This window comes from Lutra lutra, chromosome 7 (genome assembly GCF_902655055.1).
Source record: "Lutra lutra chromosome 7, mLutLut1.2, whole genome shotgun sequence".
NCBI lineage: Eukaryota > Metazoa > Chordata > Mammalia > Carnivora > Mustelidae > Lutra > Lutra lutra.
In genome coordinates this window covers 40,685,595-40,757,683 of record NC_062284.1, presented here as the reverse complement: position 1 = coordinate 40,757,683, position 72,089 = coordinate 40,685,595, and the positions used below count along the sequence as shown (strand labels likewise).

The following is a 72,089-nucleotide window of genomic DNA, read 5'->3' as shown; positions in this document are numbered from 1 at the left end:
AACGCACATACTATCTCCCTAGCTACCAAAGAATGTAGGCCCCGCCTTTTGGGCGCCAATTCTGACCAAGGTGATAGGCTAGTTCAAATAGCTACTATGGGGTGAATTGTAATTCAGTTGACCACCCATGTGTGACCTAGCATGACTATACAACTTTCTCTGTGTGTTACAATCTCATTGGCCACCTGTGTGTGGCCATGCTCAACCACGTGGCCTTTGCTCTATAGAAGTTAGTCTGTGAGGCTGGGAGGGGTCGCTCTCTCCATAACAGACGGCCCTGACCGGTCAGTTTGATTCTCGGTGCTGGCGCGAAATAAAGCTTTGCTTGACCTTCGCTTTGTATCAGTTTCGCTCCTTTGATCACGGACCCTAACAGTTCAGGATGATAAAGAGGTCTAAAAGCAAGGAGGACCTGCCAAACCCAGAGAGCATATTGATGCAAATGTACACCAGGGCTTCCAATCTGTTTTTAGCACCACGTGGTAGCATTCCTCCCTCCTCTACTCTCCCTGGTGCCATGTAGCAACAGCTGCTTAAACCCAGAAAGAGTTCAGAACTACTCCAAATACAGGACACTGGGCGATGTTACCTCTACTTTCCATAACTCAGAGAGGTCTCTTTCTGCCTATAGGCATACACCGCTATCTGTGACAGGTCAAGTCTTAGGAAGGTCCATGTAGCTTTCCCATGTTCATACTCCTACTGATGTAAATGCAGACACAACTGGTAATTTCCTATCTTATTTGCCCTGACTTGAATGTAATTTCTGTATAAAGAGAGAGAATAGATTATTCTAAAGTTCGTCTCTAATCTTAGGGAAAAGAAGGACTATTTATCTTGTTCTCTTCTTAACATTTCACACTCAAGCACACAAAACTTCTCCAGGTACCCAAGTGACACAGTGGAGGAAAGCATGTCAAATGAGATTGGTGTCAGGTTGGAGCAGAAAGGAACAATAGTACTAGTCTTAGCAAAAAACATGAAAGCTAACAGGTTATTAGAAATGAAAGCAGGGAAGCCTGACTGCTTCTCGATAGAACATGTGACCCTTGATCTTGGGGTTGTAAGTTTGAGCCCCTACGCTGGGTGTAGAGACTACTTTAAAAAAATCTATTTTTTAAGAAAATAAAAGCAAGGGGCACCTGGGTGGCTCAGTGGTTTAAAGCCTCTGCCTTCGGTGCAGGTCATGATCCCAGGGTCCTGGGATTGAGCACCCCCCCGCCCCGCCTCCCTCTCTGCCTAATTGTGATCTCTATCTGTCAAATAAATAAATAAATAAAAATTTTAAAAAGCAAAAAGAAAGAAAATAAAAGCAAAAGACTTCTATTTGAACATGTGGCACCTTACATGTTCAGAGAGAGGCAGGCATTTCCCTTCTGCTATGTTGGTTGTCTTGGGTTTCATCTTTAAATTTAAGACAGGGGTATAATTTTTTTAAATGATTATACACTGTTCCCTTTGAGAATAAGAAATTTGAATTTAAAATTAACAATATTTCCAATATGTTAAAAATTAACTACTTCCCATGTTCAATATTTTCTTAAATAACGATTGTATATAACAGGCCATTCTGAAGTGTAATAAACGATGTCTTCTAAATTCTACTAATGGCACGCATTACTTATGACCCTTTCTGTAGCAATAGCCAATAAAAAAGATCATATTTTCAGTATATACATATCATTTTGAAGACTCTAACATTCAGAAGTGAGTCAATTTATTTAATTTATAGGAAGATGAAAACCATTCTAGGAATAACATTTTATGAGTCTACTCTCATCAATATCTGATACTTTAAATTTTCTTTTTAAACATCTCCATTTTCCATTGTCATGTTTGAATTACTTTTATTATTGTCTTTTACCTATTTCAATGTCTACTTCTTTTCTTCTATAAATGAATTCACCAGTTGAAGTCAAAATGAGCCTAGAAACCCTTGAGATTTAGAATACCCTTAAATTACCATAAATCATGCCATTAAGAAAAATCAGATACTGCTCTCTCTGATAAGAATTATGGTTACATTTTTCTTATCATTAAATTTGACTTACTAAAATAATCTTTTAACAGCAATAAAAATGGAAGTAACATACTAAAAATGGGCTATTCTTATTTTATCAATTTAAAATTTCTAAACAATTTGAATGCTGGTGTGACTATATTTCCATCATTCCCTCTGCTTGTTTTGCTTGAGAAAAAAATATGCCCATTGGAAATATACATAGAATAGAATCTATACATAAATATATATAAAATGAAAATAAATACATATATGCATATCAGCAGGCAGAACTGTAAAATGACTCTGTAAGACCTATAGTACTGGAGATGCTTCAAATACCAGTGATTAGAAATTTATCAGAGAATTTTTTTTTAATTTAGAGAACAGCATAATTAATTTCAGATAAGTCTTTATCTGAAGGCTGGTCAATTAGTCCATGAAAACTTTCTTCTGGTTTTTCATTCATCAGTTATGCTGCCCCATTTGGCATTTTATAACAAATTAGAAGAATAAATCCAATTTGTTATGATCCAAGCATTGTGTTTACAGTGTCTAATTTAAACCCCAGATTGAAAGACCTACACATTTGCCTTCTATTTGAGTGGATGTTGAGAAAAAATGAGAGAGAAAAAGAAATATGACTTTATTTCATAAAAACTAAATATCATCTAAAAAGTTAGTTTATTATCTATGGTTAAATATTTGACCCTCATAAAGAAACTGCATGATATGCTTTTGAATCACTTTCTATCGTTAATTGCATTAAACCTTCAAGCTTTCACTCTCATAATTCTTTTCAATTCCCACTCATCCCCTTCAATGAATTTTTCCCTTTAACTAGTTCAGTTTAATTATCATGTTCACTTTTCCCAAACTGAATTGTGTACTCTTCATTATAAATTTTGTATTTCCATAGAATAAATAAAATTATTCTTGCCCTAGTAACCTAAATATGTTACAAGAGTAGATATTAAATGTGTTGCAGAATTTTTAGGATTAGACATCAAAGACAGGAATTGACACCAAGTTTTAAGAATTTTATGGTAAAGTTTTGTGATGCTGTACTTTGGTCCCAATTCATGGCTGAGAAACTTAGAGCAAAATAACCCAATATACAGATCAACAAATAAGTAACCAAGCCTGACATAAATGCCTTGTTTCTTATGAACATGTCTCACCTCACCTATAAGATGTTCAGCTTTTCTGGGACAGAGCTAAAGTAACTCGCCCCACATCTAGCATATGCCTAGTAAATATTAGGGAATAAATGTTTGAGTTGTTTTTTTTTTTTAATATTTTATTTATTTATTTGAGAGAGAGGCAGTGAGAGAGAGCATGAACGAGGAGAAGGTCAGAGGGAGAAGCAGACTCCCCGTGGAGCTGGGAGCCCGATGTGGGACTCGATCCCGGGACTCCGGGATCATGACCTGAGCCGAAAGCAGTCGTCCAACCAACTGAGCCACCCAGGCGTCCCTTGAGTTGGTTTTTTAAAACCAATGAATCTTTGCCACATATGTTTATTTAGCCCAGAATGTAGTGTTCTGCCATTAAAGATGTACCCCTACTAAGTTATGTGCACATCTTATGACTTCTACATAAGTCTCACTAATCAACTAACTTCAGGGGTGCCTCATTGGCTCACTTGGTAGGGCATATGACTCTTGATCTTGGGGTCGTGGGTTTGAGCCCCATGGTGGGGATAGAGCTTACTTTAAAAAATCAAAAAATAAAATCTTTAAAAACAAACCAATTAATTTCATTTTCTATTAAGCCCCTGAGTTTGTTTCTTCAATATACCTATCATGGGGGACTGAGAATGCTTTTGCTGCCCTTTTCTTAGATTTTATGTCAATCTTCACAATACAGTACAAAACAGAACATTTCTTTTAGAAAACTTTTGTGCCTGACTTACTCTTTTTGCTTTGACACGAAATTTCACGTTTTGTGCTAGTAGAAAGAAATAAAAATTATTTTAAATGTGCGAATGAAATGAAGACCAACAAAAAACTGTTCTCTGCATTGGATAATAGAGTTTTAATGTATTTCTGCTGTCGGTTTGGTGTATTTGTGTGATAATTTTATGTGACAGTGTAATTAAATTGTAAAACAATTCCCATTTCCTATGTATTTTATCTATTTATCATCATTTATTTCTTTACCTTCTTTTTCTGCAATAAATATTATTGTAAGGAGAGTTAAATAAGTTAAACCAATGCAATTACTTTTACAGATTGAAATTAACTTCATATATCAATTTGTACACATTTATACAAAGTACCTACAACTTGCCCGATATAAATAAATGTGTTTATTGCAGTATATTTATGATGTCACTGTGGTTTCCATGTTTGCCTTCCTTTTGAGTGATGATCTATATGTTTAAACTTGACATTTTAACAGTATTTTCAAACAATTTCATTCATTATCAAATAACCATTTATTACACTATGGCAATTTCATACAATTTACTGAACCCTTTAGACACTCCTAAACAATGATTTATCAACCAATATACAGATTTTAATGCTTATCACAGCAAATATAGAAAGTAACATTAAGTAGTGACTTGACAAGAGGTAACTAAATTATCTTTTTAAAAAAATCTTGATGAGTCATGTTTAGTAATAGCCTGTATGCTTTTATAGCTATACTAGAAATTAAGAGAATTATATTAGACTGTTCTATTCTTCATGCAGTAAGATGGTTAATTATAAAACCTGTATAGTTGTCAATCATACAACCTCATATGTTGATTTTTTTTTTTAAGGTTTTATTTATTTATTTGACAGGCAGAGATCACAAGTAGGCAGAGAGGCAGGCAGAGAGAGAGAAGAGGAAGCAGGCTCCCTGCGGAGCAGAGAGCCCGATGTGGGGCTCGATCCCAGGACCCTGGGATCATGACCTGAGCCGAGGGCAGAGGCTTTAACCCACTGAGCCACCCAGGCGCCCCTCATATGTTGATTTTAAAGGCAAGAAAGAAGGAAGGATATTTTAGAAGTTTTGATTGCTGACCTGGTTGGTAGCTTCCTATATCTGGGCTTCCTCATAGAAGGGATAACATTGCTGCTCAGAAAAGGTGCCTCTGGGTGACAAATCTGGGGTGATCCAGATGGATCTTGTTGTGTGAAACCAGGGGTTACTTAAAATAATCCCATCCGCCTGCTGCACACAAAACGCATCCAGATCAGTCTCGTGAGGTCTGACCAGATCATCCTCCCTGGAGCAATCCCACAGAAGTTATGTTGTAAAATGTATTGAGGGGAAAAGTCAATTTCTCCACCCAAAGGAACCAGGTAGGGGGCAGAACGTTATCTTTGTAGGATCACGTAGTTGATTCAATGAAGGCTACTGTCCTCAAAGAAGCCAAGAGAAAGTTTAGGTTTAAAAACAATTAACAAGGACAGAAAGGGAGGAGAGAGAAACAAGACAAGCTTCCTTTCAAGTAGGATCATTTACATGAAACATTAAACCTGATAAAGGTTTCTGTCAGTGTGTGGGAGGGTCTGTATTTCTTTAGTTATCCACATCCAGAATGAATTAATTTGACATTAATTGCAGAAGGATTAAATTTATTCAATCTCTATAGACTCCTCCTTGACTATTAAAATTAAATGAAGATAAAAATGAATTATTCTTTCCTAGATCAAAAATTAAACACCAAATCAATTTACGAGGATGTGGGGGACAATGGGCAGTGAAGACCACAACCTGTGACTTTTTGTTCTGAAATAAATTGAAATGAGAAGATTATTTTTTGATAGATTTATTAATTTAACAAAAAGATCCCTTATTTCCAAGGCCCCTGGGACACCTTTGGAAAACATACTCTAGCTATAGGAACCTAAAAACATATCCGTTTCTACTAATACTTTTAAAAAATATATAGCTGTGCCAAGAAATTAGCTTGTTAGAGAACGTCTTTTTTAATAGTCAAAACCCAAAAAGAATTATTACAATGAAAAAGAGGAACAAGCTTCAAGTTGTCTCCAGACAACCTCAAGACCGCGGATGTCTGTCCGTCCACAAGACCGCGGATGTCTGTCCGTCCACATCAGATAAGAACTGAAGCAGAAACTATGAGGAGGAGACAGTCTCAATAAACTAAACTGAAGGGACTCCTCATTTTCAGAATGCTCCTTAAACAAAAATGATCACCTCAGGCCAATGCCTGAGGTTCCCCGAGACTATCATCTCTTTCTTCATCTGCCCTTGTCTCTCCCAGTCTTAGAAAAAACATAGAGCCTACGAGGTGTGGCAGGGAATCCTCAAGGGTCGGGTTGGAATTGTAAAGGAAATTTGCTGACTCTGAACTCCTGAGTTCAGGGTGCTATCTATTGTATTTTGCAAACCTGCAAACTATAAATACCCATTTCTCTGGTAAATACTCCGATTCTTTAAAGTATCTTTCCTATCACCTGGCATGGATTTGATATACGCATTTGGATTGGGTTTTTTTATGCCATTTTTTTTTTAAGGCAAGACAATAATACGAAAGGTGTGTCATTTTCCTGTGTTTGTATTTAAACATCCAGGTGACATTTGAGTGACTTTTTAAAATGTAAGGAGAGGATAAACCCGGCTTTTGGCAAATGTTCAAACCATGGTCAAATGAGTCTTTGGTGTACCATATGAATTAGTGACAAGGAAATTGAAGGTCTGAGGAAGATAGAGAACTTGCCCAAGGTCACAGAGACTGTAGCTGGCTAAGGACTAGAATGCCGCTCCTAATCCTAGCCCAGTCCCTGGTCTTCCATTGTAGTGTAAAGTTTATGTGTTAAACCCTCTATGAAAAATAATTGCATTTTAACGTGAATCAGTATTGTAAGCTAATTAAGGAAAGACTAATAATGTAATTTCAGGCATTAGTCATCTTATTAATTCAGATTTGCCCCATACTCTCTCCTATTCCAAACCACACACAAAGCATACCAGATACAAATTTTAAATAGTGTTTGTCAGATGGAATAGCATCTCACATTTATATATATGAAAAGCCCCTCATATTAATGGGTGACCTGCTGAAGAGTTAGTACTCCAAAAGCAAAAAAAAAAAAAAAAAAAAAAAAAAATCTAGAATTTTAGAGATTAAGGACCTTATAAAGATGATAATTCATGGTAAACTTCTGTCATTTCATGTCTCCCCATTCCATAAATACCTGAAACTGGAAAGTGTCCTTCTTTTTCTCAGTAACTATAATTTGGTGCTTTAGCAATTATATAGGGGAAAAAAGTGTTTGTCTTTAAGCATCATAAGGGAGCCATGTAAATGAAAAATAATGTTACAGTATTAATATTTCTCCTCAGTGGTACAGCCATTCATTAAAAAGAATTGGGTGGGGGGCGCCTGGGCGGCTCAGTGGGTTGAGCCGCTGCCTTCAGCTCAGGTCATGATCTCAGGGTCCTGGGATCGAACCCCACATCGGGCTCTCTGCTCAGCAGGGAGCCTGCTTCCCTTCCTCTCTCTCTCTGCCTGCCTCTCTGCCTGCTTGTGATCTCTGTTTGTCAAATAAATAAAATCTTAAAAAAAAAAAAGAATTGGGTTAGTACATTTTACCTGCATTTTTACCGATGCCATTTTAAAATATCAATAATGATCTGGATTCTCTCACTTGAGGTAGTTACTTTTAGGAAGTAAAATATTTTTGGAAATACATTTGTAGAACACTTAGCCTATTGCCATAGCGAATGAGATGACATCACCTTTTAATTTTTATATTTGTATTAAAGTGCATACATAGAGCATTGTTAGCACTTATTAAATAAAAATGCCTTATATAGAACCATGTTAGCACTTGGCTTTGTTAATTAGAATGTAATTCCCCAGTGACCCAACAATTGTGTATTTTGAAATACATCTGGGTTTTTGTTTTTGTTTTTGTTTTAAAGATTTTATTTATTTATTTGACAGGCAGAGATCACAAGCAGGCAGAGAGGCAGGCGGAGAGAGAGAGAGAGGGTGGGGAAAGCAGGCTCCCCGCGGAGCAGAGAGCCCGATATGGGGCTTGATCCCAGGACCCTGAGATCATGACCTGAGCCGAAGGCAGCGGCTTTAACCCACTGAGCCACCCAGGCGCCCCTGTTTTTTTTTTTTTTTTTTTTTTAAGATTTATTTATTTATTTGTCAGAGAGAGAGAGAGAGGGAGGGAGAGCATGAACAGGAGGAGCGGCAGGCCGAGAAAGCAGCAGGTTCCCCACTGAGCAGGGAGCCTGAGGTGGGACTCAATCCCAGGACCCTGGGATCATGACCTGAGCTGAAGGCAGATACTTAACCGACCAAGCCTCCCGAGTGTCCCTGAAATACACCTGTTTTCTTGAAACAAAAGATTGTATTTTGACCCTAAAAATGCAGAAGAAATGGTAACTGCTTTGGTGAATGACAGTATTATTAGCTAATTTTGTATTCATCTGGTTGCAGGTGTTAATTATAACTGACTACAGAACAGTTCACCTTAGTTAGTAAAGTCTCACTTTTATTTACCCAGCTCAGGAAGAATTTCAGAAGCATTATCTCTGGTAAAAATCATCATCATCATCAGTAGTCAATCAAACTGCTTTTTTCTAATTGGAGGCTATCACTTATTTGTATGTTTCTAAATATAGATGTCATACTGAGAGAAAGAAGAGTGAAATCTACTTCCCCCTTCAAAATTATCTCTATTTTAGTAATAAACCAAGCATGGGATACTATGTCTCAAGTACTTTTGCGAGAGCATTAATTAAGATGGGGAGTGTTTTGTTTTGTTTTGTTTTGTTTTTTGTAATGACCCCTATTCAGTGTAGATGGGTCTCTGTCATCTTCTTTCAAAATGTCAGCCATGATCTCCAATTTATTATTGCTATGATATGGCCAAATTTTGTTTTTTTATATGACAAAGTATATACCCTCAGATACTTTAAAACTCATATTTGTTATTCCTTTTATGACATTGCAGAAACAGCTTCACAGAAGACTTGAATATGGACTCTAAGATTTGTTCACATTATTAGTTTTAATGAGTAATCTAAGGTAGGTTTAGACTCTTCTAACTTATGTTGAAGAAAATGCACATCCTCTCTCATCTTCAACGAACATGGCTCACTCCAGATCTGAGCTCTTGCTCTCATGTGACTTCAACCCATAATCTATTTCCCTGAATGAGGCGAATACTTAAAGTCCCATGGACAAAAATTCTCTGGCAAATTAGCCTAGTTTTCCTCTTGAATGGCCATAATCTAATTCTGCATGTGGAAAAATTTCTTAAAAATGTGTGCTGCTGTTTCCCTCTATGTGCTCTGTGAAATGTGGAAGCATCTTGCAACAGTGATGTGTAATATATGTGTGCAATCCAATTTGATTTTTTGAAATGAAGCACAAATTCTCTCTGGAATAATTTCTTTTACTGGTTCATTGTCGAAAAGAAACTTGTCACCAAGCCAAAGATAAAACTGCTGCTGGGTTTAGTTTCGAATTTTATAAAGTGAATAAGTGAAAAATATATATACATGCATTTCAGACTCAAGTTATGAATAATTAAATGAATATATAATTGTATCCAGTTTTACCCTCAAGCTCAACCAGCAAAGACATCTTCAGTCCATGTAAAAAGGATACTTCACATTTTTTTCAAAAATTATGAGCGAGCTGCCAAACAACACTGAATTTATATGCTCATAAGCAAGAATAACAATCTGTCTATAAAATTATACAGTGGGGAGTGCAGCATTATTCAAGAGTTTTGTTTAATGTACATTCTGCCTTCTAAAATTTGAATTTACACAAGCATTTTCCTAGTGTTGTCTGAAATGTCTTCTTCATCATCTCTCACCCTACCTCTCTGATCCAACGTTGTAGTGGGGGTGAGAAGCAGGTAGACTCAGCACTCTCTAAATCTGTTTTGGCTGAGCGCTTTTGTTTTGATGTATGAAGTATGGCAAAGTAACGTGCGTGATTTTAACACACATACCGAAGTGTGTATTCAAATGCCTCCTTCAAAGTGGTTCTCTCAGAACTTGTCCTAATAATGCCATTATTGTGAGGGACATCTTTCAATCTCTTCTTTTGAAGCAGTTATAAACAAATAATTGATTGCGTTTCCATGTTGTTCATTATATTGGCTCTGAATAAATTCTTAGCGTTAAAAAAATACCTCCCCCTTTCGTGTGGTCAGCTTATTTTTGATACTGGCCATTCACACCCATTTATCCTCCCACTGCTGGGGCTCCAGTCATTGGAGAAGAAGGGGCAGTTCCTAGAAGCCTCTGTGCATTTGCATATGCCATTCCCTCTGGCTGGAAGATCTTCGTTGTATTACTAAGCCAGAGATAACCTCCTTCAGAAAGTCTTCCTTGACAGGTCCCACTTCCCCCTGCTCCCCTGCCAGCTGTTTAGCTCCCTTCTATTTAGCTGCACTTGGGAAATTCAAATGTCGCCTCAGTCCACCAAGGGGTTTTACCATGTTCCTTTGCCCTTCTCCTGACCTAGTCCGAGAGTCCCTTGCAAACAAACACTCTGTCTTTATTATCTGTACCCTTGGGGCCCAATAGCATTGACTCATAATATGTTCATTGCAAATTTGATCACTGATGGTTTGTGAAGGAATACAAACTTTTGTCAGAATGTTTGTGAATGGATACTTGAATAACATCGGCCACCTGAGATGACCTCTTTGAAAGTAAACTTTCATTTGATTGAGTCCTCGTCAAGTTTAGGAATTACTGGATTATTCCGTGAATGATGTTAGGCAAACTAGTGTGTCAGTTTGGCAAAATCAGATTCCCTACCTCATATCATAAGTAGATAGACAAAATTCCGATTGAATTTAATGTTACTGGTTTTTGAAAAAATGAAACAATAGGGGCGCCTGGGTGGCTCAGTCTTTAAGCGTCTGCCTTTGGCTCAAGTCATGATCCCAGGGTCCTGGGCTCCCTGTTCAGCGGGAGGCCTGCTTCTGCCTCTCCCTCCCTCTCCTGCTTGTGTTCCCTCTCTCACAATGTCTCTCTCTACCAAATAAATAAATAAAATCTTAAATTAAAAAAAATCTTTAAAAAAATCTTAAATAAAATCTAAGCAACTATAACTACTTGTCTAATTTTAGGATGAGGAGGGACTATTTAAATATAATGCTAAAGCCCAAAACCACAAAGAAAAGGTTGATGGTGGTTCTGAGCAAATGTATCACTTTATAGATGGTATGTTCTAAAGGCACATTTTTTCTTCTGAATTATTTTCCAACTTTTAAGATTCTGAATGTATGCCTATTCAAGGAGTCACACAGAAGAAAACAAGTGATTGTAAAAATATACTGAAGATTGTCCAAAAAATCTGTAAACACAGGGAAAACTTTTTTTTATTATCCTTTTTAAAAAAATTTTTTTTTAAGATTTTATTAATTTATTATACTTTTTTCAGGCTAACAAATGCATCCATTGCTTACAGGTATTTCACCTAAAAGCTGAAAGAAAATATATGGAGCATATTATTTAAAAATATAACTACTGTGTTGTTTGAAAAATCAGTCTTAGGTTTCTGACTTTTTGGTTTGTAAGTATGGTTTTTAACTATTAAAAAATGGAGCAACCTAAATGTTCAATAAGGAATTGTTAATACATAAATTATCCATAATAAAAAAAATGATGGTGTAAGGAGTTCAAGATATATTTTTACTGACCTGAAAAGGAGTTCAGGATATATTTTTATTTTTTTTATTTTTTATTTTATTACATTTTAAGTAGGCTCCACACACATCATGGAGCCCAAGGCAGTACTTGAATTCATGACCCTGAGATTAGACCCGAGTTGAGATCAAGAGTGGTAGGTTTAACTGAGCCACCCAGGTACCCCCACAATATATTTTTAAATGAAAAAAAAAAAAAAAAAAAGATTATAAACTTTTAGGTACATTATTTCATTTTTATAAAAACATATGCGTTATTTATATGGTTACATGTATACAAAAATCTAAAAGGATATACATAAACGTATTAGTAGTTACTATCTTTTTTGCCTCATCTATAGTTTCAAATGTTTCAACAATAAATATGGGTAATTCATGAGATGGGGATAAAAAGACAAATCTAGAATGGATTATTCATAACCAAAGCAAACACTGACCAAACTTACTAAACAATAAAATTTGAGATTAAAAAAAAACAAAGATCGCAAGAAAAGAAAAAAGAAAAAAAAAGAAAAAAAAAAAAAAAAGACAACTATATATGATTTCAAGTGATTTGCTGCCACCTTGTGAGGAATGCTCCTCATTGCAGGACAGAAACAAGCAAAATATGGAACTATGAAAATTCTGTAAGTGAAGATGAAATCGCTTACATATGCATGATCCAAGAAGTTGCTTAGCTAAAGCTCTGTTTATCAGTCGATCCGTTTTGTTTTCTCTGCCAGCTATTTAACAAAACTGCTAGAACAGGTGGAAAATAATATCAAACATATATGATTACAATGTGTCAAGCACAGTTCTAGTAGATAGCGCTTTATCTCACAAAAATCCTAGGAAATAGATATCATCTTTACCTGTTTTTATAGAGGAAACAGAGAGTTTAGCCCCCTGCCAACATTAGACAATGTTGCCAAAACGGTGTAAACCCGGGAGCTGCATTTCCGGTCAATGATTTAAATTTTTGAGCTTTCAGTTCCCCCTAAACACCCTCCCCCCCATTCTCAAATGCATTGCGCTGAGTTGACTGCTGCCTTTGTCGGGATTAGTGGATAAGAATTCCTAAGAATTCCGAGAGGGATTATTATGTTCTCCAAACTAATCTTAGTTCCTTAAAGCTGGGGAGCAGCATTGTTACTCCAAGTACGATCCACAGAGCTGGGTCCTTCTGTTACCAGTCCACGGCCAGGCAGGAACAGAAGTTGAGAGTAAGCATTTGGAAAACTTTTTGGTAACTTTACAGGTGATATATAGCTGTTCACTCTAATGATAAAATGTTTCTAACATTTGTATCTTATCTTACCAGAGCATGGACCACAACTGGTAATTCAAAAAATTAATCTGATCGCTCCCTACATATAGTCTGGGCAGCACTGTTGTATTCACCCTCGAGAATTTTACAAAATTCTAAGGATTCTTCTGAGGTTTAGTTTCCCAAAATGAGGCTTCGGATATTTTCCCCTCCCATATCTTCACCCATTTTATCCTATAAAATTGTTTTAATGATCACTAAAGCCAACATTAATAATGTAAAAATATCTCTGAGTCTCAAAAGCCGAGTACCAAGGTAGAGAGGTACCCAGGTACCAAGGTACCCAGGTGGGATGCGGGGTTGCCCCCAGGCGCGTGCGCGGACGCGAGTCCGGGACGGTCAAGGGGGCGGGGCAGAGGCTAGGCTGCTCGGAGAAGCCACGCCTCCATCTCCGCGGGCCGCCGCGCCTGAAGAAGGCCGGGATACTGTCACTTCCGTCGGGGCCGCACTCTGTATCCGGGTCAGCTGCTGCCGCCGCAGCTGTAGACGGGGGACTGGGCCCGGGTCTCCGCTACTGTCCGAGGGGAGCGGGCTCCTCTCGGCGCTATCTCCTGCGCCCTGGCCGTCAGTCCCACGTCGCCGGCCTGGAGGGGCGAAGAAGACGAGGGAGCCAAGGCTTCCTGCGGGGTGAGTGTGGCCGGGGAAGGCTGGGCACGGCGGGTCTGGGCTGAGAGCAGGCCTGGGGTGGACGTCGGAGGGCTGAGTGCCCCCCGGACAGCCTGAGAGAGGAAGCTCAGAGGGTTATCCGACGTAGGGGGCGCCCGGGAACCTGCTCGCGAGGCGCTTCCCGGATCCCCGCCCAGTTTAGGCCCCCGCCCTTGGCTCGGCTTCTGTTTGCCTTTGCTATCCGCCCCCCGGCCATCCCTTTTCCGTTTGTGCTGTTGTGCTCGGGATGGATCTTACCCCCCTCTCGGACCCGCTGCGCACACCCTGGTCTGGGTGCGGTGACCGGCCACTTTGGTCGCGAATGTAAAACCAGCGTCAGTTCTGGTACAGAACAAAGAAACTCGGACGTTTGATGTGCCCTGTACCCTCGGGGAATAGACACGGAAGCTACATTTGTAATGAAGGCTTTAGTAGACTTTTCCTACGTATAAAAGCCGAGTTCCCGCGTGGATTCAGACATAACTTTTTGCTTAATAGTTTGGGTTTTTTGGTTTTGGGTATCTGATGCAGATGGAGGTGTACTAGATCAGCTCCTGTTAACTTTATTCGCGTCTACAACGTTGCTTTGAAACTTACCTTGTCTGTCTGTTGCAGAAGCCCTTTGAGAGCACGGCTTTTGCCGTGTTCATCCTGGTAGTCATAGTCCCTTCCTTACAGTTAATTGAATGAAGTGTGTGATTGCATTTTAGAGTTGCTTTTTTTCCAACTTCTCCTTTTTGATTAGGATCTCTATTTCTCTTAATGCCTAGTTTCTTAACTTTTTCAATGAAACATACTCTTTTTCTAAAATTTTATAAGAATTTCTCAACTTGTAAATAAGATAACGTTGATAACTGAAATTACCCAATGTAGTTACCTCCTATACTATCTTCTTGATGAACTCTCACATCTTTTGCTTAGTTCTTGTCATTTTACATTTCTTCTAAACTATTCTCGTTCTTCATAATCTCTTTCTATCGCAGCCTAACATTGTTGGGCTTATACAGGAAGTATGACCGGTCCATGACCGGTCCGCTTCTGCAAACACGAATCATGAACTAGATCATAAGTCAGTGCCTTTGTGGTCTTTAAGTGTTAGAGGACCTTTGAAGTTAAATGTAACCAAATCTGGCATTATAGGCTTACTCTGTATAAAGTTCCCAGTGAACTGGAAACAGTGCGCTGTATTAGAAACAGTCTACATTTAATCTGGGAACCAAGAAGTAATGTCATTTGCCTCAATGTAAAACCGGGATAATAACACCAGTGTTTTTGTTGGAAAAACATTGTTTTTGATGTTTTGTTGATTAGAACATATAGGGATGATGAATGTGCAAGTGGTTAGTAAATGTGAAAAGGAAAGTGGTTCCTTTCATGGCCTCTGCAGCAAAGCCTGTAGGAGCAGCGATGGAGGAGGGTATCAAAAAAAGGAAGTATATATAGCCAGTTCTGAAATATTAACCGTGGCTGAAAATTATCTTAAGCTTACATTGTATAAAGCAGAATACTAGTACAATATGATGATAGTAGTATTCTACAATTACAATTTTATACTACAACAAATATGTATAACTACGATAAAGTGTCAGAAATCAATATTAGACTTTAATCTTCTTAAAGGTCTTAGAACTTCTCCAGTATGTTCTGCATACTGATCATAAAAGTACTGTTTGCAGGTGGCATAATTATCCTTTGCTTTATTTTCACAATTTTGAGAAAAGTCAGCAGCATTGTAATTTTTCTCGAATTTTTTGTGTTAACGTTTCAGGTAGAGTATCTCATTTTGTTCTTTTTTTAAATTGAGGTACAACTGGCATATAACATTATATTAGTTTCAGGTGTACATAAAACAATGATTCGATATTTTTATATATTGGGAAATGATCACCACAATGAATGTATTTAACATTCATTGGCGCACATTAAAATTTTTTTGTGATGAAAACTTTTATTTTCTTAGCACCTTTCAGATATGTAACACAGTATTAGCTATAATCACCGTGCTGTACATTACATCCTTAGAATTTATTTTATAACTGGTAGTTTGTCCCTTTTGACCCCCTTCACCCATTCGTCCAACCCCATCCCCTCTGGCAACCACCAGTCTGTTTTCTGCATCTTTGAACTTGGTGTGTGCGTGTGTGTGTTTTAAGATTCCACATATAAGTGAGACCATATAATATTTGTCTTTCTCTGTCTGACTTAAGATCTGTCTGTCTGCCCTCAAGATCTATATCCATGTTGTCCCAACTGGCAAGATTTCATTCTTTTTATGGCTGAACAATGTTCTATTGTGTGTATATACCACGATTTCTTTATCCATTCATTTATCAATAGAAACAGGTTGCCTCCATATCTTGGCTATTGTAAATAATGCTTCAGTGAATATGGGGCTGCACATGTATCTTTTTGAGATAGTAATTTCTTTTCCTTTAGATAAATACCCAGAAGTGGAATTGCTGGATCATACGGTATTTCTATTTTTAACTTTTTGAGGAACCTCCATACTGTTTTCTGTAGTGGCTTTACCAATTTACATTCTTGTCAACAGTTCACAGGGGCTCCTTTTTCTCCACACCCCTGTCTACATTTGCTCTTCCTTGTCTATTCAGGAATGCTCATTGTAACAGACATAAGGTGACATCATATTGTGTCATTTCATTCTTTTTTTAAAGATTTTTATTTATTTATTTGACAGACAGAGATCACAAGCAGGCAGAGAGGCAGGCAGAGAGAGAGAGAGAGGAGGAAGCAGGCTCCCTGTTGGCAGAGAGCCCCATCCCAGGACCCTGAGATCATGACCTGAGCCGAAGGCAGAGGCTTTAACCCACTGAGCCACCCAGGCGCCCCGTGTCATTTCACTCTTAAAAACCCACATGACCCTGCTCTCAAGGAAACAGTGACAAGTATTTAAGATTTTTCTGGACGTGTTTTGGTGATCTTTGTAAACATATAGACTGGCCTAAAGTATTTTCCTATAGCACTACCAGTGTCGCCAGCCTCATAGAGAAGCGAACATAAATATTTACAATGAAGCCCTTTTGTTTAAATGGAGAAGTGAAAGACTTGCCCGGGCATTTCCTTCTGCCAATAGTAAGTGATTTCAGCATAGATGGTGGTTATCAGCACCTATTCCAGCAGCACTATTAAACTACATAATAGTAAAGTTGCATGTAAGATTACAATTTATAATTTAGACAGTTGTAAATATGATTTTAATATTTAATTTTTGCTTATATTGCTGAGTTGCATAGGGAAATCCTCTTCGTCTTGGTTGAATTTACCACCACATTTCCCTTGGTTGAATTTACACCAATCTCCCTACTGACACAAGTTGTATCAGTAGGTACTCCATTTTTCTTGATTATTAACCTCACTGAGGGATCAGCAAGTATTCTGAATTTATCTGAATTGGTGTAAATAATCATGTGGTTTCAGAACCACAGGTATGTTGAGAAATCAAGTAATTCCTGTTGCATTAGGTTATTTTAACAAATGGCATCTTAAAGTGTTATTTCCTCTTTCTAATTGACCAAATTTATGAACAAAAAATGGGAAACAGCCACAGTTGATTGTGAGTCAGCATTGTCCTGATTTCCTTCTCAGTGGTTGTGCTTTTATTGCTCCTTTCTTGTTTGTTTCCTGTTCTTACAGCTGCTGATGATTAAGCCCTTCCAAGAACAATACTCTCTCAACTGTTTGAACTTTTTGTCTACCTAGTGTATTTTTCGCCCTACAGTCTGTGCTGAGATGGTTAAGAGTGAATCTATCTGTATCTCTCCTAGGTTCTGTTTAACTAGCTTAAATAATTATCCCTGAACTAAATATCCATGTCCATGTGCTTTGTGTATTAAAATCACATGCTTCAATACGATTTTGAAGTAAAAGTTTAATAAATCAGCTGAGAGACCTGAAGGACTCGGGCTTTCTATGTTTAGAGGAGTTTTCAAGTGATAGACTTATTCAAGTGGTAGGGGAACTAAAGGACATGGTTTGTCTTACAGAATTTCACAAGTTACATACTTTCTCTTACAAATAACGAATTATTTTACCAACAGAAATTGATAATTGCATGTGTGTGGGTTGCCCTAAATATTTTCATTACACTTTTTGAGGATAAAACAACAGGAAGCCTGTTGAATAATGTAGTTGAATAAGAAAAATAATCCTAAGGGGTAGAGCAAAACAAAGCCTGCTATCCAGTGCCCTACCTTACAATATTCAGATAACTACCATTTACAGGCTTATGTGCCAGACACCATGCAAGGTGTTGGGAATATAGTGATAGCAACTTTCAATCTCTGCTTTTAATTTTGAGATACTGAATATTTCTCTGAGTATGGGGGGTATTTTATTTTTTTTATTTTTTATTTTTTAAAAAATATTTTATTTATTTATTTGACAGAGACAGAGATCACAAGTAGGCAGAGAGGCAGGCAGGGAGAGAGGAGGAAGCAGGCTCCCTGCTGAGCAGAGAGCCCGATGCGGGGCTCAATCTCAGGACCCTGGGATCATGACCTGAGCAGAAGGCAGAGGCTTTAACCCAGTGAGCCACCCCAGGCGCCTGGGGTATTTTATTTATTTTTTATTTTTTTAAAGATTTTATTTATTTATTTAACAGAGATCACAAGTACATAGAGAGGCAGGCGGGGGTGGGGAGCAGGCTCCCCGCTGAGCAGAGAGCTGGATGCAGGGCTCGATCCCAGGACCCCAGAGATCCTGACTTGCGCTGAAGGCAGAGGCTTAACCCACTGAGCCACCCAGGTGCCTCCACCTGGGGTATTGTAAACAGACAACAGGAACATCCGATATTTTTCCAACACCTGCAAAAAGGCGAGACAAAATAACATAAACTTTTTCTGATTATTGAATTTAGGAAGTATATTAGTTTACTTTAGAGTGATTATAAAAGACTTAAGAAAAAAATTGAGAAGTACTGTGAATTAAAAATTTGGAAGAGACAGTTTTCAACCTTTAGTAATAGAGTGTTTCAGTCTCACAGGAGCATTAATTTCTAAGGGAATAAGCATTAAGTATTTGGGTTTGTTGGCCACAATTTGGGGGTCTTTATACTAGTTCTGTGTCCAAAATATAGGAGATTGGTAAGATAGGTATCTCTTTTTTGTTTATTTTCTTCTCTACAGAAGTTGCCATCAGAGAACAATCAATGATCAGTGAAGACTGTGTTGAGGTGTAGACTGTGTATTAGAAACACAGAATGTGGGGCGCCTGGGTGGCTCAGTGGGTTAAAGCCTCTGCCTTCAGCTCAGGTCATGATCCCAGGGTCCTGGGATCGAGCCCCACATTGGGCTCTCTGCTCTGCAGGGATCCTGCTTTCTCCTCTCTCTCTCTGCCTGCCTCTCTGCCTACTTGTGATCTGTCTGTCAAAAAAATAAATAAAATCTTAAAAAAAAAAAAAAGAAACACAGAATGTGGTAAATTAAGTTAAGATCACTGTAATTTAGGTGTGTTTTCCAGTAATTTCTCAACATTGCCTGGTTCAGTGTTTTCCCAGAGAATTAAAAATGACTTACTCACATATATAAATACTGAGTTTTCCAAGCAAATATATTGGTGAGGAATAGAGCATTGGCCATTTTTTCTGTCCTTGAAAGTGGGTCCTTGAAAATTTAAACCTTTTGAGAATGTATGAAACCGTTCCTTGAGTATAAGTAAGAATTCAAACTGAGAAGAGAGCCTCCCAGTCTTGGCAGAGATATAAATTTAGTTTACTATGTAAAAATCTAGCACATTAGAAAATTATCAGTGTAATTTTGTTGTTGTTCTAAGCATAATGCTTTTTCTGTACAGCTTTGTACATCTTTTGAGCGTTGTAATGGCAGCAGATAAAGCAACTACAAATCATGACCACATCTTTGTTTAATTTTTTAATTTTTTTATTCCAGTATAATTAACAGTGTTGTATTAGTTTCAGGTGTACCGTGTAATGATTCAGCAATTCTGTGTGTTACTCAGTGCTCATGATGAGAAGTGTGCTCTTAACCTTCTTCACTCTTCCATTCATTTCCTACCCACCTCCCCACCAGTTTGTTCTATGTATTTAAGTCTGTTTTTTATCTTTCTATTTTGTTCATGTTTTGTTTCTTAAATTCACATATGTGTGAAGTCATACGGTATTTGTCTTTGTCTGATTTTTTTCCTTTGCATTATAGCCTCTAGACCAATCCATGTTGTTGCAAATGGCAGGATTTCATTCTTTTTTATGGCTGAGTGATACTCCAGTATGTGGAGGCATCATGTCTTTGTTTTACAAAACTAATTGAAGTGAATGGCTGGCACCATTTGTTTTATTTGAAAAGTATTTTTAAAGTTATATATACATGGTTTTAAAAGTCAGATAGGTTAGGATTCACTATGAAAAGTATCAGTCATTCTCCCCATCTCACTCTCTTTCTTCTTCCACTGGGACCAATAACTTCTTGCTTTGTTTTTAATACTTGTAGTGTTACTTTTTATCTCTTAAGAAACACATGTTCTACTGCTTAAAAACAAAAACAAAAAAAACAAACAAAAAAAACAACTTCAATCATCTATTGATTTGCTCTAATGCAACTGAACTAAATATTAGCTCATTTGTACCTCTTGTACCCTAAAGTTGTCACAGTTCTTGTGACATTAACCTGCTGATTTTTATTACTTCTTAAATGATATACTTAAACTTCCAGGTCTTATTCCATCAACCAAACCAATCTCTGCATTCTTCACTTTGTAAAGTGAGAATGTCGGGACCAACAGCCCTCCTTGGACAGACTGAAACTAAAACTGAATGCCCTAGGTGAGCACGTGTAATTGCATGAACAGAAATAGTCATTAAGTCCAGTGTCTGAAAACTTATGCTGAACTACATGGGAAAACTTTAGTGTAGATACAAAGCAAATCAAAATGTAGCGTTCATTTACTGGATAGTTACTGAGTAGCCTTTTTTCAGTGACTCTGGAATGATGGAATTGAAACTACAGAAATGGAAGTATAGAAAACAGTGCACATATTAATTATACTTCAGTTTAAAAGTGTTAATTATAGGGGCACCTGGGTGGCTCAGTGGATTAAGCCTCTGTCTTTGGCTTAGGTCATGATCCCAGGGTCCTGTGATCAAGCCCCACATCAGGCTCCCTGCTCAGTAGGAAGCCTGCTTCTCCCTCTCTCTCTGCCTTTTCCCCTGCTTGTGCTCGCTCTCTCTCTCTGTGTCAAATAAATAAATAATATTTTTTAAAATGTTAATTATAGGGCACCTGGGTGGCTCAGTTGGTTAAGCAACTGCCTTCGGCTCAGGTCATGATCCTGGAGTCCCAGGATCCAGTTCCATCCACCTCGGGCTCTCTGCTTGGTAGGGAGTCTGCTTCTACCTCTGACCTTCTCCCCTCTCATGCTCGCTCTCTCTATCTCAAATAAATAAATAAAATCTTTTAAAAAAATATTAATTATATGTCCGTTTTTAAAAGATGCAGCACACATACCACTTGGCTTTACTGAATCATGAATGGAAATGCAATTTGCTAGTGTTCAATTTCTAGGATCAGCTTCTATCCAGAGGACAGAAAATTTAATTATGGGTCCAGAGTAGAGAATATATTTACTTTTATTCCTTGTGCCTCACCCCCCCCACCTCAGATTCTTTCTACGTAATTCACAAAACTTAGTAAAATTTAAATCACAACCTGGGACACACATGCATATATATAACTGAAAGCAAATATTTTCACTCTGCAATACCCTTACTACAAATAGTACTTACTTTACTAGAATATATATACCCTGGTTTTCATTCTAATTCTTTTTTTTTTTTTTTTTAAATGGTAGTTGCAACCCAGTAAATTGATTCCATGACCAGGGTGGAAATGTGAATGAACTAAGGTATAAGATTATTGCACCTTTTTAGCAGATAAAAAGGAACATGGAAAATATGTTGTCACAAATTTTCCTCTTTTCCCAGGGCATTGGCTCTCCGGATTATCAGGAGTTTGTAGTTGATATTGAATCTAAGCTGAGGATGGAAGGTGTGGAACTTAAAGAAGAATGGCAAGATGAAGATTTTCCAATGTGAGCAATGCTTTCAAATGAAAACAGATTTAAAACAAAACTTCAAAATGTCTTTACTAAGATGTCACTTATTAAGTGACTCTTGAGCTTCTTACAGAAACCCAGTGTCAAAAGGTGTTCATTTGATACTAGAAAATGGAAGTTCCTTTCCAGCAGTTAGACGAATATTCCAATATCTTATTTTCCACCAAATATATATGTGGTCTTCCCATAATCTTTATTTTTGTTTTCAACATTTAAATGTAAAATGTTTGCTGTTATAAAAAATGCTTAAATGTAGTATTTCTTAAATGAGTCTGAGGGGTTCCTGGGAGAAGGGAGTCTTTAGATGTCTGTAAGAATTGTTAAATTTTATGCTTCTATTTTAAAAGAAAGCTTACTAAATAAGGGTTTTTTAGATTATCTGGCCAGCTACTTTGACACGTTTGCATTTGTAGTTGTTTTTGTATGGGTACCGCTAGGTTAAGAGAAAAAGGGCAAAGGCAGACCATATTAAAATTGTGCTTTCATACCATCTTGGTCAGAAGACCATCTCAGGGCATAGGAAGGTCCCTTAACAGTGGGAATATGGACAGCTGGTGGAAGTACCAAGTCACTACATAGCACATGGTGATAATAGGAATAATATAGAAATGCTGAGCTCAAAAGAATTGTAGCCATTGTTGCCATCCTCTCACGTGAGGGACTGTTTACCTTCACCACACATTGTATTGTATTTCACGTTAAGCTCATGCATTTGAGTTATTTTTTTTTAGGTTGTTTGTAATTTTTAGGTTTGTTTTGTAGTTGTATTTAAGAGCAGTTACATAAGGAAGTTATATCTGCTTTTATGTGTTACTTACATAAATATGTAAATCATCTGACAGTCTGAAAATTTTGTCTTTAAAAGTCGTTTGTAAATTACTGAAGCTTAAGAAACCACTTTATTCAGTTTTCCACATAATTGGTTCTATGAGATATTTTTAATATCTCTTTGAACTACAAAAAAGTTCTTTTAATTTGTGAATTAAAAATTTTGTCTGTATTTTCTAGACCTTTACCAGAGGATGATAGTATGGAAGCAGATGTATTAGCTGTAAGTGGACCAGAGAGCCAGCCTGGTAAGAACTTGGCACTTGAGTTTCAATGAAACGGTAGACTTTGTGCTATTTTTTTTAACACATTCTTTGTCAAGGGAAAAAAGTATACTCACTTTTTATTCTATTATACGGAGCCAAAGAGTAAGTGAATGTTTTGAATGCTTTGGAAATTTAACATTGCAAAAACATACCCTTGGGCTTGGGAAATTTCTACAGTAAAAGGTTGAGAGGAGATCATTTTTAGTGGTAAGCTGACTGTAATGTTTGCCTCTATTACTTAAAAATATATATACTTGCTGGAATGTGTTGTCTTTCCATGATGTAGAAGCAATAACGACCAAAATCTAAGGTTTGTAAATTAATGCTTTGGGATTATGTTTGATTCATGTTATTTTTCTCAAGAATGAAGTGATTAGAATTTTTCTCTTATTCAGGGCACCTGGGTGGCTCAGTCAGTTAAGCATCCTACTCTTGATTTTGGCCCAGGTCATGAGATCAAACCACGGGTTGGGCTTTGTACAGGGTGGAGGGGGGCTGCCTAAGATTCTCCCTTTCTCTCTGCCCCTCCCCCTGCTCACATGCTCACACTCTCACTCTCTCAAAAAAATAAATATATTTTTAAGATTTTTATTTATTTACTTGAGAGAGAGGCAAAGACTGTGAAAAGGGAGAGAGCGCATGAGCAGGGAGAGGGACAGAGAATGGGGGAGAAGCAGACTGCTCACTGAGCAGGGAGCCTGATTCACCGCTGGATCCCAGGATCCTGAGATCATGACCTGAGCCAAAGGCAACTGCTTAACCGACTGAGCCATCCAGATGCCCTAAAAAAATAAATATTTTTAAAATTTTTTTCTCCTATTCAACTTAAGCAAGTAAACATTCCTTCTAATCTGTTTTTCACTTTTTTTTTTTTAAACCCATTCCATGCTCGCTAGAAGTTAATGGAAATAAAGTAAGAAAGAAACTCATGGCTCCAGATATTAGCCTGACCCTGGATCCTAGCGATGGCTCTGTGCTGTCAGATGATTTGGATGAAAGTGGGGAGATTGACTTAGATGGCTTAGACACGCCATCAGAAAACAGTAATGAATTTGAGTGGGAAGGTAAATGTTTCAATGTTTTATCTGATCTTTATTAATGAATGTTTGTCTCTCTATACATATGTGTTTTTTGAAAAGTAGTCTCATATTAGGATAATTGAAAAACTTAAAACTTGATCTTGAACCTAAAATCGATGATTAAGGGATTTTGTTGACATATGAAGTTACTCTTTTTTTAAAGTTCCTGCTATATTTTGTTACTAAGATGGGAAATTCTGCTGGCACTGAATATTCTTATGGCTTTCAAAACTGTTTTTAGTAGATTACATGGGTGGCTTTATTTTCTATCTTAATTGCCCAGTATTGTGAAGTTATGTTTTTTCATGCTGCTCCCCAAATATTGCTTGATCGTTACGGCATGTTCTTTTATTTAGTCAATCAGCTAAGAAAAAAAGCTTTGAAGAGACATGCAACGTAGGGAATATGCTAAAAGTAGTTAGGGGTTTACAGAGAGGGAGCTTTGAAGGGAGTTTTTTTAGGGTGATTTTTTAATTAGGTTTGCCTGATAGTGCACTATGTGAACAACCATCTTGAATTAATGTGTACTCTTAGTCCCCAAACTTTATGTTCCTTATTATTAGTTACTTAGAATTCAAAGGAATTGGCATCTCTTTTGCTTTGCATGTTTTCTTTAATTAGATAATTTCTGTGTATAGTATCTTTATATAGTTGTTGGTATATCCATCTTTAAAATGATTTTTACTTGAAAGCAGTGTTTTAGCCCTATGTGTCTTATCTGTAGTAAAGAGTAAGATCCTTGATATACTGTATCTTTGTTCCTTTTCTCTTTCCTATTTTACTGGTTCAGTAAGCAGTCCAGTAATAATATTTTAAAAAGATACTGAAATAGTTTTCTGCCTATGTGTTTTGTCTCTTCTTTCTTTAATGCTGCTGTAGTCATTTCCTGGAAGGATATTTTCCGTTAACAGCTTTATCTTGGAAACAAACAACTAACATGGCGTAGGTTTCCCTTCCCCCATCTTTTGGTAAGGACTACAATACTAAAATTTTGAAAATCATTACTTCATTTAAAATCCGCTAAAGTGCAATCTTGAACTATAAATTACACCTAATCATTGGTGCTTCTGCTTTGGCTAATGTCAATTTAAAATAGACGTTTGCATGTACACATCAGAATATTATCAGTAAATTTCTGCTCAATAAACCTGATCAAATGAGAAATAATCATCGACTGGTTAACCACTTTCTATCTGGTATTACAGTGTTTGGGGAATAATTTATGTGCTCAAGAACAAAAAACCAATTTGCTCTCAGTTACTTTAAATAACCCATAGTGGTAACTACCAAGAACAGTGTTGTAAATAGAATCTGAACAGCATTGTAAGGCCAATGTACTAAGATTCTGATGGCTGTATGAATTATCTTTTTTGAACTTATGCACATACATTGCGCTGTGAATTGCTTTCTGAATTAGCCAATACAAAAAAAGTTAGCCATAATTTCCAAAAACATAAAATGGCTTCATTATCAATAACAAGATTTTTCCTCTGTTACAGAAGTAGTACTTAAAATTCGACGGAAGGTATAATGAAATATTCTCTGGACAATCTAATTAGATAGTAAAGTGGTTAACATGTAATTTGATTTTTACTGTACAGATAACAATTTGTGATTCAAAAACCTTTTATTTTGACAGATGATCTTCCAAAACCCAAAACTACTGAAGTTATTAGGAAAGGCTCAATTACTGAATACACAACAGCAGAGGAAAAAGAAGATGGACGACGCTGGCGTATGTTCCGAATTGGAGAACAGGACCACAGGGTTGATATGAAGGCAATTGAACCCTATAAGAAAGTTATCAGCCATGGAGGTAAGAGCTGTCAAAGAGCATATTTTTTAGTGCAATATCAGAAATGTAAATGCCTAAAGAAACTCTATCTTGAGTAAAAAAATGTATATATAGTGAACATTTATCATGTCATTTTAGAAACAACAGGTTTGAAGTAAAAGGATAAAACTAAATTTAAAAATCATTAGTGCATGCACACAGTATATTCAAAAGGTATAAGAATATCCAGTGAAAACCGTTTTCCACCTGACCTCTAGACAACCCCCAAACTGAGACTTTGTCTCCTTTTTTATGCATTTATAATCTATATATAGTGAAATGGTATAATCCTTTTTTGTAGCATTTGCAGTTTTTGCCCAGCTTCATGAGATATAATTGACATATTGTTAAGTTTAAGGTTAAAACGTGTTGATCTGATACAATACATACTGCATAATAATTACCATTTGTTTTTTTTGTGGTGAGAACATTTAGGATCTATTCTCTTAGCAACTTTACACAATACAGTATTACTGTGTAGAGTCGTTACGCTGCGCATTAGATCCTTACAACTTATTCATCATATAACTGTAAGTTTGTACCCTTTGACCAGCATATCTTCTTTCCCCCTAGACCCTGGTAAACACCATTTTAGTCTCTGTTTCTAAGTTTGGCATTTTTAGATTCTGCGTATAAGTGATACCATACAGTATTTGTTTTTCTTCTTTCTGACTTTTTCACTTCGAATCTGAAAGGTAGGATTCAGTGAGTTTTGACAGATGCCCATATAACCATATCACCTACAGCTAGACATGTAAAACATTTTCGTTGCCCCCCAAAATTCTCTCAGACTCCTTCCCAATGAATATCCCCCTCCAGTAACCACTATTCTAATATCCGCCCCCATGATTACTTTTGCCTGTTCTAGAATTCTGTTTAACTGGAATCATATAGTGTACCCTCTTTTGTTGACTTTTTTTTGCTCAGCATGTTTTTGACATTTATCCATGTTGTTGCTTGTGTCTGTTGTTCATTCCTTTTCATTACTAAGTAGTAGTTCATTGTATGGATAAACCACAATTGGCTTATTCATTTTTCTTTTGATGGACTTATGAGTTGTTTCCTATTTGGGCCGTTATGATTAAAACTGCTTTGAACATTCTTGTACTTGTCTTTTTGTGTATATAAGTAAAACCTGGCATTTTAAACTATGACTCTTATTTTACATTAAAACCCTGAATAGGGATTCCTGGGTGATTCAGTTGGTTAAGTGTCTGCCTTCTGCCTTCGGCTCAGGTCATGATCCAGGTGTCCTGGGATCGAGCCCCGCATCGGGCTCCCTGCTCAGTGGGGAGCCTGCTGCTCCCCCTGCTTGTGCTCTCTTTCTCTCTCTGGCAAATAAATAAATAAAATCTTCAAAAAAAACAAACAAACAATAAAACCCTGAATAAATCATTTAGTTTTACCATATAGTATAGAACTAGTCCATTCCACATTTTTATGGAGCACCAGCTTTGCATATTTGTTAGGATATCCAAAAATACAAGGCTTCATTTCTTAAATTACAAGTTAAATAGGAAAAGCTATGGGAGTATGATTATAACTTCTAACCATCCTGACTGTGCCATGTATAGAAGTTTGCCTAGACACTGTAAATAGCGTCAGAACGTTAATGGTAGTCAAAATGCAAGTCACTCTCTAGAACATTTCTTTCTTTCTTTCTTTCTTTCTTTTTAAGATTTTATTTATTTATTTGACAGACAGAGATCACAAGTAGGCAGAGAAGCAGGCAAGAGAGAGGAGGAAGCAGGCTCCTTGTTGAGCAGAGAGCCCAATGCAGGGCTCGATCCCAGGACCCTGGGACCATGACCTGAGCGGAAGGCAGAGGCTTTAACCCACTGAGCCACCCGGGCGCCCCTCTAGAACATTTCTTATTACATGAAATCCTAATGCAAGAAAAGGGACCACATAGGTTAAACAGATTGGTTTTTTTTTGTTTGTTTGTTTGTTTGTTTTTATGTAGAGTCCTTTCTACTTGATTTACTTTCTGCCAAATGCATTCCCGTCTGTATTTCTATAGTCTTCATTCATCTGAAAGCAAATCACTTGAATGTTTGCATTTACATTATTCCGCCTAATTTAATCCTATTCAGATGAAGAAAACAGGATAATCTGGATCAGGAAGTTCACAGTCTTGCATTATTAATTCAGCCAGTTCATAGGAAACAAGTTGTGAGACCTGCCTCATGGTTTAAACCTAGTATCTTTCAAAAAGAGCACTTTATTTATATTAGGAAATAATTAGGACCATTTTATGCTATTGAATTATCGCAATGTGTTTTGTGACTAAGAGATTGAGATAGATGCTAATGTACTTGAAGTGTTTAAACCTTTTCAGTGCATGTTTGTAAACAATGGAAATGAAAGTTAAAACAATGTTACTAGATACTAGAGATTATAATAAACATATACATTTTAACACTTTTTCTTCAGTTAAAATTGTCAAAGATGTAATTGTAGTTTTCATTATTCTAGAATCTACAAAATGCTAGGCATATTTGAGTGTAAAAGTATTTTTGCAAAAGCATCCACTTTAACCATAACTTGCATACGAGTGCTGCAGATGTTTTCGTATTATGCCTGCTTGGATTATATCACTTCTTTTGTCTATTTACTAAAATAATACTGGCTTTCTGATTATGCTACTTTAAATGGGTTTCTGGTTTTTATGCCCACTATTTCCTCTTCGATTTTATTCTATTTTGAGAAGAGCGGATTTAAAGATCTATAAGGCTCTATAAGGTTAAAAACGAAACCATGTTTTTTGATAAAAAAATTTGTGGAACATGAACCACTATAATCTGTCAGCTGTACAGATTTCCTCTGGAAAAGTAAAATCATGCTGGTGATTTTATCTTTGACTTAATTTTCAGGATATTACGGGGATGGATTAAATGCCATTGTTGTGTTTGCTGTCTGTTTTATGCCCGAAAGTGGTCAGCCTAACTATAGATACCTGATGGACAATCTCTTTAAGTAAGTATACCTTCACAGAAAAATGTGGACAGAATTCTGGGCTAATTAGATCTCCAGTTTAAGGAAGTGAACTTTGCCTGGGAGAAGGTTATAATTATCCCCATTTCAGTTCTTTAAGTCCTTATTCTTTGGCATTATAAAAGTATGCATTTTCCAACTCAACAGGAAAATTGTCAGTTTAAAACTGGAATGGATATTTCAGATTATCTGTTCTAACTTCTTTATTTTACATTAAATGTAAAGAAATTATTTTTATCTCAAAATCATATGGCTAAATGCATTTACTCCCCAAAAGCCAAATGTAACTGAACCGACTCAATTCTATTTCCACAGAGTCATTCTATTTCTTAAGTTAGTGGTGTTTTAAAAAAACTTACTGGGAAAATTTCAAACTTACATGAAGGTAAAAGAAGTGTATTGAATATTTGTGTATGAATCAAATGCTTCCACAGTTAATAGGTTTATACTTCATTCCCAAAATGTATACTCTTCCATTGTATAACTTTGAAGCAAGTCCCAGAAATCATGTCAGTTCATCCATAGACTTTTAAATGTGTATTTCTAGAAGGTAGCTCTTTTAGAGTTACATATTCATAATACCAACTAATACAGTTCTGAAATTTTAATTGGTTTTGCTGTCATTGAAGGGAAGGAAGAGCGTTATATAATTTGGATAATTTTCTTGGTTCTGCAAAGCAGTATTTAAGGCTTAAACTTAATTTGTCTTTATAGATATGTTATTGGCACTTTGGAGCTATTAGTAGCAGAAAACTACATGATAGTTTATTTAAATGGTGCTACAACTCGAAGGAAAATGCCCAGTCTGGGATGGCTCAGGAAATGCTATCAGCAAATTGATAGAAGGTATTGTAAATACACATTGAAAGCTAGTCTGAATAATTTTTATAATAGCTTTATTCAATTTTATTTCCTGTGGTCACTTAAGGGCACTATAAATTATATTTGTAGATTTTATAACACGTTTCTGTTTTCTCAGTTCAGTATTTTAGAAGATCATGAAGGAAGTTAGTTTTGATCTGTTTAATAAAGAATAATTCCTTAAAACAAAACTATAAAATAGTCCTTTTTTTCTCCTTATTTGAACCACATTGAACATTTCCCTATAACTTGTGTTTTGGGAAAGAATGGAGAACTTAATACATTTCCTATTTTAGTACATTCTGAATTTTGCCTAACTCATAGTGCTTAGCATATTTTATGGTTTTTAAGATGCTTAGCCATCATCTTACTTTGAAATGAGCTCTAGGGAGTGTATTCTCCTCAGAGTTAGTCATCAATGCTAATGGAAGGAACTTCGAATCTCCAGTTGGTTTGATTTAAGCTATAGCTAACTTGAACTAGTTTAATGAACTCAGATTCATTAATAGGTTTCTCTAAATACCTAAACATGGCATGGGCTAGTTCTTATGATTTAAAAAAAAAAAAAAAATCCTTAATGGTCACTTTACTTAAGTGTGGAATATGCATAATAAAACAGCAGGATTTTTTTGGTCATTTTAAGTCATTCAGGGTAATGCCGGTAATTTTTATTCAGAATTTTAGACTCCATAAGAATGTGTTAGATCTGATTTACATTTCCTATTCTTGTGGCTTAGTGCCTTTCATGGTGTTGAAGAAATGAGTACCAGTTCCCCTCTCATCCTGAAAAATGAAATTTCGTATTCGGTATTGTCCTCTACCCCTGGTTGACAGAATTCTAAAGACAAGTGAATATATCTAGGAGACATTTACTGACAGGCTATACTGTGGACATAAATTTAGCCAAATGCAGTAAAGCTCATCTCGTAGCAGTAAAAAAGACCATCAGAATTCAAGAGTGTATTTCCTTGTCTTTAGGAATATCACATCTAAATGAACTTCTGGATGAGGAGTGTGTGTGTGTGTGTGTGTGTGTGTGTGTGTGTGTGTGTGTGTGTAAAGTTGCACATACTTAATGATGCCTTACCTTTTTTCCTAGCATTAGAATTTATAGAGCTTTAAAATTTTTGCTTCCTTTCCTTTCCTTTTTTTTTTTTTTTTAACTCCAGGTTACGGAAAAACCTAAAATCACTAATCATTGTACATCCCTCATGGTTTATCAGAACACTTCTAGCTGTCACAAGACCCTTTATTAGGTAATTTTCTGAGAGTCATTGACTTAAAAAAAAAAAAAAAGAAACAAAAAACACCAGCTCCTTATGTGAATTTCTTGTCAGTTCTGTTGGTCAGAATATTGAGGTAATTATCTTTATTTTCTTCCATAGCTCAAAATTCAGCCAAAAAATTAGATACGTCTTTAATTTGGCAGAACTAGCGGAACTTGTCCCCATGGAATATGTTGGCATACCAGAATGCATAAAACAGTATGTTTTGTTTTATTTCTTTAATTGTATTGGATCTTTATATATTGATGTGCAAGAGGTAAATATTTTTCAGTACTCATCCTTTTCACTTCCTGTGTGATAAATATTTTGTAACTGCTCTTGTTTTTGTAACTAAGGAAAAGGGAAAGAAGCCATTTTCCAGCACCTTCCCCATACTGTTTTCTTCAGGCCATCACCTGAGGAAGCAGGAAGGATTATTTCTGGTTGTAGTTAATTTTTATTTTTAAAGACTATTTCTTTTTAAAGACTATTTACAGTCTTAAGAGGTGGTTTCCTGATCAGTCAGTACTAAAGAACATTCTCCAAACTTGAACATGCTCTTCTCCAAATTTGAGTAAATTCATCCATGCGCTGAATAATCCTATTACTGGCGAAATATATTATTTATATCACCTAACCTTGGTTCATTTCACTGGCTGGAATATGTTCTGTTTATTGAATTCACCTCCCATCTAATTTTTTAAAAGGATTTGGTAGAAGGCTGTTAACATAAATACTTGAATATCACTCTCCTGTAATGTCGAAAAAGTTTTTTGGTCTACTGATCTGAGGTTTAGTCTGTTGAATGTGTCAAAGCGAGATTTCTTAGATCAATTTTGACTTTCTACATAGTGTGTTAGTTTTGGTTTTGCCTGCAGACTTATATGAGTTTATTGTTAGTGCCTTTTTTTCAAGTTTTGTTTATCTTCATAACATGTATATTTACTGAAATAACTCTTCCCTACCAAGGTATGAAGAAGAAAAGTTTAAAAAGAAACAAAAAAGGTATATGCACACCTTGACTGGGTTGCATCTAGACTAGTCCATTTGCATTGCACAGACTAACTCTTCCTTATTGGTTGGTTAGCTTGTGGACAAAGATAACAGCATTTGTAAATATAAACATACCCCAGAATTCAAATATAGAGTGAATCTGAAGTCCTGATGCTGAATATGGCTTGGATTCACCCTGTTCTAACATCATGTATTAATGCCCATTAGGAATTAAAGGTCATAGCCCCTCCTCACTCCTTCATGTTATATGTACTGATCGCAAAACCAAAGAAACTGCTAAGAAAACTATTTGGAAAGCCAATTACCTCTAAGACTTTTTTATTTGTTTCACCATATTACTTAAATGTCTAACTAGTGCTTGTGATAAATATATATGTACTCTTCTAAAGAAACAGTTTATTTCCCTGGGGTTTATGAGTATATTTGCAATGCACATATTCTTTGGCTAACCAACATTGATTTCCCTATATGCTTAAATGGCCTGCTAACCAGTCAAATTCTACATATGATAAAATACCTAAAATTCAGTAATATACCATTAAATAGTTAAACACTCTGCTTTCCGTCTTTAATTTTGAATACTTCTGCTTTGAGCATAACAAACTATTAGCTATTAATATCTCGGCATAGAAGATGAAAGGCAAGGTATAAAAGAGTTACCATTTTAAATAGCAATTTAGAACAATGTAGGATTTGGAGCTGACTTGTTAATGGATTTTTTTTTTTTTAATAATGACAAATTAGCAAAACAGCTTTAGAACAATCTTTCTTAAGGTGAGAGATTTATATGTAGTTATTACCATTTTGACCATTCTAAGGAAACAATTATAAGGAACTAATTCTTTGAACACATTTTGACTGTGTTGATGAGCAAGAATTCAGTTGACCATGTGCTGGAACCATAGCTTTACATTTTTATAGGACACTTAACAGTTTAATGAACATTTTAACATAGAGATGTGGATGGTAATTTTAGATATTGCTGACTTTTTTTTTCCCTTTCTAGGCACTGGTGTACACTTTCCAGACAGATAACTGAAATTAAAAATACAATCTATAACTGTATAATGAAGTCAACTGCTTCATGGATTTCAAAATGAATTGCCTTTGTTGATAAAATCCGCTGTATTGTGCCTTTTTACAAAGTTCTTAGTATTTAGTTACCTGGAATTTAGGTATCAGAAAAATAGTGGAACTATACTTTTTATTTAATATATTGTTTGATACCTACCAATACTATTTTATCTTGAGTTTTTCTTTTTTTTTTTTATTTTTGTCTTGTTTAACTGTAATAGAATCACTACGTATATCTTTCAGACACTTGTTAGTTTTGGCACGGTTTGTTAGTCTTAAAAAAAATAAATCCTTGTCAGCTTGAAGATGGTAACATTCAAGTTTTAAAAATAAAGGAGCATTTTTTTTTTTAAAGGAGCATATTTTTAAAAATGTAACAGAGGCTGTGTGTGGAGGTGCTGTGTGTCACTTAAGGTGACATCTCTATGATGAGTACCAGGCATAAGGAGGATTCAAAACTCCGTGTGCACACACGGTAGTGTCAAATGTTGTAACTGTTTCTTTCAAACGACTCAGTGCAAGTGTGGCCGGAGAGAGCGCAGCTGTTAAAGTTGTTTGAATGTAGTTGAGAAATCAAGTAATTGTGAAAATAGTTCGTAAGAACTAATTTAACAGATTTCAGATGTTGAAAAGACCGGATGTATATTGCATGCCTTATCGAGACTATATACCACTTATATATATATATATTTTTTTTTGTCAGAGAGAGAGGGAGAGAGAGCGAGCACAGGCAGACAGAGTGGGAGGCAGAAGCAGAGGGAGAAGCAGGCTCCCCACAGAACAAGGAGCCCGATGTGGGACTCGATCCCAGGACGCTGGGATCATGACCTGAGCCGAAGGCAGCTGCTCAACCAACTGAGCCACCCAGGCGTCCCTCCACTTATATTTTTGATACCAGCATAAAAAATGTTTTTAAATGTTATTAATTTGACTTTACACAGACCAAGACTTTTAGGTTTCATTCACTAATGTTCAGGTGCTCCTAGTAATGGGTGGTGATGATCAAAAAATGGAAACAAATGTGAAGAGTATCTTCGTATATTGTACCAAGTTTTAAACTCCCCTCCATCAGTAATTCAGACTAGTACAAAGAGTAATAGACTGTTGTACATTATCTTTAAAGTGTTGTTTATAGTTGTGTTGTAATTACATAATTCTTCTAATCCCCACTTGCCTAAATTTTGATAGGTCTCTATGCAACCCATTCTAATTCAGTTCGATTTTTAACCACATCTAGATATTTCCAGTTATTTAATGGCTTCTTACTATCAAAATAAGTGAAAAGCATTTATATTCTACGTATATTAATAAAAAATTTTGGAGAATCGTTTCTTAAATATGCATTTTTATCACTGAATTTAAAAACATGGATCATTTGGTGGCATTAGTGACATTTTAGTATTTCAGTTAACAAAATCATTTTTGAGGGAGTTGTTTTTCCTGCCACTCTCTAATCAGTTAGATCCCAGCCATGCTACAGTTTAAGATTTTAATATACCTGTTGCAATTTAACTTTTAATACAACTCTGAGCATTTGTATGTACAGTATTCAGTAATCTTCAAAGAAACAACAAGCACATTTCTTGCCAGTGTCCTTTTGTCTTTAAAAATTATCTTTCCTGGTTGGGGAAATGTTTGGTAACCTTTTTACTATGTCTGCTTCTTTGCAAAGCTTTGTTTTTAACAGAATAATATTCTATGCTAAAAGTAGTCACAATTTTTAGAAAGAAAATTGTTTAGTTGCTAGTGTCTTATTATCTCTGTTGTTTTTCATTAAACAGAGTTGATCAAGAACTTAATGGAAAACAAGAAGAACCGAAAAGTGAACAGTAAGTTTGGTATCTAGTCCAAACAAGACTGAAGAATGTACTGATGAAGCAGTGCTCTTTTTTGCATTTATAATGCATTTTTTGGCCCTGATTTTTATGTAACCTGTTACGAAATTGACTCTTCCTTACTGGACTTTTGTATAAGGGACTGTTCACTGCTGTATTGGTTTGCAAATCTCTTGAATTTAGCTCCTTATTAGCTAATTATATTGTAATCATTTTGTATTTTATATTGCTAAATAGCAGAGAACCACACTTTATATAAAGCAGTTTTTGCATTTGTTTGTTGAATGATGCGTCATCTTCAGTAGACTATTTATATGCCTAAATGATAAAGGAAAGAGATAATATATATTTTTGTTTCTGAGCAATATTTTTTAATGTATACCTTTCTTGTGGAAGAATATGCAGGTAAATAAGACCATGATTTGTAAAGTGCATGTTTGAATTTTTGTTTTTGTAAATGGTTAGATACATTTCCTGGGTAACTTAGAAAACAGAGTTGCTCATAAGGTGAGGGACAGTTTAAACTGGTTCTCATGAATACCCAAAGGTCATGTACATAATCTAAGTAGATTACTACTATCCTAAGCTTTTTTTCCCCCTCATTTATTACTGTTTCTTAATTCAGAAGCACAGATACAAATGTATTGCACACATTTTCCCTTTTAAACTTTAAAGACAAGTCAAAAAGCCATTTTTAGAACTACACAATTTAAGAGGCTAGGAAGTAGGGTTTGTATATATGTTGTATATATGGGACGTTTTATCTTCTGGCCAAAAGTCAGAACTTTATAAAAATTTTAGGTCTGTTCACTAATGTGAAATAAGCTTGTGTGTCCAGGGTATCACTCTCCAGAATTTGTGAGTGCAGTGTAGTGTTCAGAGAATGTGATGAGTTACTCACTGTCACTATTTTTCTGTAGAAAATAGGAGCTGCTTTTTAACTGCTCTCAGTGTGGGCACTTTACCAAAATACTTCTGTATCGGTTACTGAAACTTGATAGCAGAGGTAGGTGTTTGACCTTGTGGAATCATGTTGACAGTACTGTAAATTTAAGTTAATTTGTAAGTCTTAGAGCATCATTACATTATGCTGTTTTGGACAATATGGGATATAAACATATAAACTTTTTGTTTAATTTGGTAAGTACCTTGACTCTACATTGAAATACATTGTACTGAGGTGCCCAAACAGAATTTAATAACCCACAAAATCATCCTAAAACAACAGATTGATCTGATAGTATCATTCGCTTGTGTGACTCATACACACGTGGAAAAATTAGTATCCTCCAAGTTTAAGGGTACTACCACACCCAGCCCTTCCTGTAAGGTAATTTATAAAAGAATGTGCTAGAATAGCAAAATGAAGCAGATGAGAGCTAAGCTTTTAGGGTTTATTCTGTTCCAGACTGAACACACATGTGGCTTTTACCATTGCCATTTTTCATAGAAAGTTTCTACTAAAAAAGAGAATTTTCCTTTACTTTTTGTCCTCTTTAGTTATAGACTTGGCATGCTAAATTAAGTCCAGTTATGGGAGATGCTGGAGGATTCCCAGGATGAGGTGTTCCTCAGCAGTCTTCTGACTTAACTTGGATCCAGCAGCCATAGGCAGATCCTAAACTGATGTTATTATATCAAATAAAGCCAAAACCATTATTGCTTGCTCAAACCTTAGAGAAAGTTTGTGTTGAAAAAGCAAACTAACAATAACAACTTAGGCATTCCTTCTGAATTTACCATGTGAGAATTATGAATAAAGGATCGATGAATTTAATTGTGATTAGAGTCTATATTCATAGGGCTCTTTAAGCAGTCCTTTCTCTATACATATTTATCCTGTTCAGAATTTGCTGAACTTCTTACATAGGTGGTTTTCTTCCACATAAAGTACACAGTTCTTCAGGGTCAACAGTTTATTGCATTTACTCACTTTTGCTTTTGCAAGCATTGTCCCTAACTATAGATACAACTTGTTGCAAAAGTGGTGCATGTTCCTAAATATTTTTTTAAAGTACAAGTAACCTTTAATCTGTTAGAATATGAAAATTCAGAGGGAACAGTGGTAACATTTGGGATATAATGAAAGGCATGTGTTGTGAATCAGTGGATTAAAAGACACCTGCTCTCCTGACACCTTAATGGAATCTGGTATAGGGACATGCCCCATAATAAATGTTTCATAACTGTAAGGTTTAAGATCATAACTAATAGGTTAGAGGAAAAGCACTTAGGAAGTTTGTTATTTGTAATTTATCACTATGTGACATTCCTCCCATAGCATTCAATTTTAATTTTCCATTGCTGATTGAAATGAAAGTACATAAAATTGTATTATCTGTCTTCTGGGGTCATGGATCTAACATAACTGGTTTAATTTTATTTTTGCCACTATATTTTGTTATCCTTGGGCTCGAGTGTCTCTTTTTAATCCAAAGTTTCTCATACATATAATTTGCTTTTGTTCTGCTTGGTTATATTCCTAAGTAGCACCAAGAAAAATGCTACATTGGCCTCCTACTTGAAGCTTAATAGCCTTTAACTCAGTTGATGGCATGGAGAGGATAGGATCCTAAGGAGGGCCTAGTGGGGTAGTTTGAAAGGAAGATAACAAGGAAGTAAGAGAAAGAACTTCAGAGTTTAGAGTGGCTGTTACCTCAGATGGCACTGAGTGTCCCTGTTACGGGATGTACCGCGTATGACAGCTCTTTGCACCATCTAACAGGCTTTCTTGTGTCCAGCAGGAAAAGCTGCAGTCTTCACGTAGAATATGTGAAATAAGACCGGAGTGAAGAGTGCAAAGGCTCACAATACCTCTAATGAGAATTTATATTTTCTCTGCTTTGTCTCTTCATACAGAAGCAAATTTGAACAGAGAGGGTCAACAATTACAGGCTCAGATTAAAGTTTAGGGCTGGATTATTTTTCATATTTTATGAAACATAAGCATTAACTTAGTCTTCCAGAATGAATAGCACTATTTGGTAACTGCACTGAATACTGAAATTTGCTGATTGTATATCAGTAGCTAGAATTTCTTCAACTACAACTTCAGAATTTAAAGTCACGGATCTGCTTTTCGATAGAAACTTCTTGTAGATGATTATAGTGTTACTGTTTGGCTGTTTTTATGTGAGTGCTCAGGGAATTTGGAAGTGTTTGATTTAGTGCAGAAGTGGCTTTTTTAGATTTCTTCAATTGAGAGGTAAGTTAGCATTAGGGTATTACTGGTTAGAACAGGCCAGTTTCTTGTTGAGATCAGTAAAGGTGTGTATATAAGGTGACAGTAGCTTCATTCTTTTCCCTGTGTTATATGTGGAAATGGCTAACATTGTGCTCAGTCAGAAGGGAGAAGATAGGCTGAAAGTAGAAATTTGCTAATCCATTCCATCATGTTTTCTTGCTTACTTTTTTTTCAAATATTTAGATATTTAAGAAATGGATCACAAACCTTAAAAGGAAGGAATAGAGGAGAGTTAATATGCTTATTAGTTAGACCAACTATTCTGTTAGAGTTTATCCTTGTCACGGGGAACAGGAATTGTGTGATTGGAGTCACTGGGAGAAAGCCTGAAGAATTTGGACTTGCCGGAGAAAGTCAACTGGTAAGGGAAGTGGGAGATTTTCTACTCAGTGTTCTAATAGTACAGAAGAATTACCTGGGATCCTTTCACTCACCTCTACCCTGGTCGCAAGATTCTGAATGAATAAGAATCAGATCAGTTTCTTTTGAAGTTCTAAATGGTACTTGAAAATAAGTATTGTGTTGAACATGAGGAGTGACAATAAAATTTGAACGTAGCTGTTATTTTGTTGCAACTGTATATGATAGATCTATTTAATATCTTATGTTTTGAGAATTACTTTTAAGAATGCTATGAAAAGTTCGCCTAAAGCACTTACACACCTGATGAAAATCAAGGGTTTAATTAAGGTTTCAGATCGATAAAGAATAACATTGAGCTGTTTGCTTCATATAGCTGTCTGATTCTATCTTGTAAGACCTTCTACAGGAGATTAAAACATTTACATTTTGGAATCTTTGTGCTTTCACAATCAGTGTGGCTAAAGAGGAACTTGGAAAATAATACCAATTAGCTATTCCACTGCACGTTTTATATACGAGCTTTCTAAAGTTACGTCCCTTAAACCGTTTATTTACATAAACCTAACTAGCAAATGTTGGAGGTGTGTTCAGGGCCACTGACTTGCACAGTCCATAGGACACTATTCACATAGAACACAATTCAGAGTGAATTAGACATCTACACACTTGGATACAGATTTCAAAAATTCAGGTATCTTTTTTAATATAAGTTCACATGCTGCCATTTAGACAGAGTGTGCTGTGATCATTTCACTACTATTCAGTTGATGTTGCCTAGCCTGGTGCTGTCATTTTACAGTGTGAGAAATTCAGTTCTGATGACTGTGCAAAATGTTGATGTGATCCCTGTAAGAAATAATAGGGTTGGTCGTGATTTACTAAGGAGATGTAGTATTTTATTTTCCTTTGACTTGTTAGGAATATGGTAACTTGTGTCCTGATTTGTTGCACATCATATTTTTGCAACATTAATGAATTTAAATAAATTAATTGGAAAGTTTGTTTTTGACTCATTTTTATCACTTTTTTTTTTTTTTTTTGGTCTTCTGTTAGGCTACTAAATGTTTACACTGAATTATCTCATAAGCCTTTCAAATAGTTTAAGACTTTTTGTTTCTCTTTCTGTAGTCTGGGTGCTACTTCCTATTCTTCAAGGGCATGAAGTATTCATCCTGTTTTAAATTTAAACGTTACCTTAATTATCACACTTTGTATTTTATAATTTAGAATCATTTTAGTAGTGGGTAATCCAACAATAAAAGTTCAATAAGTGAGGGACGCCTGGGTGGCTCAGTTGGTTTAGCAGCTGCCTTCGGCTCAGGTCATGATTCCAGCGTCCTGGGATCGAGTCCCGCATCGGGCTCCTTGCTCAGCAGGAGCCTGCTTCTCCCTCTGCCTCTGCCTGCCACTCTGTCTGCCTGTGCTCGCTCTCTCTCCCTCTCTCTCTGACAAATAAATAAAATCTTAAAAAAAAAAAAAGTTCAATAAGTGGCTGAAAACATGGCATAAATGAGACTCGGTTCTGCTTATAGGCCTGCTCAGAGAGTGAGTCTGTTTGGTAACACGTATTTACTCCTTAACCACAGTTCAGCTACTTAATGTTAAGCAAACAGCTGTACACATATTGCTGCCTTTAATCCACATTTAGGATACCATTTGGATTTTTTTAAACCCAATATATATTGAAATGTTTGTCTTCCATTAGGTACAAATTTTAAATACAAATTCTCCCACATTAAAATTCTTCAGGAATCACAAGCGCTTGCTGGGCTAAGTGAATTGCAACCCTGTTTTGAGTGGTAAGTCCTGCTCTAATCTTCACAATTTGTCTTCAATTTAGTATTGCAGCGTCTTCAACAGTATTACCTAGAACATACTTAAGGCATAAAGTGTGACTGCCCTAACATTCCTAATTGTGTATCTAACAGTGGATAAGATTAATCTCTCAAAGTTAGAATTCCCTTATGCATGATTTAGCAAACCTGGTGAATTACTCGGAAAGGAAGCAAGTTCACCTGTCTGGGGCTTGAAAGCCGCCGGCCCCACGCCCCTCCTCCCTCCACACCCCGCCCTCCCCAGGCAAGTCTGGAGTGGCGCGTCGGAGCGGGGCTGGGCGGGGCCTCCCGGCCCACTCGCATGCTGTCACTTCCAGGTTCGGCGAGCACTTCCGGGTCGACGGCACAGCTCTGCGGCTCCCGCGGCGGCCGAAGAGGTGGTCGGGAAGTGGGTGCTTCCTGCTGGACTGCTGGCTGCTCCGCTTCAGTCCGCTCCGCGGCGGGAAGCGCCTTCCCCGCAGGTACTTGGTGAGCCGGGCCCGCGCTCCCTGCGGTCCCGAGAGGTGGGGCTGCGGTTGGTTGGGTCTTGGAGGGCTGCGTGGAGGGCAGGGGCCCAAGGTGGGCCCTTTACCGACTTTGCTGCCGGGTGGCCCCCGCGGCCGGTACCCGCGAATGAAAAGTGCGGGAGGCGGCGGGAGGCGGTGGCGTCCTCTGCCGGGAGGTTTGTGGTCGTCGGGGCGCCAGCCGAGCGGTCCTGGGGAAGGTCCTCAGCCCAAAGCGGGATTTTTAGCCAGGTGAATGTCTTTACGCATCTAGGGTTGTGTTGTGTTGTTTTTGTCAAATATCAGGAGAGCGCATTCCGTGAGTGTCTCATTCCTATGCTGCTTCGCTTATTTGAAATCTGCCTTAAACTTCAAGCCAGCTCCCTCAGGGTAATGAATTTAAACAGGACTAGGACTACAGAGTTAATTCCGAACGTGGAGCCCTTGTAATTTTCTCAACTGCAGAATGAAGGAGCACGAAATTGATGTGGCGGATACCAGATCTAACAGATTTGAGTATTGCATAAGAAATTTTTAAGAATCTAAGGTCATTAAAGCAAGTAACTTTAACAAATGTATAAAGAACTTAGAGCTCCCTTTTTAAATTAGTATTTATTGAGGTATAATTGACACATTAGTTTCAGGTTCGTGTTTTCGTTTCCGTCTAATAAATAGGAGAAACGGAATTGCTGGATCATTTGGTAGTTCTATTTTTAATTTTTGAGGAACCTCCATACTGTTTTCCACAGTGTTTGCAGCAGTTTGCATTCCCGCCAACAGTGCACAAGGGTCTCATTTTCTTTACCTTCTCGCCAGTGCTTATTTCCTGTCTTGTTAATAGTAGCCATTGTAACAGGTGTGAGGTGATATCTCATTGTGGTTTTAATTTGCATTTTCGTGAGGATTCGTGGTCTTTTTTTTTTTTAAGATTTTGTTTATTTGACAGAGATCACAAGTAGGCAGAGAGGCAGATAGAGAGAGGGAGGGAAGCAGGCTCCCCGCTGAGCAGAGAGCCCGATGTGGGGCTCGATCCCAGGACCCTGAGATCATGACCCGAGCCGAAGACAGAGGCTCAATTCACGGAGCCATCCAGGCGCCCCTAGGATTCGTGGTCTTAAACATCTTTTCATATGTCTGTTGTTGACCTGTATGTGTTCTTTGGGAAAATGTCTGTTGGATCTTTTCTGTCCGTTTTTTAATCGGCGAGTTTGCTGTTGAGTTGTATGAATTCTTTATATATTTTGGATATTAGCTTCTTATTACATACATGATTTGCAGATAGTTTCTCCCATTCAGTATGTTGCCTTTTTTTTTAATGTACTATTATGTTTATTTATTATTACTTTGAACCTCTTTATTTGGCTGTATGACTTGTGTTCAAAATTCCAGTTTCACTTGTCCTCTCTCTTTAATATTTAACTCTTATATTGTGTATGGAGCATATATATAAAAGTCAGTATTTTGAATGATTCAAACCTTCTATGTCTGTTTTACATCGGCTTCCTCTACTATATTGTGTCCCCAGCCTTACAACTACCAATCTGTTCTCTGAATCTACACACTTTTTTTTTCCCTTTCTGGTTTTCTATTCCACATGTATCCAGTATCATACCCATTTGCCTTTCTCTTTCTCACTTAACTTCATTTAATGATAATGCCCATTACATCAATTCCTGCTATAAATGGCAAGATTTCATTCTTTTTATGGCGGAATAATATTCCATTGTGATATATTCCCCACAATTTCTTTACCCATTGATGGACACTTAGGTTGCTCCTATAGCTTGGCTATTATAATGTTGCAGTGAACATATATATTTCTTTTTGAGTTAATGTTTTCATTTCGGGGGGCTAAATACTCAGTAGTGGAATTGCTGTATCATATGGTGGTCATGTTTTTAATTTTCTGAAGAACATCCACACTGTTTTCCATAGTGACTTTACCAATTTACATTCCCACCAGTAGTGCACAGGGGTTCCCTTTTCTCCATATCCTCACCAACGCTTGTTATTTCTTGTGTTTTTGATAATAGCCATTCTGACAGATATGAGGTCATACCTCATTATGGTTTTGATTTGCATTTCCCTGATGATTAGTGATGTGGAGCATCTTTTCATGTGTCTGTTGGCCACCTGTATGTCTTCTTTGGAAAAATGTCTATTAATATCTTCTGCCAATTTTTTTTTTTTAAGATTTTATTTATTTATTTGACAGAGAGAGATCACAAGCAGGCAGAGAGGCAGGCAGAGAGACAGGAGGAAGCAGGCTCCCTGCTGAGCAGAGAGCCCGATGCGGGACTCGATCCCAGGACTCCGAGATCATGACCTGAGCCGAAGGCAGCGGCTTAACCCACTGAGCCACCCAGGCGCCCCTCTTCTGCCAATTTTTAAATTGAGTTACTTGTTCTTTTGCTCTTGAGTTGTATGAATTATATATTTCGGATATTAATTTCTTATATGAATTGCAATTTTTTTTTTCATTCAGTAGGTTGCCTTTTTGTTTTGTTGGTTTCCTTTGCTGTGCAGAAGCTTTTTAGTATGAGGTAGTCCTACGTTTGTTATTTTTGTTTTTTTTTTAATTTTGCTTCTGGTGTCAAATTTAAAAAATCATAGCACCAGTGTCGGGGAACTTACTGTAACTGTGTTTTCTCCTAGGAGTTTTATAGTTTCAGGTTTTATTTTAATCCGTTTTGAGTTGATTATTGTGTATAGTGTATAAGTTAGTGGTCTGGTTTCATTCTTCTGCATGAAGAAGATTTATTGAAGATACTGTTCTTTCACCCAATAGATGGTCTTGACTTCTTCATTCATTGAGCATCTACGCATGGGTTCATTATGGGCTATTAGGTTCTGTTGATGTGTGTGTCTGTTTTGTGCAAGTACTATACTGTTTTGATTATTATAGCTTTCTGATATTGTGGGATCAGGGAGAATTATTCCTCCAGCTTTGTTCTTTCTCAAGATCACTTTGGCTATTGAGGGTTTGGTGGTTCCATACAAATTTTAGGATTGTTCTGTCTCTTTGGAAAAAACCGTTGGGATTTTGATAGGGATTGCATTGAATCTGTAAATTGCTTTGGGTAATAAGAATATATTATTAATATTAATTCTTCTAACCCATGAGCATGGAATGTCTTTCCATTTATTTTGTTATCTTCAATTTCTCTTATAAATGTTTTGTAGTTTTCAACATACACATATTTTCTCTCCTGGTTAGATTTATATCTAGGTATTTTGTTCCTTTTGATGCAGTTGCAAATGTGATTGTTTTATTTCTCTGGTAGTTTTGTTATTTTACCTTTTCCTTTCCAGTTTGGATGGCTTTTATTCCAATTGCTTGCCTAATTGCTCTGGAAGGACTTCCAGTACTTTGTCAAATATAATAATTGGGCAGGAATCTTGTCTCGTGATCTCAGAGGCAAGGCTTTTAGCTTATCGCTACTGACTGTGATGTTAGCTATGGGCTTGTCCTGTGTGGCCTTTATTATGTTGAGGTATGTTCCCTCTAAATCCACTGCATTGAGAGTTACCATAAATGGATGTTGAATTTTGTCAGATGCTTTTTCTGCATGTATCGAGATGGTCGTAGGATTTTTATCCTTTATTTTGTTAATATGGTTTATCACATTGGCAGATTTGATGCCGTTGAACCATTTCTCTACCCTCAAATAAATCCCCCTTGATCATGGTGTATGATCCTTTTAATGTATTGTTGAATTCAGTTTGCTAATATTGAGGATTTTTGCATGTATATTCATCAAGGATGTTGGCCTGCAATTTTTTTTTTCTTGTGGCATCCTTGTCTGGTTTTGGTTTCAGGGTAATACTGCACTCTTCAAATGCGTTTGGAAGAGTTTTCCTTTTCTATTCTTTTTTAATGATTTATGTATTTATTTGAGAGAGGGAGAGAGCACGTGACTAAGCGCCCAAGTTGGGGGAGGTGCAGAGGGAAAGAATCTTCATTCAAGTAGACTCTCCACTGAGTGGGGAGCCCAGTGTAGGGCTCAATCCCATGACCCTCCTCTTCTATTTTTTGAAAGAGTTTGAGAAGTACTGGTGCTAATTCTTCTTTGAATGTTAGGTAGAATTTATCAGTGAAGCCATCTGATCCTGGACTTGCATTTGTTGAAAGTTTTTGTTTACTGGTTAATTTGTTTACTGGTAATTGGTATATTCAGATTCTCTATTTCATCATTGTTCAGTTCTGTGCTTTCAGGAATTAATTTCTTGTAGGTTGTCCAGTTTATTAGCATATAATTGTTCATAGCAGTCTTTTAAGATCCTATTTCTGTGATGTCAGTTGTAACATGTTTTCCATTTCTGATTTTATTTATTTGACTTTTTTCCAGGTGAATTTTACTAGAGCCTTGTCAGTTTTATCTTTCCAAAGAGCCAGCTCTTTTTATCATTTGGAATTGCTAGTTCTTTTAAATCTCTATTTCACCTCTTTTTTTTCTTCCTTCTGCTTATTTTGGGCTTCATTTATTTTCTGTGTGTTTTTAGTTCCTTGAGGTGTAAAATTAGGTTGTTCGTGAGACTTTTCTTATTTCTCAAGGTAGACATTTATCAATATGAATTTCCCTCTTACAGCTGCTTTTGATGTAGCCAACAATTTTTTCTTATGTCTCAAGGCATTTTTTATTTCTCTTTGATTTCTCCTTTGACCCATTATTAAATATAGTAACATGTTGCATAATCTTCACATATTATGAATTTTCTAGGTTTCTTTCTTTCTTTTTTTTTTTAAAGATTTTATTTATTTATTTGACAGAGAGAGATCACAAGTAGACAGAGAGGCAGGCAGAGAGAGAGAGAGAGGGAAGCAGGCTTCTTGCTGAGCAGAGAGCCCGATGTGGGACTCTATCCCAGGACCCTGAGATCATGACCTGAGCCGAAGGCAGCGGCTTAACCCACTGAGCCACCCAGGCGCCCAAATTTTCTAGGTTTCTTTGTGTAATTTCTAGTTTTGTGCCATTGTGGTCGTATAAGATGTTTGATATGATTTCAGTCCACCTAAATTCATTGGCTTGTTTTGTGGCCTAACCTTTGATCTATCCTGGAGAGTGTTGTGTGTGCACTTGAGAAGAATTTGTATTCTATTGCTTTTGGATGGAAGGTTCTGTGTATATACATGTTAATTCATCTGATCTGACCTGTTCTAAGACTGATGTCTCCTTACTAATTCTCTGTCTGGATGATCTATGCACTGATGTAAATGGAATATTGAAATCTACTATTATTGTATTGCTCTTTATCCCTTTAGGTCAGTTAATACTTTTTTTTATATGTCTAGGTGTTCCTATGCTGAGTGCACCAGTATTTCCAAATATTCGGTTCTGTGTTGGATGGACCCCTTCATCATTATGTGACACACATCTTGTCTTATCACAGCCTTTATGTTTAAGTCTGTTTTTTCTGATGTAAGTATAGTTGCATTAGTTTTCTTTTGGTTTCCATTTGCATGGAATATCTTTTTCCATCTCTTCACTTTCCATCTGTATATGTTCTTACATGTAAAGTGAATCTCTTGTAGGCAGCATATAGATGAGCCTTGGTTTTTTTTTAATCCATTCAGCCATTCTCTGTCTTTTGATTGGAGAATGTAGTGCATTTACAGCTAAAATACTATTGATTGGTATGTACTTATAGTCATTTGTTAATCGTTTGCTGGCTGTTTTTGTACTTCTTTTCTTCCTTTCTTCTTGTTCTCTTCCTTTGTGGTTTGATGACTTTAGTCGTATCCTTTATGTTTTGTGTTTTTACTATAGGTTTCTGCTCTGTGATCACCATAGGCTTACATATAACAACTTGTGTCTATAATAGTCCATTCTTTTTAAGTGTAAGTAACATACAGTGTTAGTTTCAGGCATACAGCATATCAGTTTGACAGTTTTATACATTACTCAGTCGCCACGATAAATGTAGTCACTGTCACCATACCGATGTTAATACAGTATTGTTGACTATATTCTCTATGCTGTACTTTTCATCTCTGACTTATTTTATAACTGGGAGTTTATACCATTTACTCCCCTTTATCTATTTTGCCCATTCCTGCCACTGGCCTCCCTTCTGGCAACCACTAGTTCTCTGTATTAAAGAGTCTGTTTTGTTTTGTTTTGTTTTGTTTTTTTAGAATGCTCCTGTAGGTGAAATCATACGGGATTTGTCTTTCTCTGTCTGATTTCACTTCCCATAATACCCTCCTGGTTCATCAGTGTTGTCACAAATGACAAGATATTCCTTTTTACGGCTGAGTAATATTTGTTTATATATATCACAGTTCTATAGGGAGTTTTGAGTATGATTGACACACACAATGTTACATTAGTTTCAGATGTACAGCTAGTGATTAGGCAAGTTGATACACCTTATGTTCACAAGGGTAGCTACCATCTATCCTTTTACATTGCTTTTCAATATCATTGACTGTATTCCTTATACTGTACCTTTTATTCTCATGACTTACTCATTCCATAACTAGAAGCCTGTATCTCCCTCTCCCCTTCACCCATTTTATCCAACTCCTCACCCCTCTTCCCTCTGTCAACCATCAGTCTCTGCTTACCCATCTGAGTTTGTATTTGTTTATCCATTTGTTAGGTTGTGTGTGTGGGGGGGTGTTTTTTAAAATCTTTTGTTTCCACTTGTGAGTAGAATCATATGGTATTTATCTTTCTCAGTCTGACTTATTTCTCTTATTATAAGACACTCTACCTCCATCCATGTGGTCTTAAATGGCATGATGCCATCCTTTTTTATGGCTGAGTACTAGTCCATTGTGTGTATATATACCACATTTTCCTTATCTGTTTTTCTCCAGATGGACACCTGGGTTGCTTCCATATCTTGGCTATTGTAAATAATGCAGCAACAAACATAGGGGTGCATATATTTTTTCAAATCAGTGTTTTCAACTTTGGGGGTTAATACCTACTACTGAAATTACTGGATTATATGGTATTTCTTTTTTTTTTCTTTTTCTTTTTTTTTTTTTTTTTGAGACCCCCTCCATATCGTTTTCCACAGTGGCTGCCCCAGTTTACATTCCTGCCAACAATGCAAGAGGGTTCCCTTTTCTCCACATCCTCTCCAACACTTGACATTTCTTGTGTTTTTGATACTAGCCATTCTCATAGATGTGAAGTGAGATCTCATGGTTTTGATTTGCCTTTCCCTGACGATTAGTGATGTTGAGTATCTTTTCATGTGTCTATTGGCCACTTACTTGTATGTCTTCTTTGGAAAGAGGTCTATTCAGGTCTGCCTAATTTTTAACCAGATTACTTGATGATTTGGTGTTGAGTTATAGAAGTTCTTCATATATTTTTGGATATTAACCCCTTATCAGATATATCCTTTGCAGAAATCCTGTCCGCCTCACAAGGTTGCCTTTGGTTTTATTGATGGTTTCCTCTGTTGTGTAAAAGCTCTTTATTTTGGTGTAGTCCAGTAGTTTAGTTTTTGCTTTTATTCCCTATGCCTGAGGAGACCTATGCATAAATAAGCTGGTAAGGGTAATATCCAAAAGATTACTGCCTATGTTTTTCTTCCAGGAGTTTTATGATTTTAGGCCTCCCATTTAGGTCTTTAATCCATTTTCTGTTTATTTTGTGTATGGTGTAAGAAAATGGTCCAGCACCATTTATTGAAGATTTACTCTTTTGCCCATTGTATATTCTTGCCTCTTTTGTGATAATTTAATGGACTGTAAAAATATGGGTTTATTTCTGGGCTCTGTATTCTGTTCCATTCATTTGTCTGTTTTTATGCCAAGACCATAATGTTTTAATTACTTTAACTTTGTAGTGTAGATTGAAATCAGGAAGCATGTTGCCTCCAGCTTTGTTCTTTGTCGGAATTGCTTTGGCTATGTCGGTTTGTGTTGTTCCATATAAATTTTAGGATTGTTTGTTGTAGTTCTGTGGAAAATGAGAGTGGAATTTTGATATGGATTGCATTGAACATGTAGATTGCTTTGGGTAATATGGGCATTTTAACAGTATTCTTCCAACTCATGAGCATGGAATATCTTTCCATTTATTTTGTTGTCTTCAATTTCTTTCTTCAGTATTTTATGATTTTTGGTGTACAGGGCTTTCACCTTGCTTAAATTTATTTTTAGGTATTTTCATTTTGATACAATTGTAAATGGGATTGTTTTAATTTCTGATAGTTCATTGCTAACTTACAGCTGTTGTCTAAATAACGCTTAGACTGTTGCCAAAAGAGTATGACACAAGATTTGGTACTCCTACTTTGTCAGTGCATATCTCCATTGGGGCCTCTCCTTTTGTTTTTTAACTCCACCCCACCCACCCACATACTCAGTTTTTTGCCCTCATTAATTTACTGAGCAGATATTTATTTGGCTTCTGTTATGAGTCAGTTACAGGTACTTGCTTTACTTAAGTGAACAAAACAGACAAAAGTCCCTGTTGGAGGATGTAGAAAGTAATTACATAATGTGTTAGGTGATGGTGCCATCAAAAAAGGAAAAGGGGGATTGGGAAGTTCCAGAGTAGAGGTGGAAGTTGGTATTTTAAGTACGGCCATCAGTGTAAGCCTCATTAAGTACATATTATACTTGAAGGAATTAAAAGAACCAAGTGGATACCTAGAGGAAGAGTATCCAGGTAGAAAGAGCCGCCTTTGCAAAGGCTTACATAGGAGGTACATGTCTGTCATGTTCTAAGAATAACATGGAAGACACTGTGTCTGTAGAAGGGTGAGAGCAAGGGAGAGATCCTAGGTAGCCAGATCTTTTTTTTTTTAAGATTTTTATTTATTTGACAGATCACAAGTAGGCAGAGAGGCAGGCAGAGAGAGAGAGGAGGAGACAGGCTCTTTGCTGAGCAGAGAGCCTGATGTGAAGCTCGATCCCAGGGTCCTGGGATCATGACCTGAGCCAAAGGCAGAGGCTTTAACCACTGAGCCACCCAGGCGCCCCGGTGGCCAGATTTTTGTAAGGATTGAGTAAAATGGAAGCCATGGGAGGTTTGGAGCTGAAAAGAGATATGGGCTGCTAGGTTGGGATTAAAGTGTAGGGACAGCGGGGAAGCAGGGCAACCTAGTAGGAAGCTGTTTCAGTAATCCAGTTGCAGATGACTATAGCACAGACCAGGGTGATAACAATGGAAATGGTGAGAAATGGATGGATTTTGAACGCATTTTGAAGATAGAGTTTACAGGATTTTCTAGGGATTGGATGTAAAGGTGAGATGAGGGGAGTAGGAGAGAATTTCAAAGGTTTTTGCATAAGCCCATAGAAGTATGGAGTTACCTCACCTGAAATAGGAAAGACAAAAAGTAAAGATGTTGAGTAGGCAGTTGGACCCAGGAGTTCAAGGGCAAGGTATAGGAAAAGGATAAATCCGTGAGCCTAAGATAACAACCCAGAAAGCATCGTGTCCCAGAAGCTAAGCCAAGATCCTTTATCAAAGAGGAGGGAGTAATTAGCTGTGTCAAATGATTAAGTCTGGAGAGGACTGAGAATTTTGGGTTAGCTTTACTAGTGCCATTGGTGACCTTCACCATCTGTTTATTTTGAATGTTGGAGGCAAAAGCCTATAAGGAGTGAGTCTATGATGAGTGAGTGGAAGAAAAAATGAGAGAAAAGGAATGAGAAGGCACTGAGTACAGATAACTCTTAGGAGCACGGCTGCACAGAGAAATATAGTGTAGCTAGTGAGGAAAGGGAGTTGAGACTTTATTTATTTAGGAAGATGGGAGAAGTAGCCACCTGTTTGCTGATGGCAATAATCCATAAAGATGGGAAATTTGACGATAAGGGAGAGGAGGACTAATTATATTGTTGGGATGATATTCTTGAGTGTACTAGAGAGGCTTGATGCAGAGATAGAATGATGCAGAGATAGATTGTATTTGCATAACAGCATGGATAGTTTTGCTATAGTGACTGGCAGGCAGGCAGAGTATGTGGTTACAGATACTAGTAGATGGTTTGATGCCATTTTAAGAGTCTGGAAGTTTTCATTGCTTTATTTTCTTCAATAAAGTAGAAAACTTTGTATTATACTTAGACAAATTTATAATATTTAATAATAGCATTTAGACATAGCACCAAATGACTAACAAATACTTATTGAATACATACTCTCTACTAGGCATTGTTCTAGATGGAAATATATAACTGAACAAAGTCCCCATCCTTATGGAACATCTCTTTTAGTGGATGGAAACAATAAGCATATATATGTCAGCTTCAGTGAATGGTATGGATGAAACTAAAGTAGTATGAATGAAAATAAAGTACAATAAGGGGTAAGAGAGGTAGTTCCTTTTTATAGGTTGGCCACAGAAGTTTTTTTCTGATGAAGTGACATTTGAGCAGAGGTCTGAATTAAATCAGGGAGTGAACCATGAAGGGATCTGGTGAGAACATTTGAACCAAAAAGGACAGACAGTGCAAAGACCCTAGTGCAAGACTCTTGCCATATTGAAAACCAGCAAGGGACCAGTATGATTGCAGCAGAGGGAATGAAGGAATAAGTGGCAGAAGGTTAGTTCATTGAGGTGATGGAGGACCACAATCATGTTTTTTACTCTGAAATAGGATGCTGCTATTGGAGGTTTTGAATAAAGGGGGATTGGGGTAATTTGTTTTATGTTTCAAAAGGCTCAGTGTGGCAGCTCTAGGGGCAGGGGTTTTACTGGCCATGGTAGAAACCTGGAGACCTCTTATGGGGCTATCATAGTAATCTTGCTGGTAGATGATGGGGACTTGATGGTGTAGTACTGGAGATGGTAAAAGTTGTCAGTTTCTGGCTATACTTAGAAGAGCTGAAAAGATTGACAGATTAGATGGAGAGTGAGAGAGAAGCTGATGTCGAATGTAAAATTGCGGCGGGGGACTAGATTTACTGTTTACTAAGGTGGGCGAGGTGAGGGTAGAAAGGGTTTGGAGGGACAGTACCAGGAATTCAGTTTTTTATACATTTCATTTGAGCTACCTAATTGGTATTTCCATTCATTGGCAAGGAGGCAGCTTTATATAGGGCAACAAAGGGAGAAGGACTGGAGATAGACATTTGGGAGTCATCAGCAGATAGCCTAATACTAAGGGAGTTAAAGCATCTAGAGAAGACCTAAGAAGCCTTAGGGCACTCAAGTAGAAGTCACATACCTGCAGAGGGATGGGCCAAAGAAAACAAATACAGTAGTATCCAGTGAGTTAGGAGGAGAGAATGAAGTGTGGGGCCCCAAAAGCCAAAGAAAAGGTTTCAAGAAAGCAGAAATGATCTCATATCAAGTGTTCACAGGTATATAATGTGAAGACTGATAACCAGTCATTATTTTTGCTGAGTTTTGCCTGATAACTCCCTGTATATGTCTCCTGTCCATCTCTAAGCTGAAAGTGCCACGAGGTCAGGGATCTTGTGTATGACTTGTAGCTTAGTATTTGTTGAACCTCTACTACTGTCCCCCTATTCAAGCCCTCATCTTCCAGTACATTCACCCTGGCATCCCTCCTGTTGGAACAAATACATTCATGCCATCTTCTTCATACTTAGACCTTAATACTGTGGGACAACTTACAGTTCTCTCTACAAACTGTACTATTTTCATACCTTTCAGCCTACGATGATCTCCTGCTTTTGCTTGGCTGAAGTCTAGCTTAAATAATCAGGAAGCTTGGGGCGCCTGGGTGGCTCAGTGGGTTAAGCCGCTGCCTTCGGCTCGGGTCATGATCTCAGGGTCCTGGGATCGAGCCCCGCATCGGGCTCTCTGCTTGGCGGGGAGCCTGCTTCCTCCTCTCTCTCTGCCTGCCTCTCTGCCTGCTTGTGATCTCTCTCTGTCAAATAGATGAATAAAATCTTTAAAAAAAAAAAAAAATAATCAGGAAGCTTTTGTTAACAAGTTCACTCAGTCCACATACACTGTGTACATCTATCATGGTGCTTATTCTCTACTGAGTTAATTGCTGTTTTGTATATCTGTTACTCTCTGTAGAGTATAAGGTTTTTAAAGTCCAGGAGCATATTCTATGCATCTCCCTCCTACCTAGCACAGTGCTGTCTTCTTGGTAGGCACTCTATAAATACCAGATGTTAATTAAGGAATAAAGAAAATGAAGTGGAGGGCATTCACATGTGAGCCAAACATTGTCTGGATCACTGACTGACAGTAAGGAGAAAGAATAGTAGTACACAGTAAATTGATTCTAGATTAGGTCAAAAGGCAGACTTTTAATAGAAATGGTAAAGATGTACCTTCTAATAAATATATCTATGCTTTGTATAAAGAAGTATAAATGCCCATGTCAAAGTAACAAAAAAAAGAAAAATCATTTTTAATGTTCTTTGTGTTAATTATATAGCAGTTTGCAATTATTATGAGTTATAATAGCATATATTAGGATGTATGAAGTAGACTATATTACATTCATGGTTTATAATGTTTAATACTTTCATATTAAATTTTTAGGACATCAATGCAAGCCTGAATAGGAAAAACAATTTCTTCCTCCTAAGCCATGGCATATCAATTATACAGAAATACAACTTTGGGAAACAGTCTCCAGGAGAGCCTTGATGAGCTCATACAGGTGGGAGACTAAAAACCCAACTTTTACTTAGATGAGTCTATAAGTTTTGTTAGATCCCTTCTCGCAGGCAAAGTGATGAGGTTAAGTATCTTAGAATCTTTGACCCAGCAAGTCAGTATTTATCCCATCCTGACTACAGGCCATAAAATATAATGAAGATCAAATGACATGGTTTAACATGCCCAAATTTTCAAGGATTTTTGTTAAACATAAAAATTGAGATTATTGGTTTTCTCTTACTTATAAAACATAGTCTCTGTAGCTTTAAGATAATTTCAGATCATTTGATAGTCTTTGAGATTTAAATTTGAATCTATATTTCAGTTTTAGGAGAAGTAACCTTTTAAAATAAACTCATCTAAGAACATAAGTGTTTCCATTTGTTTTCATACATTTTATGAGCTTTGATGAGATTAGGTTTTTAAAAAAATAGATTACTGGGCCTGCTTTTTTTTTTTTTTTTTTAAAGAAACTGCATTCCTTCAGTCGATCAAATGCCTCTTTCCAGACACTGTAAAAGAGTTATAGAGTCTTGTCCCAGGAGTGCAACATCACTGCATGTTTTCATCTCCAAATTATGTTTGTGTTAAGATAGTGCAAGAAACTATCGTCAGGCTTTTACTCCTTAATTGTCATTATGTTAAAGAATAAGGGAGTCTGGTTTAAGAGGCTCTGGTTAACCTCAGTTAAATTTTAGATGATAATTCATATTTTGTCTTTAATGTCCTTCCCTAAAAGGATTTATGACTTTTACATTTTCTCAGTCTCAACAGATCACCCCCCAACTTGCCCTTCAAGTTCTACTTCAGTTTGATAAAGCTATAAATTCAGCATTGGCGCAAAGGGTCAGGAACAGAGTCAATTTCAGGGTAAGGATATTTTACTAAATCTAAAAGCTTGCACCAGTGGTTGTTAACAACAGTGCTTTTAAGAACCCCTTCATATTTAGGAATCATAAAAGGAAGCGATGGTTTAATTATACTTTACTTTTAAATGACCTCCATACTAAGTTTATCCACTTCATGTGAGACAGTTGTTTTTAGATTTTTATTCCATTGTTTCACAAATAAGCTTATGTATGTTTGGCTGCCTTCCCTGAAGAGTTACTGAGATTTCAAGCACCTGAACCATTACCTGCAGGATTGAAGGTAAGTGACAAAGTACTCCCTAAAGCTCCCTTCCGTTTTTCAAACTCTGGTCTTCACCCATTCCATGGAAGTGCGTTCATGTTGCCTCCCACCGACTCTTATGAAGACCTGAACTGGTAGTAGATCATGGTCTCTTCTGATAGCTTGATCTCATTTGAACAGTAATCCCAAACTGAACAAAATTGTCTTTCTCAACTTGATGGTAAAGTCAAACTAAAAGCCCACTGAAAGTATCATGGTGAAAGCAGTAATTTTACCACATTGATACTGATTTTGGTGGAGTCAGATATGTAACAGTGTACAATGATATTTAGTTATATATAATATTTATGCTTATGTTGTTTTAAGGGATACCATACAGTAGAAATTAAAAGGTTACACTATATGAAAAGAACATAGAGGTTAATTTGCTTTTAAGAGAACCATAGCATTTGGGGGTTTTCTTAATGTTTTGAACTAAAAATTTATTCAGCAAACACTTCAGTGCCTGTTACATACCAGGCGTTGTTGTGGATATTGGGTTGGCAGAGAACAAATTTAGTGAAGGGATAAAGCATGCATGTTATAAAATGTTTCACATGCTTAAAAGTTATCTGGAGTAAAATGTATCTTTATAAAATTTTATCAATAGGTTCTTGAATTTTTAACATTTTGGCAAAAGTAGGTTGCTGTGTTATACAACCGTGTGTACAGATCTGCCAAGATGCTTTAATTTGAAATCAATCCATGTTGATACCTGATAGTTTTCTAGTTGTATTATCATCACTCTTCAGTTCCTTTCAGCATAATTAGACATTTGCATTTCTCATGCATAATGTTTGGTAAGTTTGTGTATTTTCAAAAAATTAGGTTTGAGCAGATCTGACTTTATCATTCTTGTTTTTTCTTTTCCTACTGTTCTAACCTCAGGCTTTCATTACCTACCTCTCCCGTTATAGCAGACTTGATCAATTTTATGTCCAGAAAGTTTGCAAATAACCTGTTTTGCTTGGTGGGATATGTGAGAAAGGCAGAAGAGATCACACATTGTTTGTTTCTAATTTTCAAAGGCATTTGGCTAGATCACATTGAAATTCATATTGTTGTAGTGAATTTTACTGACCCGAGGGCTCATTGAAACAATACTCTTAGATAATGTGGTAAATTTTTTTTTTTTGTTTTAAATCCTCAAAGGAATTTCATAAAACTGAGATCACTTAGTAGAATGTTACAGGGGGGGGAAATCTCCTTGAGTATGAGAATTAAGATTTTAATAATTTCTAATTTTTAGGGAGAACATTTCTTTTAATAAGAGTCAGCATATGCTTTTGATAGAATGTATGCTGGCAGGTGAGAGTTATAATTAATGTTAAAATACTAAACTTCTGATAGTGAACATTAAAAGATTTAATGGTCAAGAAAAGTCACCCTCTAAATGCCCTGTCTGTTCCATTTTCTACAATAAACAAGATATTTTTTTTTAATTTTTTTATTTTTTTCAGCATAACAGTATTCATTATTTTTGCACCACACCCAGTGCTCCATGCAATCCGTGCCCTCTACAATACCCACCACCTGGTGCCCCCAACCTCCCACCCCCCACCCCTTCAAAATTCTCAGATCGTTTTTCACAGTCCATAGTCTCTCATGGTTCACCTCCCCTTCCAATTTCCCTCAACTCCCTTCTCCTCTCCATCTCCCCTTGTCCTCCATGCTATTTGTTATGCTCCACAAATAAGTGAAACCATATGATAATTGACTCTCTCTGCTTGACTTATTTCACTCAGCATAATCTCTTCCAGTCCCGTCCATGTTGCTACAAAACTTAAACAAGATATTTTAACTGTAAGAATGTTGCCCAGTTGTAGATTAATGTTTGAAAAAGAAACATGTATTTATTAAAGGTGCATTCAAGATACTGTTTGCCAGATCAGTTACTGTGGAAATCAGTTACTTGACCAAAGCCCAATATCAGAATTATTTTTTAATATTTAAAAAGTTCCTTTCAAAACATTTTTTATTTTAAAGTGTTGATTCTTGAGTTCCTATACTTGATTATGACTTTCTCATGAAGACGGTGAATAAGATATTTAAATAACTAAACATATTGTAATAAAGATTTTATATTTATTAGGGATTCTAGCTCACTAAACAATTCTAAAGAGAAGTGTGACTCGTCAGTTAATTGTGTTCAGCTCTGGTCATGATCCCAGTGTCCTGGGATTGAGCCCTGCCTGTGGCTTCCTGCTCAGCGGGGAGCCTGCTTGTCCCTCTTTCTCTGCTTCAACCCTCACTTGTTCTAGTGCATTCACTCTCACAAAAAAAAAAAAACCTTAAAATATATCATCTTGTGTTCACATTTTATTAAGCTTTTGTTGGCTCAAAAGCATTTAATATAGCAATAAAATAAGTGAAACGTTTATATAACAGAATTTCAATATATATTTGAAAGTGAATGGTCACACACTAGGCATAAGTCCCAATGACATGGCCTTGTTCAGATAATTGGCATAGCTGTCCCTAATTAGATGTGACGGTAACATTACACACAAGTTCAGGGATGCTAGAAATGAACATTAAAATTGGCATTTGGCTGTGTAGCCTTCTAAAGACTCAGACTATAGCTAAGGAGATTTTTTTTTTTTTAATAATTCTTTGTTAACCTAATAGTATGTCTTATGTGGTTTTCCATGCATTAATCTTACCACTCCACTGAAACTCTTCTTGCCATGCCATTGCTAAACCTCATGCATAATTTGTGATATTATTGATTAGTCCTGGCTTCCATTCTCTGACTCCTCTCTTTCTTAGACCCTTTGTAGTTTAATTATTGGTATTCCTTAGGTTTAGCTAGGGCTCCACATGGTCTCTGAATGAATGCTTCCAACGCTGTGGCTCTAAAGTCAATAGGCTTATGCGCCCAGGCTTTCCTCTACACACCAGCTGGTTATTGCACATGGTGATTTAGAGTGCACGGTTACTGGAGCCAGAATCTTGAGGGGTAACAAATTTTGTCTCCCCACCATAGCCAATTGGTTGAGGAATTTTTTTTTTTTAAGATTTTACTTATTTATTTTAGAGAGGGTGGGAGAGGAGCAGAGGGACAGGGATAAGCAGACTCGGTGCTGAACGCAGAGCCCATAACCCTGCTTTAATGACCCTGAGATCATAACCTGAGCAGTTTCATGACCCTGAGATCATAACCTGAGCAGAAATCAAGAGTCAGATGCTCAAGCAGCTGGGCCACCCATGTGCCGCTCCCTCCAGTTCACTCTGCCTCCAATCAGCTCTTCCTGTTATCAGGAGAAATGCAAATCTGATGATACTACTTTGCTCAAAATCTTCATTTACCTAAGACTTTTAGGATAGAGCAAAAGCTTTCTAAGGTTCTCCAGGATCTTCTTCCCCTTGGGACTTCCTGACACATTTAGTTTTCTGGAACTTATTGTTCCCTTTATATATGTGTTTTCCTTTCCACTGTCCCACCTCTCCCTTGACTTTTACTCATTTTTCAAAACTTAAACTTCAATTTGTGGGAGAAGCCTTCTGTGCCCCATGTGTTCCATACCCTTGGGTGCCCCTAGTTTATTACTCTTTCATGATACTGCTATACTATATATTTTCTTACTTTAATACTCTCCCCTGCTACCCGAAGCTTGATGATGACAGGAATCATATTTGTATGCTCAGGGCCTAGCATAGTCCAACAAATAGTAATGACTCATATTTTTAAAATTTCATTAAGTCATTCATAGCCATTATAGTTTCCCTGATCCTTCTCACTTGATAGAACACTAGATAGACTGTAGCTTTTACTATTATGGGTACCACTACAGAAAATGTTTTTCTGAATTGAAGGTTTGGGGCATATAAATCTCTTACCAATAATAAATTTCCTTTGTGAAGATTCCATGTGTATGCATGTCTCAAGTTTTGATTGTATTCAGTTGGTGTCTTTCCTTGCACTTTCACCCCATTCTTCAAAAATTTCTTTTTAATGTTTAAGCACATATTCCTGCTCTTAAAAAAAATAAAAAATCATTTGCACAGGACAATAATGTTGTAGTTTCTGGGGTTAATAAAGTGATTCATCTGAGTGAAGCACAGGTTGAAAATTGAATGTTTCTGGGTAGTCCCTGCTTCTGTACAAGTTCGGAGTTAACACAATAAAATACAGTAGACCCTTGAACAACATGGGTTTGAACTGCATGGATCCACTTAGATACAGATTTTCTCAATAAATACAGTACTGTAAAGGTATTTTTCAACTTTCTTTTCTGTAGCTTTACTGTAAAAATACAGAATATAATGCACGGAATGTTACAAAATGCATTAATTGAGTATGTTATTGGTAAGGCTTCTGGTCAACAGTCATTATATTTGGATGGAATCTAAAGTGGTGTGTGAATTTTCTACTGCGAGAGCGGTGAACTTTTGTCATGTTGCCACAAGAGGGCAGTAGAAGTACAAATTTAAATTTCCTTTCAACTTTTCAGGTAAGTTGTAAGTTGCAGACTCTTAACAGTGCTGAAAATAGTCTGCTAACTACAGTATATAACTCTTAGTAAAGTTACAAAGGGTGTTTTTTTTTTTTAATTATGGGGTGAAGATCTTAAGGTAAACATTAAATTGCCCTGCTGTTTTAAGAATTAGGTAGTTGATAGCTGAGTTCTCAAATTGCTTTGGGGGAAAAATGACTTCATGGTATATCTAAATGTTTTGTTTTAAAGGGCTCTCTAAATACATACAGATTCTGCGATAACGTGTGGACTTTTGTATTGAATGATGTTGAATTCAGAGAGGTGACAGAACTTATTAAAGTGGATAAAGTGAAAATTGTAGCCTGTGATGGTAAAAGTAAGTGTTTACCTAATTACTGTGAAAGCAAAGCTGCTTGAAATCTTGTTCTTGTGAGTCTTTAGAAAATCTTTGCCTGAAATTACGGGGGAAAATGGCTTCCATCCCAGCTAGATTCTGAATTCCTGATCTCAATTCTCAGACAGTCCTCTCAATGACTTTAAGTGTGAACATTTCATAGGACATGTAGACTGCCTCCGTAGGTTAAGGGATTTTTCCCCCCATGTCAGTTGTAAATTTGGAGTGTTTAATTTTTGAAATTTATCCTAGTTTCTATGTTGCTGGATGCCTATACATTTTATATTTTTAAAATAACTGTAAGAACCTTATCAGGTATAATTGTAAATAACCATTCCTGATCTATCTGTGCAGATATATTTTCTGTGGCAGATCCACGACCTTGTTTAAGTCAAATGTTTCAAAACCTATTCATCTTTCTCTTCCATGATTAGCTATTTCCTTTTTGCTAATTATATTTTAAATATATTTTTACTTTATGATCTGAACCATTTGTGTCTAGACAGCTGTTCTGAAATACAGAAGACTATAACTCTCTAAGAAGTGGAGTTTTGAAAAGCAAAAGAAACTGTAGAAATACCTTAAATTTCTCAGGTTTTGTTATGTATTTTGGGTTTCAAAAGAAATAAGCTAACCAATGAAAAACTGTAAAGATAGAAAAGCATAATTTGCAACACCATCTGTAGATAACATCACTTACTTTCGAGTCTTATGTATCTGTTTTTACAGTAATATATATCCACATGTATACACATTTGCCAATACATCATTTTTCAGGGCTGCATAAAATTATACTTTTGCCCCCCTCCCTTTTTTACCCAAAGAAATAGTCTCTTTTGGGTATCAGAAAGTGTCCAAAACTTAGCAACATTTCAAGGACTTGCACTTTTCAGGTTAGCTAGGAGTAATCATTCTAAGAACTTTAAGCAAAGATGACTTTTTAATATAGTTATCAAATACTTTGCTGTAATGACAGAAAAGATGTAATTTTATAGTTCTGGATTACAAGATGTTAACATTACTCATGTCAAATAATGTATACTTGTTTCATATTAAGTTTTTACCAGACTCTGGAATTTGGGCATTAATTTATAACTTCTCTATCTCTGTCAAAGGACCAGTAGTGGTCAGTAAAACTTGTACCTACGGACATTGTTCTCTGTCTGTACTTTCCAGTAGCCACATATGGCTCTTAAGCATTTGAAATGTGTTAGGGCAACTAAGAAATTTAATGTTTTATTTTTGATTTAATTTTATCAGTTAACTAATAGCCACACATAGGCAGTGGCTACCATGTGGGACATTACAGATACTCTTGCCTAAAGATGCAAGATTAGCTGTTTTTTCAAAATTCAGTAGATGAAAAGTAGCAAATCAGCCTTACCTATTGCCATAGCTTCTGAGAAGTTTGCCCCACTTCCAGCACATGGTATTAACTGATCTTGAAGAAAAAACTGTCGAGTGTTCAGGAAGAGCTTCAATTGTGTTCCACGTATGCTGACAAGAGAAAAAAGAGAATCTTAGAATGTTTTCTTTCCAAAAGTAAAATATAAAAAGTTTGGCATTTAAAAGTAGAAGTTCAAGTAACAGAGAAACTACCATTCCTTAGTGACCAGATAAATGAATGCTACTATGAAGTAAGCCCATTTTTTCTAAAAGTCAGCTTTCTGACATAGGAGGAGTGATAGTGGCTGGAATTTTGGTATGTGCCTCACCAGGAATTAAAATACAATTTTCTTCTGATTATGTATGTTATGGTCCTTTGTGGTTTAAAATTTGAGGACAGTAGAGGACCTGATAGGAAGAGATGGTCATGTAATAGCCCTAGGGACCAAACCAGTATAACTTATATAATGAACCACGTAATACAATTTGGTTTTTCAGTAGCATAACTATGGAGAATTAAGAATTATCCTCTTACCTACGCCTTAAATAACTTTCAAGCTCTCAGGGCAGTTCTTTGATCAGCTTCCCTCAGGTTTACCTTCTCTACTTCCCCACCCCTCACACCACCATTAGTTCCTTTTTTTTTTTTTTTAAGAGATTCTCAAAGTATTTAAATTTTAAATTGCTCCTTGAATTTACTCTTTCTCTCCTGTTTCCTAGATACTGGCTCCAATACTACAGAATGAATAGAAAAAAATGGCTTTTTTATGCCGTCTCTGTTGTTGTTCATCACTTTTTGAAGAGAAGCATAGAAGAGACTTTTTTTTATTTATTCTAGCATTGCGGAAATGACTACACTGTGCTATATATACTACCAGAAGTCCAACAGAAAGAAGCTTATAACCATAGCCTCTTACATTACTTTTTCAGCATGAAGAAACAGAAGTTTTTTTTAACAACAAACATTGTTGCCTTCCTAAGAACATTCTTGAATAAACTCATTTTAAAACTCACTGTGAGTAATAAGTGGTACAGCTATTAAGCTAGCAATATGAGGATATTAGATAAGCATTTGCACCATCCGCCTTACAAAGGAAATTAGGAAGTGCATTCTCTTCACTGAAGGGAGTTTCATCAGCAGGGCAAAACCAAATTCTGGATTGGGATAGGTCTTTTTTAAAAATATAAAACCAAAGTACAATTCAATTAGGAAAAGTTAGACCATCTTTACACAGCTTCCATAACCAAAACAAAACTAAAAAAAAAAACCTAGCAACATGAAATAGTCTCTACATGACATGTAAATAATTTGTTAAGCTGGCCATATTGGTCATATTTCATACATTTTAAAATTATCTACATCTTAACAGTTACTAGACTTCCAATAAAAAGTCCTACCAAATACATGCCATATCTTTGTGTACTTAAAAGAAGTTTGTTTGTCAGTATATATAATGAAGAATGTGGCTTTTCTAAAGTATCAGAGGGAGAATATCGGGCACCGGGTAGGTTAAGTAACTGAAATTCAGCAGCTGACGATAGATGAGTCAAGACCAACTACTTTTAATAAGGATCTGACACTTTATCTTTTAGTGAGGGTAGGCTCTTGAGGGTCCCATCCTGTGGTCACCTGCAATTAGTGTGCCAAAGCCACACTGGGATGAAAAATTACCTTTTTCTCTCTGAAAGTTAATGCTGCTGAGAGATAATAAAGTTGGTGGTAATCTTCAGGAAAATAGCTTTTTACAAACCTATTAACAAGGTAAATAGGTTTTTGTATTACACATAGTCCCCCTTTTTTCATTTGTAGAAGCACATTATATAACAAGTGTCATTTTTTAAGCAACCACGACTCAAGTGTGATCGCTTTTCACTTTAGCACCACAGACTTTGTAAGATAATAGCAAGCATAACTGACTATTACAAGTGAGACTAAGTACTGTATGTGTGACCCAGATTTTCCTGGATGAGTGTCACAACAACCCAGAAGACCTTTGTTCCCTTTTTACAAATTAAGAAACCAACTCAGCCTCTCTCTGTACTACCAAAGGGTACATAATTAGGACTTTCCTCAATTGCAATTAATCACAACCAAAGCCTTTTTACTTTGGAGGTTCGACATAATGCTTAAGGGATAGGTGTGTTGATAGTAAACAGTGGTAGAAATTTCTGGTTCTTAAAGAGTAAGTCATGATTTAAACTTTTTTCTTTTCCCCCTAGTAATAGTCACTGAGATCTTACAGAAGGAAGAACAGGGCTGGAGTTGTACACTCGCTTGGGAATTTAAAATCCCGTAAATGGTATCAGTAGATTGTGTTTCTGAGAAATGGAGAATCATTTCTCCTCCCCGGGTGAGGACTTTGGTGTAAGATGTGGCTGACAGACCTGACCTACTACCTGGAGTGATAATGACATAGGCCATGCTCTAGGTGCTTCTGTAGTATTTCCTCAGCATGTTAGTGTGACCCTTGACTCCCACATGACCACTTAACGGTTATCTTTGCAGCCCATTCTAATCATCAGTTCCAGGGTTCTCGTCCTAGTGTTCCCTACCACCCAGCATATAATCTGCTCCAGTCAAGTTTGGTTATGTTGGTTATGTCCATTTCTTGCGGCTTTCCTTCTACAAATCTGTATCCTACCAAGGCTTCAGAACTTACACACACATACGGATCTCCTCTTACAAAGGAGTCCTTTAAATACGTGAAAAGACACCACAAGCGACTGGAAGAACGTGCTCTGTTTCACTGCTCCCTCAGGTGCTCAATCCAGGTAACGTCATTGGAACTTCATCAACTGAAGGCTGTTCTTGTGCTTAGGTTAGTCACCATAACCTTTTGCCTGGGCAGGGCTGCAGTAACGCTAACTCACGTTTCTTCCTGTCCGTCTTCATTACTTGCATACACCTCACACGGCTGACATTTTTATTGTAGTAGGTGTTCTGATGGTCCCACACTTTACTGGGATTGCAAAAGGGTCACAGCAAGAACTCACTCCACTTTGTGCTTTCCCAGCTGGCCACAGGCTCCAATGATAGTAAGTTTACTTGCCTGTTAATGTGGGAGAAGAAAAAATCCATTAGTTTTTCTGTTAGGACTAAGAGTAAAAGCTGGGCTTTTGTGGTAATGTATCCACTATAGATGCGTTACCAATGCTACTTTAACACCCGAATAGTGGGCAAAGAGTATCCTCTTTGACTTTAGTGGGTTGGTCATTGTTTGACTTATTTTTATCTATCTTCAGCTAATTTTGAAAAAGACAAATAATTTCTCTCTTGGTAGACGTCAATTACAATGTGAAGGTAGGTTGCCTTCAGTCTTAGTCAAATTATTTTCAATTAATAGGAATTAGAGTCCTACTAATAGTAAAATTTTGAAATTTTACATACATGTGTCATGAATATATATATTTTTTCAACTGGAGAGGTCATTATTTGTAGCCTAGTTATGAAATTTGGACTCAATAAAAGAGAGCAAAGGGTAAGGGAAAGTAGAAGATAGAGTTGACACGAGAATGAGAGCACAATACCAGAGGTCGTGAAAGCTGGACAGGGGAATTCTTAGACAGCCTTGAATGGTCTTGGGGGAGGGGAGACACATGAAGCAAAGCTGAAATAATGCAGGAAGATAGGAGCATCCACTCAAGTGTTAAAATTTGGCCTAGAGAAATACTTGTGGGAATGCAAGACCTCCAGATCAGGGAAATTTCACCCAAAAAAGTCAACAGAGCTGAGAGTTCGGGGTGTTAACAATTATATGGACATCCGTCCAGACCTGCTGGCCACGACATGATGAGGTTCACAGATCAGAGACTTCAAAGCTTATGGAAGCTCAAAGATCAACCAGTGAATCCAACCTCATTCAGTGCATTATGAAGTTAAGATCAAGAGGGGGTCTGCTTCTCCAAGCCCAAAAAGCCAGTCAGGAGAGCTAAGTATAAAACCCCAAAAGCTACAAAACTAGAGTACATGGGGGCACCTGGGTGGCTCAGTGGGTTAAAGCCTCTGCCTTCAGCTCAGGTCATGATCCTGGGGTCCTGGGATCGAGCCCCACATTGGGCTCTTTGCTCAACAGGGAGCCTGCTTTCTCTTCTCTCTCCCTGCCTGCCTCTGCCTGCTTGTGATCTCTGTCAAATAAATAAATAAATAATCAATCAATCAATCTTAAAAAAAAAAAAAAAAGACTAGGGTACATGAAAAGACTAGGTGTCCTTTACAGCATCTCTTATTATTTAAACATCTCTAAGTCCTTGCTAATGGATAATTAAGATGTGGTGTGTATTTCTTCAATGGAATATTAGACAGCCATCAAAACCCCCAAAGTCCTGCCATTTGTATTGATGTGGTTGGAACTAGAGGGTATTATGCTAAACGAGATAAGACCATTATCAGGATCTCACTCGTGGAATTTAAGAAACAAAACAGGATCATAGAGGAAGGGAAGGAAAAATACGATGAAATCAGGGCACATAGGTGGCTCAGTCATTTAAGCATCTGCCTTTGTCTCAGGTCATGATCCTGGAGTTCTGGAATTGAGCCTCCCATTGGGCTCCCTGCTCAGCAGGGAATCAGCTTCTTGCTCTGACCCTGCCCCCTCTCGTCCTCTCTCTCTCTCTAAAATACATTAAAAAAAATAAAATCCTAAAAAAAAAAAAAAGAAAGAAATCAGAGGGAGATAAGCCATAAGAGACTCTTACTTACAGGAAACAAACAGGGTTGCTGGAGGGGTTTAGGGGGAGAGGGGGATGACATAACTGGGTGATGGACATTAAAGAGGGCACGGGATATAATGAGCACTGGATGTTATAGAAGACTGATGAGTCACTGAACTCTGTCTCTGAAACTAATAATATGCTATATGTTAATTAGTTGAATTTAAATTTTAAAAATATATTTTTAAAATGTCCCTGCTGCTATTCATGTAGGAGCATATTACATGGAGTTGTCCAAGTGAGAATCTAGTCGATCAAAATCCATGCTTGCTACTAAATATTTTTGAAATTACATGATGCCTGGCATGTCAAAAACAAATGATGGAAGTGATGGGTGTGAGGGGGATATTAATAAAATTAACCATGTGAGGCACCTGGGTGGCTCAGTGGGTTAAAGCCTCTGCCTTCAGCTCAGGTCATGATCCCAGGGTCCTGGGATTGAGTCCTGCATCGGGCTCTCTGTTGAGCGGGAAGCCTGCTCCCTCCTCTCTCTCTGCCTGCCTCTCTGCCTATTTGTGATCTCTGTCAAATAAATAAATAAAATCTTTTAAAAAAATTAACCATGCATTGATAGTTGTTAAAATTCAGTCATAGGTAAATGGGATTCATTATATTCATCTATTTGAATATATGTTAGAAAATTTCTTTCCCCCCCCTAAAGACAATGCTTGTACTGTGTAGCATTGGGCCTAAAATATTTTATTTGGGGCTTGTTTTTTAACCCTTGTTTGCTGTGTCCACATCTTGCCATCATGGCATATGGAACCCATATAGCAATCTCATAACTCACTTACAGCTTCTCCAGACAATAATTGCCATCTGCCTTCCAGGACCCTCCAATAGATTTTAGAGCCTTTGTCAAACCACTCTAAAAACACCCTCTAATTTGGTGAAAATTCACCCAGCTATTTTGTTATTTTACATGCTGTGATAGTAAAAGGATCTTAATTTCCTAGTACATAGGTAGATAGGATTTGCATGGGGTTTGGGACAAAGCACTTCACTTTATAATAGGTACAGGAATGTGGCAACGAGCAGCCAAGAATTCATTCAGTTAGTTCAACAGCACTGTGCAGAAAGACCCAATAATATTCTGTCTTGAACGTCCCAATTCTTACTTTCTGATTCTGTGAGCCTCTGAAAGTTCTGTTCCAGACGAAACTGGTTCTTTTGCCACTGAGCAGAGATTGGAGATTGTGCTTTCCACTTCTGGAAATGCATGAGCAAGTAACCAAAACTTTGCCTAAGTTAAGGGGGTGGACACACATGCTCTATGCTTTTTTTCCCCTGTGATTTTACTCATTCTGTTTTCTAAGATGAAGTACCACAAAACACCCCAAATAGTCAAAGCATTCTTAAGAACAAAGCTAGAGGCATTATGTTCCCTCATTTCAAACTATATTAACAAAAATACAGTAATCAAAATAGTACGGCATGGAAATAAAAATGCACACATGGATCAATAGAGCAGAGAGCCCAAACATAAACCCGTGCAAATACATTTAGTTTATGATCAAAGAGCCAAGAATATACGCATGGAGAAAGGATAGTTTCTTTAATACATGGTGTTGAGGAAGCTGAATAGCCACATGCCAAAGAATGAAGCTCAACCTCACCACTCTCTTCTACCATACACAACAATGAGCTCAGGGGCACCTGGCTGGCTCAGTAAAGCACGCACCTCTGGATCGCAGGACTGTGAGTTCAAGCCCCACATTGAGTGTGCGGATTACTTAAAATCTTAAAAAACCTCAAAATGAATTAAAGACTCAAATGTGAGACCTGAAACCATGAAACTCCTAGAAGAAAACAGGTGGTAAACTCCTTGACATCAGTCTTGGCAGTGATTATTTTGGATCTAACTCCAAAAGCAAAGGTAACAGGAACACCTGGGTGACTCAGTTGGTTAAGCATCCATCTCTTGGTTTTGGCTCAGGTCATGATCTCAAGGTCATGAAATCAAGCCCCATCCATGTTGGGCTCTGTGATCAGCATGGAGTCTGCTTAAGATTCTGTCCCTCCCTCTGTTCCTCCTCTGCCCCTTTTCTCTAATAAATACATAAAATCTTTTAAAACAAAAGCAAAGGCAACATAAAGCAAAAACAAGTGGCCTTATACAAACAAAAAACTTCAACAGAAACCAACTAAACAACAAGGCAACCTACTGAATGGGAGAAAATATTTTCAAGTCATTTATCTGATACGGCATTACGACTCAAAATATGGAAGAACTTGTAAAACTAACAGAAAGCAGTCCAGTTTTTTAAAATGGGGATTTAGAATAGACATGAAAGACATAAATAGTTAACAAGTATGTAAAAAGGTACTCAGTATTACTAATATCAGGGAAATGCAAATCCAAATGACAATGAGATATCCTACCCCATATCTGTGAGAATGGCTTTTATCAAAAAATAGCTTTTATCAAAAAAATAAGTGTTAGGATGTGAAGAACTTCTGTGCACGTCCAGGAGGGGTGCCTGGGTTAAAGCCTCTGCCTTCAGCTCAGGTCATGATCTCAGGGTCCTGGGATCAAGACCCACATCGGGCTCTCTGCTCAGCGGGGAGCCTGCTTCCCTTCCTCTCTCCCTCTGCCTGCCTCTCTTCCTACTTGTGATCTCTCTCTCTCTGTCAAATAATTTTTTTTAAAGAAAAAAAGATGGAGCATTGTGAGCATTGAAGTAATTATTTTTTTTTATTAATTAATTTATTTATTTGACAGACAGAGATCACAAGCAGGCAGAGAGGCAGGCAGAGAGAGAGGAGGAAGCAGGCTCCCTGCTGAGCAGAGAGCCCGATGCGGGGCTCGATCCCAGGACCCTGAGATCATGACCTGAGCTGAAGGCAGCGGCTTAACCCACTGAGCCACCCAGGCGCCCCTGAAGTAATTATTTTTAAACCATGAGTTCAAAACGATACCAGTATGCACTAGGGTGCCTGGGTGACTCAGTGGGCTAAACGTCTGACTCCTGATTTCAGCTCAGGTCATGATGTCAGGGTTGTAAGCATGAGCTCCCCATGGGCTCCGTGCTCAGCAGGGAGTCTGCTTGGGATTCTCCCTCTCCCTCTGCCCCTTCCCCCCACTGCACTTTTTCTCTCTAAAATAAGTAAATAAATCTTTCTAAAAAATGATACCAATGCCCTCTCTATGTACACAAATTTGTCAGTAGGTAAACTATTCAGTGTTCAAAGAGCTGACAATGGAAAATAACTGTACTTCAGTGGAAGGATACAGTTAGAGAAGTTTTGCTTTATAGAAAAATTTACAGAAAGAATTAAGATGTCTCCATTTTGCAATCCATTATGAAATAGCAGCAATGACCATCAATGGCTACTAAGACAATTAGGTAAGGGAAGGTTATGGGGAATTCACAATCAGGCTGGCAATGTCCAAACCCCACAGTTCAATCAATCCCATCACTTAAAAAAAGAAAAAAGAGAAAAGACATATGTGCCTCCTGATAGGACGCAACAAGAAATACAAAATACCATCTATGACATTTTCTTGACAAAATTTCAAAACTGAGTCTGCTGAAGCCTAGATCTAAGTACCAGTTTACAAGAAATATTTGGGACAGGAATATGTTCAGTGATCAAAACTGATGGCATCCTATCAGCAGAATCCCAAATGTAGGGAACTACAGAGGGAAAACACCTAGAGCTTGTTCAACAAATGGCCAAAAATACAAAAAAAAAAAAAAAAAGGTGGAAGGAGAAATCTATAATTAAAGATTTAAGAGAGTTCAAATGTCACCATTTCCATAAACCTTAAGAGACTCCTTGAAATAGAACTAACCCCTCACTTTGAAACAGTCCCAGCACACGAAGAACATGACTCCACGCACTCCCCCTGGCATCACTCCAACGTCATCCCGTCCCCCACCTTACCCCTGAAATTTCGGGGCCCATCATTAGGATCACGCCCTTGCTCATAACATCACCTCTTTTGCCCCACTCCCCGCCCGTACTTGCTGGGGTAAATCACAAACCTGGGTAAACCCTGCTCTGTGTGCTTGTACTCTTGCGGCTGAGTGCGGATGAATGGCTGATTTCTTGTTAGACTCACTCTCCCTAATGCCATTGGATCCGTAATGCGGCCTGGCATCCTCTTTCACCACTCGGTCTGGCTTCTCGTCCAGTTTCCACTTTGATCCAATCATACCTTCTCCTCTTCCCAAACACTTCCAGGATCTCCTCCCTCCTCATCTGCTAAAATCATCTTGCTCTTTATTTCACTGAACAAAATAAAGGTAATCATCAAAAGAGAACTTCCAAGACATCCAAATGGCTAATTAACATCGGAAAAGCTACTCAACATCACTAGTCATCAAATTCGAGGTAAAACCACAATCTGATACCACCACCACTCATCAGAGGAGCTAAAGTGACAAAGCCAGAGGGTAATATAGGCATTCCTCAGAGACAGTGCGAGTTGGGCCCCAGACCATTGCTATACAGCAAATATTGCAATAACGCCCGTCAAATTTTTGGTATCCCAGTGCATCTAAAAGTAACAACCATGCTACACTGCGGTCTGTTGGGTGTGCAACATTATGTCAAGAAAGGAGGAAGGAAGGAAGGAAGGAAGGAAGGAAGGAAGGAAGGAAGGAAGGACATACCTTAATTTCAAAATACTTCATTGCTAAAAAATAAAATGCTAACCAACCTCTGAGGTTTCAGACAATTTTTGCTGGTGGAAGGTCTCTGCCTCGATGATGGCTGCTGACTGAGCAGAGTGGGGGCTGCTGAAGTTGGGGGTGCCTGTGGCAGCTTCTTAAAATAAGACAACGACGGAAAGAAAGGATGAATCCCCAAGTTTTGTAGCAACATGGACGGGACTGGAAGAGATTATGCTGAGTGAAATAAGTCAAGCAGAGAGAGTCAATTATCATATGGTTTCACTTATTTGTGGAGCATAACAAATAGCATGGAGGACAAGGGGAGATGGAGAGGAGAAGGGAGTTGAGGGAAATTGGAAGGGGAGGTGAACCATGAGAGACTATGGACTCTGAAAAACGATCTGAGAATTTTGAAGGGGTGGAGGGTGGGAGGTTGGGGGCACCAGGTGGTGGGTATTGTAGAGGGCACGGATTGCATGGAGCACTGGGTGTGTGCAAAAATAATGAATACTGTTATGCTGAAAAAAATAAAAAAAATTAAAAATAAAAAAATAAGACAACGACGAAGTTTTCCCCCTCAGTTGACTCTTCCTTCCACAAACAATTTCTCCGCAGCTTGCGATGCCGCTTGACGGCCTCTCACTCACGGTACTTCTTTCGACATCGGAGTCTGGCCTCTGGCTGCTGCTCTATCAACTGAATGTGTGGCACATTCTAAAGCTTTTGGTGTCGTCTCAACAATCTTCACGGCATCTTCACCAGTAGCTTCCATCTCAAGAAGCCACTGATCCCCATAACAAATATGGTAATAGTGAAAAAGGTCGAAGGACTGCAAGAATTACCAGCATGGGACACAGACATAACGGGAGCGAATGCTGTTGGAAAAGTGGCAACGCAAGTCTCCCTCGACGCAGAATGGTGCAGAATGGCCACAAACCCTCAATTTGTGCAAAAAACAAAAACAAAAAACAAAAACAGCACAGCTCAGGGAAACACAAGAAAGCAAGGGATGCCTGTGGTAACGAGGAAGCAAATGGAACTTTCACGCCTTGCTGGTGGGAGCTGAGTGGGTATGTTGTGTTGTAAAACGACATGACACTTCACTAACATCCAGCGCGTGTATACGTAGGGCCCATGAGTTTCTCCCCTAGCTGTGTACCCAACTGAGACATATGCATGTCATCTATAAAAGGGGTTCCAGAAGGTTAGCAGAAGCCTGACTCAGACAAAAGCTGGAAACAGCCCAAATGTTCCTCCACACTAGAAGGGAAGAAGTATGGTACAGTCGTGGGATGGAGTGTTACACAGCAGGGAGAGCAAGTGAACTACCGCTATACCCGGCAACATAGGTAAGACTCACAAGGAGGCAAAAGAGGATATAGTACTTACAAGATATGCAAAGGCAGGAAAGGTCATCTGTGATGTCTGGATTGCTGATAATGTTCCATTTCCCGACCTGAGCCCCAGTTGCACAGGTGGGTTCGCTTCGTAAAAATTATTGAGCTGTAGATTCGGGATTTTTGTACTTTCCTGTAGGTACTTTCACCTCCGAGAAAATGTTAAAGGAGAGAAAGACTGACGCTACCACACGGACCCATCTGTGGGCATCCAAGCCCAGCCTCCCTAACATCACTCCTGTTCCTGGGGGTGAACTGTTGTTCATGCTTCCATCAAAGACAGGCCTTTCCTCCTGCGCCCCCACAGAACTACCCCCTCTCTTCACAAGGATGACACTCTGGCCTCCCGTCTCATTCCTATACCTTTTCTCTTGACTGTATCTTTCCCATCAACCTACAAACATGCTATCACTTTCCTTATTTTTGAGACCACCTTCTCATCCCTCAGTTACTGTAGTTTTTCCCCTTCTCTAGGCTAAAGCAAAATTCAAACAATGATCTATACTTGCTGATTCCAGATTTGTTCTAATACTCTTTTTGAACCACTCCAATCATGTTCTCACCTGCACGCTCCACAAATGTGGATCTCATCCAAGTCACTTCTGCATTGTTGAGTCCAACAGTCACTTCTTCATCTCATCTTCTGTGACTTTCAGCCGCTTTAGGCATGACCATCAATTCCCTCTTTCTCAAATCACTTTCTCCTCTATGCTTCCAGAACATTCTACCACACTAACTGCTC

At 37.4% G+C, this 72,089-nt stretch overlaps 2 protein-coding genes across 7 annotated transcripts; both read left to right on the top strand.

The window, feature by feature from the left end:
* The first annotated feature begins 13,387 nt into the window (after window positions 1–13,387).
* On the top strand, window positions 13,388–39,348 carry BNIP2 (BCL2 interacting protein 2). 4 transcript variants are annotated; one of them, XM_047736073.1, is made up of 11 exons: window positions 13,392–13,588; window positions 21,561–21,667; window positions 22,700–22,767; window positions 23,682–23,849; window positions 25,504–25,680; window positions 28,572–28,674; window positions 29,407–29,538; window positions 30,723–30,809; window positions 30,939–31,037; window positions 31,788–31,823; window positions 34,688–39,348. In XM_047736073.1, exons 2-11 carry the CDS (start codon window positions 21,618–21,620, stop codon window positions 34,737–34,739), a joined length of 972 nt encoding a protein of 323 aa, XP_047592029.1. In that variant the 5' UTR covers window positions 13,392–13,588; window positions 21,561–21,617; the 3' UTR covers window positions 34,740–39,348. The 4 variants fall into 4 exon arrangements, 3 of the variants coding, with proteins under 3 accessions (XP_047592031.1, XP_047592029.1, XP_047592030.1); XM_047736075.1 differs by lacking the exon at window positions 23,682–23,849 and having other exon boundaries at window positions 13,388–13,588; XM_047736074.1 differs by lacking the exon at window positions 31,788–31,823.
* Window positions 39,349–40,506: 1,158 nt separating this feature from the next.
* GTF2A2 (general transcription factor IIA subunit 2) lies at window positions 40,507–61,634 on the top strand. Of its 3 annotated transcripts, XM_047736078.1 has the most exons (6): window positions 40,516–40,644; window positions 45,959–46,085; window positions 53,113–53,233; window positions 53,998–54,102; window positions 59,091–59,217; window positions 61,342–61,634. In XM_047736078.1, exons 3-6 carry the CDS (start codon window positions 53,162–53,164, stop codon window positions 61,365–61,367), a joined length of 330 nt encoding a protein of 109 aa, XP_047592034.1. In that variant the 5' UTR covers window positions 40,516–40,644; window positions 45,959–46,085; window positions 53,113–53,161; the 3' UTR covers window positions 61,368–61,634. The 3 variants fall into 3 exon arrangements, with proteins under 3 accessions (XP_047592032.1, XP_047592034.1, XP_047592033.1); XM_047736076.1 differs by lacking the exon at window positions 45,959–46,085 and having other exon boundaries at window positions 40,507–40,644; XM_047736077.1 differs by lacking the exons at window positions 40,516–40,644; window positions 45,959–46,085 and adding an exon at window positions 40,773–40,917.
* Window positions 61,635–72,089: the final 10,455 nt, after the last annotated feature.

What these genes read in the sequence shown, in the direction of transcription:
- GTF2A2 (XM_047736076.1), top strand. Translation starts at nt 53,162, where the DNA reads ATGGCATATCAATTATACAGAAATACAACTTTGGGAAACAGTCTCCAG. An exon ending in GCCTTGATGAGCTCATACAG is followed by an intron (nt 53,234 to 53,997) that starts GTGGGAGACTAA and finishes ACATTTTCTCAG; the next exon opens with TCTCAACAGATCACCCCCCA. An exon ending in TGTAGCCTGTGATGGTAAAA is followed by an intron (nt 59,218 to 61,341) that starts GTAAGTGTTTAC and finishes CCTGTTTCCTAG; the next exon opens with ATACTGGCTCCAATACTACA.
- BNIP2 (XM_047736073.1), top strand. Translation starts at nt 21,618, where the DNA reads ATGGAAGGTGTGGAACTTAAAGAAGAATGGCAAGATGAAGATTTTCCA. An exon ending in CAAGATGAAGATTTTCCAAT is followed by an intron (nt 21,668 to 22,699) that starts GTGAGCAATGCT and finishes TGTATTTTCTAG; the next exon opens with ACCTTTACCAGAGGATGATA. An exon ending in ATACCAGAATGCATAAAACA is followed by an intron (nt 31,038 to 31,787) that starts GTATGTTTTGTT and finishes TTCCCTACCAAG; the next exon opens with GTATGAAGAAGAAAAGTTTA.